Source organism: Rhinolophus sinicus, chromosome 15 (genome assembly GCF_057876585.1).
Source record: "Rhinolophus sinicus isolate RSI-liver-muscle chromosome 15, RSI-T2T, whole genome shotgun sequence".
NCBI lineage: Eukaryota > Metazoa > Chordata > Mammalia > Chiroptera > Rhinolophidae > Rhinolophus > Rhinolophus sinicus.
Genome location: NC_142515.1, coordinates 127,844,320 through 127,916,408, shown reverse-complemented (window position 1 = coordinate 127,916,408; position 72,089 = coordinate 127,844,320). Strand labels below are relative to the sequence as shown.

Sequence of the window (72,089 nt, the reverse complement as noted above, 5' to 3'; positions counted from 1 at the left end):
GCGGGGACAATACTACGATAGGTGCACAGCTTGTGAGGAAGAAATATGTACTACTTTTGACTGGTGGTGGGCGGCAGTCCTGCAAGGTCATGCCTGTGCAGGATGTGCTGGCACCCATGGGTCCTACAGAACTTGGTTCAGAGCTCCAGCACCTATTCAGGAATGTGAGCAGTCTTTTGCTAGTTGGCCCACAGCTATTAACTGGTTAACTGCTGTTGTCTCTTTCTCTCACTCCCTGCCAGAGGTAATTTAATTTAGGGCATCTCAGAATTTTTCTCTGGTCAGCACAATGCCATTAATCCTCAAGTTTCACTGAAAGGCAACTCAACAATAACTTATTTATGCTTGCTTACTGAGATCTCTGTGAAAAGGGAGGAACGCATTTTTTTTTTTTTTTTTTTTTTTTTCTGTTGTAGTTTCAGTGAATGAAAACACATTCAGTTGTGGATCTGTGGTTTTGTAGGTGTTTTGTTTTGTTTTGGTTTGTCTTGGTTTGTTTTGGTAAAGGCATTGAGTTTGGATCAAGGCACTGTTCCAAAATCAGTTTATGTAGAATGGCTTATCATATTCCCATCTTAGTTCTTTCCTATACTCAGAGATAACCAACTGCCTATGGCAGCTGTCCCCTTCCCTACACACTCAAAGCTGTGTTGACAACAAGCCAGATTCTCACTTTCTGAAACTTTCTGGAAATCCTCCCAGAGGTTTTCCTGGCGACTGAAGGTCTCTATATCCAAATTTCAGAAACAAGAAGAAACTCACGCAGTCGTCGGGGCCTTCTTTCACTTCCTCTGATGTTTCTTCAGGTTTCATACCTGTTTCCCATCTCATAATTAAGAGATAATAATTAAGAGATCATTTATTTCCAAATCTTCCTACAGACAGATATTTTCCATTAAAATCATGTAAGGTTTTTCAGTTTTCAGATTTTCTAAGGATTGTCGCTCTTAAATTCATAAATTCTTCCTATTACAAAAATCATTCATAAATACTAAACATTGTTTTTAATATAAGCTGTGCTCATTTCTCTTCTTCTATATATACAGTACAGAATAACTATTTAACATTTTCCTAATAGATTTTATGAATTTGGAGGTAATACTGACTTGCCCTTCCCCGTTACGGTATTTTCCACATTTTATAATCTCAGTTTGCTTGACTGTTGGCCACAGTCCCTAAACTGCTTTTCCTCCAACTTAATATTCAGTAATAACAAATACAGAATCTTGGCTATATCTTTTTACTTACTTTGGTGACAATGAACAATTTATTTCACATGTCTAAAATCATTTCCTTCGTTAAGTCTGGGCAGTAAAACTTATTTCGTATAACTTGGTAAGGATTACATGCATAGGAACTGTACAGTGCACTTAGCTCAGCACCAGGCACACAGCGCTTGGTAAACCATATTCTCTCCAGGGACCTGAGGAGAGGAGAGCACCGCAGCGTCCGCCGTTTACAGAATAGTTCTCCTTAAAAAGAAAGAAGTGCTAAAAGAGCCTTTTACCAACATTCATGGATTCCCCGGAAAGAGTTTTCTCCCCTCTGTGGCCAGTCACAAGGGCTGCGGGTCCTTCAGCCCTCTACCTGACTGTTAGCAGGGATGGGCTCTGTGTGAGGCTCTGCCCATTGGCCTGTCCTAAGTAGGCTATTTCTTTGCAAATGTCTCCTCTGATTGCCTTACGCCCATGTGTTCTGCCTGCTGTTCTCATTTCCCCAACTCCTGATCTGATGTTACTATCCTTCAAATTGAGGGCACCCCAAGGATGGAAACCTGCAGGGCAGCAGAATGAATTTAATCCCACTGTTAGTTTCTGTTCTAAACTGCTCAGCAAGCCAAGAGCAGGTCCTTACAGAAGGCGCTGCTCCTGCGAGTGAAAGGGTAATGAACTGTAAAAGCAGATGGCTCAGCCCCTGAAGCCACTGCGGGGTTAACTTCCCATAAACGCGCAAGCAGCCAGTGTCACCTCCTCTGCCCCAGTCTGCAAATTCCCAGTGTAACTGAGTCTGTCTTTAAAGAAATCTCCTTTATTGGGAAAAGTAGTGAAACTTAAGGTGAACAAGAAACATTCTCAATTCCTTGTTGTAGAAAACAGTAGGTACTGTTTAATTTCCTCCCAGTAATTCCAAAGAGTCGATACTTTAATCTGGGAAGGTAGATGGACGTTTTTGCCTGTGGATTGAAACAATACAAATACAAGTTACACTGCTTGTAAGAAGCTCCGTATGGATGCTCTTCTTTTTCTTACGACCTTACTGTCTATAATTTGATTTAAAGAATTCACCTTCAGTGCAGACACATGTCCCCTGCGAAGGCTAATAGGACCATCAAGGGAAGATGCTTCTGGAAAAAAAAAAAAAAAGTGTTTACTACAAATAAAAGATAATTGAAAATACCAAACCTGGTCCTTTTCCTCTCCTGTAAGTTCTATTTTTAAAATAAATTTTTAGGTGCAATGACAGGGACCATTTGTGATATTATTAGTCAATGTGATTCTAAAGACATCCTTTTTTCCAGAACTTGGTGTACCCTTCGTCCAATCAGGCAAAGTGAGAAGAGATAGCTAGTTTTGTTTATTTGGTTCATATTACGATTTTTGTTGTCCTTCAGCTCTTTTTCAAATTATAATATCGTGATAAACCAAACACAGTTACAAATCTTGCAATGCTGTTATTATTATAGGTTGTTCTCAAAGATAACTATTTTGCTTATGACATGAAATTGCAGAATATTTCTTCAGAAATTTATGTAGGGGACCAAATGCTATCACTTTGAAGAAGTGTGTATGTATGTCTCCTCTGCAAGTCTTGACTTTCAGCTGTAAGATTCACTATTGGTTTCCACAAGTCTCAGCAATCTCTGCATGGCACATCCCAAATAAATCACAGGTTCCCACTGGCAGACCTGACCTGCAGTTTCATTTTCATAAATAGAATATTTCAAAATATTTACTAGTTGTGGAAGAGAAACCTCATTGCTAATGCTAATTTGGCTTTTAATCTGCTTCTATTTCTTACTTATCTTCCTTATGTTTTAGCTTCGTTACTAACACGGCATTCATTCATCAGGTGTAAAATTGTGTGCTACCTCTAGTCACTAAATCGAAGAGTATAGCTGCGTGCATACACTGCAATTGATCCTGCTTAGTCAGAAAAGAATCCTTGTCTGCACATAAAAATCCCATTAGCTGTTTTGATGGAATTAACTTATCCCGCAAAATCCATAAACCATCAATCAGTCAGCATTTTATGAAGGAATGTGCTATCATTTACACTGACAACCTAGATTGAACGTACATAGGCTGGGTCTATAGCCTTTGTCACAATACCAGAAAAAGCAAACAAAAAGAAAAGAAATAAAAACAAACACAAAAAATCATTTTATGTAAACTTTGGGGGCTAAAAAATGAATATTTTCCCTCCCACTTTCCAAGATCTCTTAGCTGGGCTAGCAATTCAAACAACATGCAGCAGATTAACAGGTGAAAATCAAATTTTAATAAGTGTGAATGGGCACTCACATGAGCATGAAAATTGCGAAGACAGTGAGGTAAAATTGGAGATATATGTATATATATATATATATATATCTTTTGGACAATGGAGAAGGAGGAGGCAGAGGTCTGAGATTTCAAAGGAAATAGGCAATTTACAGGTAGTTGAAGAAGAGTGGATGAAACATACATGGCAGGTAAATTTTCACTAGGCGCAGAGGGTGATTTAGTTAACAGGCCCCTGCTTGGAGCCTTCCAAATTAGGCTGAGGTGATATGCTAAGATCTCCTTCCCAGAGCAGGTCTTTCCATCTGAATCTCTAGGGCAGGAAAATGGGGAGAGCAAATATTCTTTCTGAATCTTTTGTGGTTTAATAACCAGGTTAAAATCAATATCCCAAAAGGCAGTTTTAGGATGGCAAAACTTGGGTCTTCTTCAGATATAAGAGTTAAATCAGAATTATTCACACTTAATCAGATCATCAGCGATGAAAGAAGTTATTAATGAATGAATAAGGGACAGTTATGTGAATCAAGTCAGTTAATTTAGAATATCATTTGCTAAACTTAACAAGTCATGTGGTGGGAAAAGGAAAAAAGAAAGAGGCAACTGACGTTTGTTTTGTGCCTCAGCAGGTGTTTTACAAGTGTTAATCCCTTAACCTTCATAGCCTTGTAGTGAAGGTATTATTATCTTCAATTTGCAGAAAGGAAACTGAAGCTAAGAGAGGTTAAGTAATTTGCCGAAGGGCATAATGAGAGGCAGTGGTAGATACTGGATTTGAAATTAAGTCTGCCTGACGAAGTTCACACCTTCCCTGCTGCCTGCTGCCCAGGCAGGAAGCCGTTTCGCACCCTTAGCTGACGCATGGGGTTGCAACCAGGGAACCTGTAATGAGTGGTGCTGCAGTGAGTCATGCTGACATGGGTCCAGCCAGTGTACATACAGATTGGCAGCTGAGGCCTACCTACATAGATGCAGGAAAAAGGTTAAATGAGCCCCCAGTGAATAAATCATTTTTAAAATACTGAGCTGGAAAACAAGTTCAAAATCTCAAATTATTGTGCTTCATGGGCTCTTCTTTTTGACCTGGGAATAAATTCACTTGGTAAATAAATAAGAGATATCCCGGGAAGAAATCTGCCTCCACCTTGAACCCATGGGCTCAGCCCGGATCCTTCTCCCAGATGCCAACCATTGTTTCATGCAGACCTTACTGTCATCTTTCTTTTGCAGAACGTAACATAAGATACACATTGTTCTGCATCAAGCTTTTTTCTCACATGACACAATACCGTGGAGATCTCTTACTGTTAGTATATAGATAACTTCTTCGTTCATATTTTATAGTTAGTGCTCCATTATATAGACAATAATTTCTTTACTCAGTCTCCTACTAATGGACACGTCTTTCACATTTCTTGCCATTTCAATTTTTGTTTCTTTGCCCCACATTCCTCTTTTGTTGGGCAATTCTCACTTTCAATGGAGAAACTTGTATCTTCATCATTCAGACATGTGTAGGCATATCTGAAGGTAACTATCAAAGTGAGATTTCTGGATCGGAGTAAGTGAACGTGCAGTTTTCTTACGTAATAAGTAAATTGTTTTCCTTAGGGATGTAGCAGCTTGTACTCCCTCCCATCGTGTGTGAACATGCCGATTTTCTCATGGACTTTTGAAAAAAGGTTCTTTTTTAAAAAGATCACATTTTAGAGCTTTTGCCGTTCTGATAGTCCAAAAAATACGATTTTAGTGTATTTCTTCCGCTATATGTTGTATTTGGTTATTGCTTGTATATGTGGAAACTACTGTTAATACATATTAATTGTGTACCTCACTGCTTTATTGAAATCTCTAACTGCTTATGGTGGTTTTTCAGCTGATTCAGTTGGACTTTCCCAAGGATATGATAACAAGATTTGTACAAAGTGGTAACTTTACCTTCTTTACAAACTCAACCTTTTCCTTTTTTCTTTTTCAGATTGTAGTGGTTACTAACTTTAAAACAATATTAAATAGTAATGGTGACAGTGAATTTTCTAGACTTATTCTATTCTTGATTTTAATGGGGTGTGTCTCATATTTCTTCATTAAGCATAAAGCTGACGTTTACATTGAGAAACATATTTTTTCCTATTTCTAGTGTTTTATATCAAGAACTATTGTACTTTCTCAAATGTCTTTTCAGCATCCATGAAGTATAATACACACACACACACACACACACACACACACACACACTGTTTCCCCGAAAATAAGACCTAGCCGGACAATCAGCTCTAATGCGTCTTTTGGAGCAAAAATTAATATAAGATCCAGTCTTATGTTACTATAATACCCAGTCTTAGATTATAGTAAAGTAAGACCGGATCTTATATTAATTTTTGCTCCAAAAGACGCATTAGAGCTGATTGTCCGGCTAGGTCTTATTTTCGGGGAAACAGGGTACATATATTTCTCTTTAGCTATGTAATTAAAAGCTGTATTAATAGCTTTCCCAATGTTGAATTCCTGGAATTAATCCCGTTGGTCATGACAAAATATTTTTTAATGTGGTGTGGTCCTATGGTTGGTGATGTTTACTTAAGACTTTCCGTGTTAAAAATCATGAGTGAGATCTATCTGTTGTTCTTTCTCATGTAATCTTTGCCCGTTTTGGTATCAGCTGACACAGCAGTCCTCTCTTTGCACTGTACTGTGAAACTGTAAAAGTAACCGTGGTACTGAAACTATGCAGTGATGTTGATAATCCTTAGACTCTGGGTGTAACTTTTACAGCAGTGTCCTTATTTGTGGTAACAGTTTCACCGCATAGCTTAACTTTTTAATCAATCCATGCTAACTTCTGATATAATGAAACCAACCTTTACTGGCAATGAAAGGTTTTTCTTCAGTCTCCGCATAATCACTGTATGTGATTTTAACCATAGTGGCTTCCTGTCCTTTGTACATTTAAACTAAAAGATCTTAAAGGAACTTTTGTTTGTTTTTCATATTCATCAAACTTTTTCAACATAGTTTGTACAGTAACTTCATGTAAGCCTAGAGCTCATCCTGTCTGTGCTTTGCTGTGGTGATTTTCAAATCTTCTAATCACATTCAGTTTCCTCCAGTGTCATCAATTTTCATGTCCTTGATACACTTTAATCTTTGTTGGCCAATTTCCTCTTTCAATTATCCAGTTTTGTTAAATGTCACAGGGGTTTATCACTGTGACAAGGAAGCAACACAATTACATGTTTTGCTGTCTATGTGTGAAATGAGTAAAGATACTCAGTGACCAATCACCAACAGGCTTTCAAAGAGGTGACATGGTAGTCACTGATCATCATGCATTTCTGTTACGTACGTAATGATTTGTGGACTGAAGAACTAGCAGTGAAGTTTTTACTTCATGCAATACTTGTAGTTAATATATCATGGTGACTGTAATTTGAACCTCATTGTTGAGGGACTAGTGTTATTTGAACTGAAAATTATGCATATTGGAACTATGTAATATGAAAACTGCATACAAAATATTTAAAAGCGTTTTTTTTTAATATAACATTTTAGGGCAGTTTTAAAAACATTAGAATTTTCTGTTCTATGTCAGATAGGAGTCCCTTGGGAAACCATTTACTCTTGCTTTTTTTCCAAGTTAGCTGTGTTTCTTCCATTAAAAATAAAATATTTCAATTTTTAAAAATATTTTCTGGAGTCAGTGATCGTAAATTATATTGTCCCAGAAAATTGTTCATTTCATCCAGGTTTTCAAATTTATTTGAGTAACATTAAACAGCTTTCGAGGTATGTCTAGATACTGGTTGGCTACTTCAGGTCTATCCCTTATCTTAAGAAAGTATATTTTTGCTGCTCTTCACCCAAGCTTCGGAGACATTCTTACCTGCTCACAGCGGACCCTACACTTATGTCTGTTTTCTACTAATTACACTACAAATGAGCAGGAAATGTTAGTGTTCATGGTGGTACTTTTGCATAATATCCAGAAAGAGGAAAGGAAAATTGCTGACTTGCTTTTCATGTTTGTACTGGATATAATCAAGTGCCTTTTCAGCACAGAGCTAAACAGTTTTGTTATTTAATATGTATCTGTTTACCTCAATACTGTTGGTTTTTTACACTAAATTATTTGTGAATTCTTTTGTTATTGTGGCTGGCAGGGGCTTCGTTTATGAGAAAGGGTGATTACGAAAGGAAAGTGTGAGGGAGTTTTTTGGGGATGATGGAACAGTTCTGTATCCTGATCATAGCGGTGGTTCTATGAGTGTATGTGCATGGTAAAATTTCACAGAACTGTAAAATACTGAAAAAAAAAAAAAAGAGTGCATGTTAAAACTTGAGAAACACAAATAAGGTCTATAGTGTTTTTGTTTGTTTTAATGGTATTGTTTCACTGTCAATTTCCTGGTTTTAGTAAGTGTGCTATAGTTATGTAATATGTCTTCTCTTGGAGAATCCAGATTAAGAATGCAAGAGAGCTCTAGACCATTTTTGCCAGTAAAATTAAAAGTTTGCTTGCGTTTGAGCAAACCCTCGCTTTAATTCTTAGCTCGAGTTCTTCCTACAGAAACTTAAACCTCTTAGATATTTAGATATACTTAATAGATAATAGGAAATTCAGTAATATTGTTTAGTCTCTGCACATTCAAGGTTCATATGTGTTTTGTGTGTGTCATGGTTTTATTTTCAAATTACATTGTTGTCTGTCTCCACTTGTAGAATGGGATAAAAAGTTGCTCACACCTGGGATATAAGCTGCTGTTTCCTGTATTGATCTCTGATGGGAAAACAGAAGCATCTCTGTTCAGTAGTATGACAGGCTGCAGAAGGAAATGTGATCGACTCCCCTTTGAAATAACCGAACTTCACTGTGGATTCCCTTGTAGGGAAGAAAGAATGCTGGCTAAGCAATGTGAAAAGTGGGACATAAAGTCTTAGAGGTTGAAGCAGGGAGGGGAAATCATTCCACTTGGAGTAAGAAGATCTGTCAGATGATTGAGACTAAGGTTTCTGAATCGTTCTGCTAAAGAAGGAAGTTAGACTAGATGACCCAGGCAATGCTTCACAACCATGGATGGTTTTCAAAAACTGCTGGAAAGTGATTCTAATGACCAGTTGGGTTTGGAAATCCACTGGTCCAAGATAAATTTTACAGCAAAAATTATTGTAAGCCTGACTATAGCAACATCCATTGCAGAAATAAATGATATTCCCAATCGACAACCAATTGGGTGAAAAAGTTAGAGCTCTTACGCCAACCTGTCTATGCCTTTTAGACCCTTAGAGAAATAGTTATTTATTTATTTATTTTTTGAATTGCTTTTTATCCATTGGAAATTCTGGATCACCTTCAAATTTTCATTCTTAAGTATTCCCATAAGAGTATATTTGACTGAAATATATCCTAAATTGCAACTTTCATGCACTGAAGTCAACATTTTCTTTGAGATATTATGAAATAAGTTCATTAATAGGCAGTGATTCATTATTCAAGATTTGAATAAGTCCACTGCAAACAAAAAAAAAAAAAGAGAGGAAATACTTCAGATAAAGCTTCTATAAGACTTTATAAGTGATAAGACATATCTTGCTTAATGTAAGTTTTATATTCTTGCTATTTTCATTCCTTAATTTTCAAAAATGATTCAGCAGTTTTAATTTCCCATAAAATATGTGTTTCCAATCGTTTAGTTGGACAGTTTTAAATGACTTAGGTAGAATAATTCACCCACATAGCGCTAACTGCTTTGAGTCCTGACTCTCCCCTTCAGTCTAAATTACCGTATGCTTCAGTTAAAACAAAACAAAACTTACCTTCAGACTGATGTTTTCTCTAATACTAATTTTAACCCTTAAGTCATTGATAGGTTTTTAAAGCAGAAACCAAGAAGCTTTCCTTCGAATATTCCTGGGAGGCATATTATATTACAAATACAGTGGTACCTCGATTTTCGAACATAATCCATTCCAGAATACCGGTGGAATTATGAAACGTTTGAAAATAGCCGACAGCTAGGCCTCAGGATCTTGTACTCAGTGGAAACTGCATGACATGTTCGATTTCCGAGGCATGTTCGAAAACCGAAGCATTTACTTTTGGGTTTATGGCATTCGTAAACCGAAATGTTCATCAACGGAGACGTTCGAAAACTGAGGTACTACTGTAGATATAAGAAGGATGACTGGGGACAGTACCTACACTCGCCCATCTTTTCCCATTAAGGTTCTGGGGTGTCGCTGTTGGCACAGGTCCCACACTTACAACACTTGCACCCCTGCCCTGTGGGAAGTGCCGGGTCTGCAACTGACAGAGTTTGGCTTCTTCCAGGAAGTACCTGTGAGTTTGGACAGAGAAGACACCTACATCATACATAGTGAGACTCAATGGGGGAAGTATTTCAAAGCAGGATGGCCAGGCTTCTCCCCTCTTAGGAAACTGTGAAAGGCCCAGGTGTGACTCTGGGAATCAATAGCAAGCACTTGGTGTAACCGTTTCATCAGGAAGTCAATGGCGACAAGCTGATCTCTTGGTTGAATCCTAACCTGAGCTCTGCCTCATCGCCACATCTTCCTGCATCTTCCTATAAACACGTGTATAACTCCTCAAGCCCTAGCAAACGATGGAGGCACACACTGACAAAATGCCCACCCTGTCGTTGCTGTTGTAAGTCTGCCTGACACATACCAGCAACAAATGGCAGTCAGGGTTGGATAACTCCTCCTGTGCCCGCACCAGCACCTTGTTCTCTGGACATACACTACCCAACTGTCAGCTCTGTGTCCCCAATCTTATTTCATCGTCTAGTTCCTTTGAACTTGAGTTCTATGTTTTGAACATTGACTTTCTTTTCATCTTTGATTTGAATCAGACATTCATCTATCAATGTCTTTTTGCACCTCTCCTCTCATCTTGTGGCAGACAGTTCTCCACGGATCTCTCATGTCTCTGCCTGTATTGTGACATCCTTTGTTCTGGACTCTCTTCTCAAAGAGTTTTGTGCAGCAAATAACCTTGGAAATATAGTGTCTCCTTTCAATGCAGAGGACAGATTTCTTTGCTGTCCAAGATAATAAAGACAGTGGCTCTCTTCAGGGCAAAGGTTGAACACGTTGGCTCGTAGCCCTGTTATAAAACTGAGGGCTTCCCGGGTTCAGGGTTCCTTAGCTGTGGTGTCCACCTGCTGTGCATGTAGCACCCTTCTGGGACTGCTTCTGCATCATCCCTGTAGAGCCTGGGGACACGGAGAACTAATGCAAACAGGAGGTTCTTGCTGCCTGCAGTGCTCCAAGTAATAAAGTCCTTTGTCTCTGACCCAAGTCACGCGTCGTCTGCTGGCATCTATGAAACTGGCAGGCTGACTTGTGAGCTTGTAAGTGGGGTAAAATCAGAGCCCTCACAATCCTTACTATGCCTCCGTTGACATAAGCAGTATAGCTGACATGTTCTAGCTGGGGTTTCCTAGCATTTACTTCCCTCTCCAGATTACATCCTGAGTCCCCCATGAGGATTCTGTATTCCCTGTTGGATACTATCTCAGGTACATAATTCAGTGTTCTGTCTTCTCCTACTTTAAAGATGGGGGGGAGGGGGGGGGCGTGATTCGAGCTAACCTCACTGGAACTTAAATAGAATGACACAAAGACAATGAAAACAATTGGCATTCATTCTTCCCAGCTCCCTTAAATAAATATTTCCTGCTATTTTTGCACATCCTTTTTCTAGAATCTATAGACGACTTGAACTCTGCCTGTCTCCAGGCCACATTCCTCGCATTTCCTATGAATTTTGTGAGATTCTAATATCCTGAAAACACACTTCCTGTAGCTTGCGTTGATTTCTGTATCATCCAAAGAATTCTAACATAATCAACCAGTCTAGGTATGTTACCTCACAAATCGTAATTTTTTTCTGTGAGTTGTGTGGGTTCCATTTTTGTACAGCATGGTTGTTCTTCTCCACAGTTTTGGGGATTATAAACAAGAGAATATAAGACACATAAATAAAAACCATAAAACATCCTAAATTTCTAGATTTTGTAGATCTTTTCTCTGGTCACAAACCTATTCCAAAGCATTCATTCATTAATTTAACTAATATTTATTCCTCCTTTATACCAAGAACTGCTGGGACTATGTATGGCAGTGAACAAAAGAGAAAACGCTTCTTCCTTGTCATTTTATTCTCACATTCGTATTTAACTTGTAGCAGATTTCTACTCTTTAGTTAAAAAGAGACTGTTAAGCTACAAATCTTTCATGGGCAGAAACCTTGCTTTTCTTTTCAGTTTCTATGATGGTGACTAGTTGATATTACGTATTCAATAAATGTATACTGACTTAATAAACGAATCTTACTTTCAGTGGGAAGTTGTTGCCACTGAACATCTATCTGCATTATTGGTCACAAGTAATTGTCCATGGCAGAGATTAAAAGCATTAGAACCCAAGGGGGTGAGGAGATAAGCCAAGTTCTCTGTATTTAAGTGAGGCCAATCTAATCATTTTCATTAGTATCAATGTGACAGAATACATTCTCAGTGTTCAGTGGACACTAAAAATCATTCCTTGTTAAATAAGAATTTAAGTAGAAAGTACATATTCCAATTAAATAGAAGTAATAAATGTGAAAAATACAAATAAAAAATAAATGTAGGAATATAATTTAATCTACAGTTTAATGAAAGTATTTTTTGCACAAATCAAATGAGACGTAATCCATAACTTTAAAATAAGGCAAGATCATAGTCCTCCGTGATTGATTTCTGTCACCTCATCTTGCTTTCTCTTTTAGAGGCCCGATTTTTGTTTTAATATCACGTTTTCTTTTGTTTTTCATCCTGGTACACTTTTCTTCTTTTACATCATCAATTTTGTTCCATCTGTTTTTGCCATGGACCCAACTGTTTCTGTTTCAGCTTCTGTTAAAGTGTACATCCCATGAGTTATTACCAGGTCTCAGACCAAATGCTTACTGTTATTGCACCAGAAGGACTCACGGTGGAATCTCAGAGAAAGGGTAGATACGACGGGAAGTGATGTGTCTGTGACATGGAATGGGACTGACAGCTCACACTTACTCTTTTTGCATCCCTGAAAACTGCTGGCTTTCCATGCTTGCTGGACAATTGAAGGACCAATAGATATGTTTTCTTGACGTTAGTGACAGCTACTAAGTTCTTAAAACAAACAACTGAATTCAACTTAATTGTCTCTAATACAAAGAGGTTAGGTCAGATTATCAGCTAAAAGCAATCAAGCAGTCAACTACATATGTTCAAACTAATAAGCGATGAATAATTGGCCTGTTTTTCTGTTATATTCAGTACAAACTGAGTGAATAGAACAGATGGGAAATCAGTGATGAGAAAATACATACTATTTGATATTGAGTTTAATCCCTCTCTGAGCTTTGGTAAGCCAAGAGTATGTTTTAACAAGTGGCCTAAAATAGCAGAATTTAAATGTTTCTCACCACACAGCTGCTTCTGAATGAAAAGAAAGTGCAATAAAAAGAACAGTCATTGAATGCTTACTATGCACAAGACTATTCAAAAGATACAAACATGAGTGAGACTCAGTTCCTGTCTAAAAGATTACAGTGGGAGAAAAGGAGACAATGTGTCTGCTTAATGCAGAGGAAAAGGTAAAACTCAATATGAAATACCACAGTAATTAAAAAGAAGTGCTCTTTGGCTTGGAGATGGGAACATAGATCCACATTAGCAGAGAAACATAGGTGTAAAGGAGCATAGAATGATCTAGCAATAGTGAATATGCTGATGGGAATTGGGAGCAGAGGCTTTGGTGCATATCCAGTAGGGCTGAGGGCGAGAGGAAATGGAAGAAGTAGCAGCTGAAAAGATAAGTGAAAGGCTGTCTGTGAAGGGCTTTTTGAGCCATGCATTGGATGTGCCAATCTGTAAGAAATGAGACATATCACAGGGTTAGAGGTAGGAGTATGCCATAATCAGAGTGATGTTCTGAAACGGTAGCTGGTGGCTACATGTTAAGACTGCACAGGACCATCTACAGGCCAGCGGAAGAGTCTGTGCTGTGATCAGAGCCGTGCTTGAAGAGAACTGATCTGCCATCAATGTGTAGGGTTGGGCAAGGCACAGAGGACAGGAGTGCTGGTGAACAAGTGTTCCTAGGAGAATACCACACACTTAGCAGAATGGCTAAAATAAAAAAAGTGACAACACCAAATGCTGGCAAGCATGCGAAGAAATCAGAGTACTCATATTGCTGATGAAAATGGAAAATGATATTCATACATACAATTACTCTGGAAAAGTTTGGCTGTTTCTTATAACACTAAACACACAATTACCATGTGACCTAACAATTGCACTTCTGGGCATTTATCCTGGCGAACTGACACCTTATGTTCATACAGAAAACTACACACAGATATTGATAGCAATTTTATTCATAATAGCTCAAAACTGGAAAGAATCGGCATTCCATCAATGGGTGAACAATTAAACTGTGGCACATACATACCAAGGAATACTATTCAGCATTAAAAGAAACACAACACAACTTGGATACATCTCAAGGGAATTCTGCTGAGTTAAAAAAAAAAAAAAGCCAATTCAAAAAGAATACATACTCTATGATTTCATATATATAACAATTTTGAAATTACAAATAGAAATGGAGATTAGATTACTTGCAGGAGCTAGGAATGGAGGACCTGGGTAGAAAGCGGGTAAGTGTGGTAATAAAAGGGCAACACAAAGGTCCTTGTAGTTATGGAACTGTTTTGTATTCGACTCTTGTGGTGGATCCAGGAACCTACTATACATGCAGTAAAATTGAATGAAACTAAATACATGTGTGTGCACACAAAAATTAGTACAAGTAAAACTAGAGAAATCTAAGATCGGTGGATTGTGTCGGCGTTAATATCCTGCCTGTGATACTGTTCTGTTGTTTCACAAGGTTTTGCCCAAGGAGGAAAATGGAGAAAGGGTATATAGGATCTCTCAGTATCATTTCTTACAACTGTATTTGAGTCTACAGTCATCTCAATAAACATTTCAGTTCAAAGAATTGACAATACCAAGTGTGGACCAACGTGGAGAAACTGGAAATCCCATCTATCGTTAGTAAAAATGCAAAATGGTACAGCAACCTTTTAAAGTGTTTTGTCTTTTTCTTATAAATGTAAACATACATTTATCTCACAACCCAGCAATCCCACCCCTGGACAGATGAAATCATATGCTGACACAAATATCTAAACACAAATGCTCATAAAAGCATTGCTCATAATAGCGAACAACTGGAAACAGTTCAAATGTCTATCAGCTTGTGAATGGATAGACATTGTGGTACATACAGCATGAGAATACTGAATACTACTCAGCATTAAAAGCTGTGCTACTCACACAGGCTACAGTTCACTACGGTGAATCTCAAAACCATTATGCTACGTGAAATTAGCCAGGCACAATATTGCCTAGATGGTTTCTTTATATGACATTTCTAAACAGGCAAACCTATTAAGAAATCAGACCAGTAATTTGCCAGAGGCTGGGGTGTGAGGAGGGACTTGATTTTAAAGGGGCATACACAAAGACACTTTTTGAGGAAACAGAAATGTTCTAGTTCTCAATTGTGGTGGTGTTCATGTTTTATAAACTTGTCAAAACTCATCAAACTATCATTTACAAATGTGATTTTTAGTGTTTGTAAGTTATACCTCATTAAAAAATAAATTTAGGAAGACTTCTGAATAAATGGTCAATATACTGAGATCAATTATTTCTCTATAGCGACACATAGAAAGTGAAATAAAAGTACCATTTACAACAGCATTGATAAGAAACAAATTGCCTAGGAATATATCTAGTAGATGCACATACTTCTACACAGAAAACTAAGAAATACTACTGAAAATAAAGATCTCAATAATGAAACATATAATAAGTTCATTGATTAGATTACAATGTATAAACAAATCAATTCATCCAATTCCAAATTGATCTGTAGATTCAGTGTAATCTCAATCAAAATCTTGGCAAGTTTTTTTTTTTTTTTTAATGAAATTGAGAAGCCCATTTTTAAAGTTCTATGGAAATACAGAATGCTAAGAAAAGCCAAGACAATCTTGAAGAAAAAAATGGGAGGATTCACACTACCAAACATTAGAACTTAATATAAAGCCACAATAATGAAATGGGTCTGATATTGGCTCAAGGATGGAAAAAAATGAGGTCTTTTTATCACCAGGTTTATGACAAAGGTGATCCTAAAACATACTAGGAAATAGATAATGTTGGATTAAATTGATAATTAAGGCAAAACAATAAAGCTATTAGAGGAAAACACAGACGACTACCATCATGACTTGGGATAGGCAAATATTTATACAACAGGACATGAGAAAGCGTAACTACTAAAAAAGATTAGATTTCATTAAATAAGAACCACTATGAAAACATGCCCCTGAGAGTAAAAGGAAAAAGCACAGAATCTGAGATCTTTGCTCTGTATATATTATAAAAAGCACTCAGATCCAAAACAAAAGAATTTCTACAAACCAAGAAACCCAAGGAGATAAAAGGGCAAAATTTCTTCACAAAACAGGGTATACAAATAGACAAAAACCCTATGTAAAAGTGCCTAATTTCATTAGTCATCTCAAAAGTGCAAATTCAAACCTCAATACAATATTAATACACAACCAAAAAGAGAAAAAAATTAAACAGTACAAAGTGACGAAATATTGGCAAAGATGTAGAACAATGAGACTCTGGCACTGGCTGGTGTGAATAACACTAACATAACCACTCGGAAACAATTTTTAAATTATCTATTAAAACTAATCATACTCTTACCCAGTAATTTCATTCATATTAACATGTGTACATCCAGGCCCCAGAAACATGTATAAAATGGTATTGCCTGCAGTTCTCTTAAGAGCCAAAAGCTGGAAAAAATCCTGATGCACACTTGGAGGAAAATGGATTTTTAAAATGTGCCATTTTCACACGATGAAGTGTTATACATTTTAAAAAGGACAAACAGAACTATACAGCAATGAAAAAGGACAAATCACTGTTATGCAACATAATGTTAAGGGAAAGAAACCAGCATAAAAGGGATATATTGTTTGATTCCATTACTATGAAGTTAAAAAAAATAGTCAATACTAATCTGTGGTGATGAAAGTCAGAATAAGGGTTTTCTATGTTGGGGGGCAATGCCTGGGAAGAGGCCAGGGAGGTTTCTGGGAGTGTGGTTAAGGTCTGTATCTTCATCAGGATGATGGTTAAACAGGTATGTTCAATTTGGGAAAAATTACAGGATAGCAGCTTAGGACTTGTGTATTTTCCTGTCTCTGTGTTATAGTTTACCATAAGTTTATAAACAAAATGGGAGTCAGACGCTTTGAGAATGTAGCCTCAGTTCTTTTGGGACGTACCATTATATTGCTTTTCACACAGGTAGACCAAGAATAAGTAAAAGCTATAAATACATAGGGAGCTGCTTCTAAATGACAGAAATGTATTCTTTTAAGAATATGGTTCTCAGGGGCGGCCAGATGGCTCAGTTGGTTAGAGCACGAGCTCTGAACAGAATTGCTGGTTCAATTCCCACGTGGGCCAGTGAGCTGTGCCCTCCACTAGATTGAAGACGAGTTTCTGGAGGGGCGACAGGATGGCTCAGTTGTTTAGAGTGTGAGCTCTCAACAAGGCTGCTGATTCAATTCCTGCATGGGATTGAAAACAGCCAACTGGACTTGGAGCAGAGCTGCGCCCTCCACAACTAGATTGAAGGACAATGACTTGGAGCTGATGGGCCCTGGAGAACACACTGTTCCCCAATATTCCTGATAAAAAAAAGAATATGGTTCTCAGAATTTAGCTGAATTTTGCCGGTGTGGTAATGATAGTGTGTATTTAAGAGTATAAATCTAAACATGCAGTACATTTCAAATGACTTCATTTTAATATTGGATAATTTTAATTTTCCTCTAATAGCAAGATAGGCGAGCAGAGGCCTTGCCTATCTTGAAACTAAGATTAGTGTATATATTTGCGTGATGACTGAAAATGTCCCAGGGATTCAGGCATCTAAGTCTTCAGTGTGTATCTCACTACTTAGTTGGAATCCTCCCAACTGCGAGGGCAAAGGAGTGAGGACGTTAGTTATTGCCAAGTTCTGCGTGTATTTCCTTAATCCACCACCTGGAAAGCTCCACTCAAGTTTATTTAGTCAACTGGTCTATTTTAAAATTCTTCTATGTACACGACCTATTTGTGTTTAAACATTATTAAAATTTTTTTTCGAATAAGATTTGTTACTCCAACAAACTTATAAAGTAATTAGTGTAGAACCATGTAATTATTATAAAATTACCTAACAGAAAATACCTTGCTGGCCTTTCTAGAAACCACTGTTTGGAGTAATAGAAAATACATCACACACACATGCACACAGACACAACATTGTGTTCTGTTGGGGGAAGCAGGTCATGAAGAAGTGATTCAAGTTTACTCAGTGAAGAATGCATAGAAATTTATTTAGAAAATGAATGACCATGTTTGCAATAAAACCCCAAAATATCAAATGTACGATAGCCATAATACTCTGACCATCAGGGAGCATTCATGTACACAATTTATTGGATTACTGCAATTTCAGAGTCATGAAAGCATGACGTGGTGAGATATAGTATGTTAGCAGTTAGGAGAAACAACAAACATTAAGTCCTTATGGAAGCTTTAGGAAGATTTATAGGCTAGATCTTTTTGTTTTTCTATCTTCCTTTGAAAAGTATTCATATCCCATTTTTTTTCATGAATTTGCATGTTTCCAAATCCATTTGCTCAGTATTTATTTAAAATAATAATGTAAAACAATTTACAGTTGTTTTACCGTAAGCAAGTCATGCATCTTCTATTGGCTCGAGAATAAAGTTAAAACCAGATATCCTCTGTAAAGCAAATATATTTATTATGCACTTTCATATACATAGGGATTTTTGCTTAATATAATACAAGGAATAAAATAAAACTTTTACAATGTGAAGTTCAATGTACATTTTAGGCTATTTACATACCCCAAACAAATGGAAGAAAAGAAAGCATTTGTGTGTAACTACATTTGCTGCGACGTGTAAATGGAGGACAGTGAGCAGAACAAATAGTTGCATAGCTAGACAATATTGAGGAAAAGTGTTTACTCCTGTGTTTGAAGTAGTGAATGATTTTTGGTGGGGATTCCAGTAGGGGTGGAGGTGAGGGTGAGGGACAAAAGATACCACCCATACTTCGCAGTACACACTGAGTTCTGGTCAGTTTTACCTTCCAAAACCTTTCCTACAAGCATTCAGGTTTTTATTTTTCATTGTTGCATTTTTTTTGTCACTTCCCTTATTATCAACTTGTGACTTTTAGAAAGGGATGGTGGACACAGATGGAATATTATCAAAATGTCATAAGCACATGGCATCACAGGTGTGTAGTGGCATCAGGTGATTTACAAAATTTAAACATTTTAATTTTTAAAATAGCTATTTAGGAGTTTTATATTTGGGGGAATATTTTTACTATTCTTCATGGGGCAAAAGCCCTTTTCAGTCATGATACTAAATCCCCCACAGAAAGAAATTGGCAAAGCCGGTCACCTCAACACCCTATCATCCTTAGCCTAACTAAAAGGCATTTTTGTCCTATTCCAAAACATAACATACAAACATCCAGAGGAACACTTACTTGTGAAAATCATATTTATCTCTTCCTACCAACTGTTTCAAGTGTATACAATATGGATATGAAAACATTTAGCTCTTTGAAAAACATAAATCCCTTCTGTAATGAGTCACATCTTTGCCCTTTGGCCACAAGGTGCATTTTTGTAAAAAAACAAAACAAAACAAAAAACAATAAAATTAAATAAATACAATTCCAATAATTCAAGGTTAATAGAAAAACTGGCAGCTTCCAGGGTTCTTTCTAAAAAAAAAAAAAAAAATACACCTAATAAGAAATTAGAGCTTCATCTTCCACAGTAATGTAAATGTACTGTACTTGAGATATGTGTAAGATTGGTTCTAATAATAGTATGTGTTCATATTTATTAATAGAATCATTAACACTTTTCAGGCTACTTTGCAAGAGTCCTATTAAGTGTATTTATTAAATGTCCCATAGGGACAAAAATTCAATACTTGAAACATTCACATTCGAGTTATCAATATTGCCATGTCACCTGACTATCGAATGAACTTATCTCCTGTTCCTGATAATGATCTATTGATGACATAAACAAAATGAGTTTTGCTGACTTTAAGAAAAACAAAGCCTTACACAAAGATTCAAGTGAAACACTTATCACAACCAATGACACGTTTCTATTTCTGTGAAGAATGCATCACATGTGTCCTTCATATATGAAGATGAGGTTACTGACCTCGGTTACTAAGACATTTCCTCATGGTTCTTTTCCAGTAGTAGCAATGATCTTGTGCTGAATCTCCAAATTCTCTTTCCTCACTCCTCCTCCTCAACAGTACATGGAAAGAAGACAATTTCTGTTTTTTAAGGTTCTTGGGGCTTACTCAAAGATTAAACCCACAACCCTGGCTTCTAGGTGTACTTTAACCTCTGCAGACATACGCACACCTGCCTAAGCTGGCTCCCTGGCTAGAGTCCATCCACGAGGCCAAGTCTCGGGCCACGTGCTCATTTAAGCCAGTCGACTCTCTTGTCCTTGGTCACAGACTTTACCCTTAACCATGGCGTCCAGTCACCCTGCAAGTCATTGTCCAAAAGAAGAACGCAGGAAAGAGTATGTGGCCAGAAAAATTATTGTTACGAAATACCAGTAAAAGATCCACATGTGCTGTGACTGACAGTTAGTGGTGTCATCTGTGAAGGACAGCGCATATTACATTCGAGAATATTCATCCAACTGGCCACTGAAATTGAACCAACTGATTTTGAGTGGGGGCTATTTTCCTCATGCCGTGGTTTACAAAATGGAAACCGCTGGCAGAAAGAAGCCAGCATTAAAACTTAACGCTAGTAAATTATATTTTGTTTAACCGGATGGCGAGTTAAGGGTAGTCAATGAATTGTTCAGGGATCAAAAATCTACCCTCAGGCAGACAGGTGTAGCTCCCTCTACATACACAGGCCACTGAGGAAATGGCTTTGTCCCTGAGGATTGTCACACCTCAGGAATGATAGTCTGTCTCCGTGGAGGTGGAATGACAAGTGAATGGAAGGTGAAATTGCACCCCTGTGAATGAAACAGAACTTTGTTCTATCAGTCTTTTTTTTTTTTGGACACTTTTAGCCAGAGATTGGAAGGATTCTACTGGGAAACCCCAATTTAAACTACTTAGAGCAGCTCCCTAAAATAATAGAAATTATTATTTTTTTTAATCTGTCAAGAAACCATTTTTTCACCTCAATGTGGCATTAAATAGAAACTCATTTTTAACCAATGCTGAAGGTGTAGTGAATATAAATAGTTGCATGATTTATTTTATTGAGAGACATTTTTAAAGATACAAGAAACAAGCCATACACTACAGCAATGTAAATGTGACTGAAACAGTAGACTTAAGTTTCATTTGCCACAAAAAGAAAAAAATAAATACAAGGAACACTGCCTTTTCATATATATTTGATCATGGCACATGCACATTTATCAAATCTTAACTTAAAATACTTTACTAAAAATTTTTTCAGCTTTTATCAGGGAACTGCAGTATACATCTGCATTTTTTTAAAAAAGTGCTTATTCTTGTGTAGTGAATACAAAGCACACAAAATGAAAAAAAATTAAGCACACAGGGTTACACTGAGAAGGCAGCCTTACTATTCAGGCACATTACAGTAATTAAGGTAACTGTACTGCAGATATCACATTCTTCTTTTTTTTTTCAGCAATCAACAGGCATTTAATGTTTTCATCCAGTAGCTGAAGAACCACTCCAATCACAATGTCTTCTGTTTCACAGAATAGGAAACTAATGCAAAAGTTAAAAAAAATATATTAATTTCTACATTATACTTACATAACTACATGTAGTTTTAAGACCCTCTATAAGAATATATATAGTTACTAGTATGTAAAACACAAAGTAGGCTTATCTATGAGAGATTCATTATTTAACTTATAAATCACTTTTAAAGATTCCACAAAATGTTTATCTTAATTCATGTGTTTTGCTGTTTAATATACATATTTACACTGTGCCTTTACAAAAGATATTATGAGAGTTAGAGGGTTACACCATCAGAACTAAATATTATTAAAATAAATCACATTGGAGAATGAATTAACTACTTGACACAAATCATTTTTGATGAGATTTGACCAGTTATTCTTAGATTTACATTGAAAGATGTTTATTATTAGAAGGTATAGGAAATTTATTTACAATTATGTTTTACCTAAAATACCCCTAAAATATATCTCCAAAGACAAAGGAAGCAAATGAAAGATTTCAATTAGCTACAAGGAAGTAGTAAAGTTTTGTTAGAGGAGATAAATGAGTAAGCAAAGTAGGATAAACATACTTGCAATAAAAGTTAGAAAAGATTCCTAATGAAATCTTTGATTTATCTCCAATATAAGAAATGTGCTCCTAAAAAAGTACTCAAAATATAAAACCATGTATCTGTTTCCCCATTAACTTCCCTAATAATTAATGAAGCATCTATTGAGGAGGAAAGAAAAATGTCTATGTTTACGTAGTAAATATGACTTTGAGCCTTAACCATTTAACCCTTAAGTCTAAATACAGTGGACCCTAGAAATCCTCTTGCCAATATGTCAGTTTATCATCTTTCCACACCTCTTCTTGGCGTGTGCAGACTTTACTTGGGAGAGTCTTAAGAGATCTGTGATAATAAAAATTATCTTTTCCTGACTTCATCCAGAGTGAAAAGGAAATTAACATTTACTGACTGCTAAGCACTACCTACACTATTGTATTCTAACTAAGAAGTGACTGTTACAGAAATAGCCCCTCCCTCTGTTACCACCCAAAAACTTGTAAGAGTGAAAATGACTGCATAGGAAGGAATTCTTAATATGAGATCCAAAAATAGTATATCCGTTTCTTCATTCAGTCGCTTATTCAACACATTTTTGCTGAGAAACGACTATTGGTACAAGCAGTATCCCAAATACACAGAACAGAGCAGTGAATCAAACAGATAAAAATCCCTACCCTCACACAGCTTACATTAAGGTGGGAGGAGACAAAAATAAACACAGTAATAAATATATAAAGTATGTTAAATAGTAAGTACTTTGGATAACAAAAAGCAGAAAAGGACAAAGGGCGTGCTGCAGGCGGGAGAATTCAAATTCAAAAGAGCGACAGAAGAAGGTCTTGCTAAGATGACTTTGGCAGTGATTAGGTGAGGAAACTGACTGTGTGAATATTAGATTAGCGTATCCTACATGGAGGGAACTAGACTTTTGGCGGTTTATTCTGTATGTTGATGAAGTGTTACCTTTTACAATGGCGTTTCCTTTTTATAGTTGAAGCTAGGGTCAGAACCCTCCATCTGAAGCTTCAGGGCTTGTTTAAGGCTTAATTCCGTCTCTGAGGAAGGATATCCTTCCAGTACTTCCTGATGCCCTCTATCTTGTATTGTTCGTGGCACTGAAACCCTCCCCAGAAAAACCTGGTTGCTCTGAAGGTGGTAGTTTGGATTTGTCATTATTCCATTTCTCTTCTTCTGTTCCCCACTTTGTTGGTGAATCAGGAACTGTTGCTGAGACCGACCGATTTCTTGCTGAGTTGAAGGTATCATAATTTTGCATTGAGATTCTGCTGGCGTTTGTTTAGGTGGCACACCAGTCCCAGATTTGGCTGCAGGCCCTCTTGTGTCAAACTGAGTCATTTCATATTCTAAAACCTTTGGCTGTGAGGAATTATTTTGTTTAGCTTTTTTCCCAGCTGACCCAGATTTGCTGGAATTTTCTGACTTCCCCCCTTTATTTGTTTTAGTTGATTTCAAACTGGGCTTTACTTGACTCCACTCAAATTCACTGCTCGGTGAGTTGTGGCTCTGTCCCAAGGACTGTGTTGTGGAAGACGGGGAAACAATTGACTGCCGGCTTCTACTGCGTGGCAAGGAATGCTGCTGGATTTGTTCTGTAAATGACAGGTTATGAAAGCTATCGATGGGCACCGTTTGAGCCGTTGCTGTAGATGAAGTAGTTCTCAAAGATGAATTTTTTGAGCTTTTCAGGGAATTATTTGACAGTGATGACTTCTGACGATCAACTGTCGAGTCTGGAGATTCGGAAGGAGAACTGAACGCATGCGCTGGCCCGTTGGGGAAACCACGCAGTGAAGGCTGTGTGTCCCCTCCCCCGGTACTGCCTGAGCTGTTGGACTTCACTGTTAGTGACTGCATTTTTGAAGACGCTGATTGTAGAGGTTTTTGCTCCATTGTGTGAACAGGAGAGGGGGAGCAGCCATTCAGACTGGATGCACCGTATTTTTCTAATAATTTAATTATTTGAGAGTGTCCGTTTTTGGCTGCAACACGCATAGCAGTGCGTCCAAATTGATCTGCGTGGTTTGGATCAGCACCGTGCTCCAGTAAAACCTGCACAACATCGATGTGCCCTTCCTGGGCTGCGATGCAGAGAGCAGTTGCACCTTGATTACAGGTGTGGTCGACGACGGCACCATGCTCAATCAGAAGCTGAACCACTTTGACGTGGCCCTGCCAGGCTGCAGACTGCAGAGCAGATCGCTTTTCGTTGTCTGCAGCATTGATGTCAGCATGGTAGGTTATCAGAACCTGGACCATCTCCAGATGGCCTTGCCAACAGGAAACATGAAGTGCTGTCCTTCCTTCGGCATCACTTGCTTCTACATTGGCACCATTTTCTAAAAAATACTCAGCCATTGCAAGTTGGTTTTCCAAGGCCAAGATGTAAAGTGTGGGCCTACCATCGGCATCTTTGTAGTTAACGTCAGCCCCGTGGCTAAACAGCAATTCCACAATGTCCCTGTGTCCTTCTAGTGCAGCGACCCGCAGTGCGTTTCTACCATCATAACCTCTTTGATCAATGTTGGACTTATTTTCCAGTAATATTTGAACACAATCATAATGACCCTCTTGTGAAGCTAATATGAAAGGTATTCGTCCATCATTATCAATCTCATTTGTTCTAGCACCTTGTTCAATAAGTGCTTCACATATTAACCGGTGACCTTCAAAAGCTGCCATGTGCAATGGTGTCCATCCAGCATCATCCCTGTGGTTTTCGTCTAACCCGCGATCTAGTAGAGTTCGTACGACCTCAACATTTCCCTGGGCTGAGGCTATGCTGAGCACCGTCCTGCCTTCACTGTCAATGCTATCCACGGCTGCACCCCAAAACAAAAGCGTGTTCACCACGGAAGCATGACCCATAGAAGCTGCTGCCAAGAGGGGTGTCCGGCCATTGTTATCTGTGTGGTCTACATCTGCTCCCCCCTCTAGAAGCAAGTCAACCACATCGACGTGGCCTTCGTAGGCAGCTACCAGCAGTGGGGTCATGCCATCTTTATCACAATGATCGACTTCAGCACCTCGGTCGATTAAGAGGCTAACGACAGACGCATGCCCTTTGCTTGCGGGCACACAAAGTGCGGCTACAGAGAGCGCAGTCCTGCCATCAGCATCCTCGTGATTCACTTCCGCCCCGTGGTCCAGTAGGTGTTCCACAATCTCTCTGTGTCCCATGTATGCAGCTGCTATCAAGGCAGTCCTACCTTCATTATCGGCTTTGTTGACTTCAGCGCCGTGTTGTAGCAGATTCAGTACAATGTCCTCGTGTCCTCCCCAGGCTGCCGCTCGCAGAGCTGTTCGGCTGTCAGCATCTGCACAGTCCACTTTCACACCAGCGTACAGGAGTGCAGAAACCACCTCGGTGTGACCGCCCCAGGCGGCGGACCTTAGCGCCGTCCAGCCGTCTTGATCAGTATGATTAATGTTTGCTCCACACCCAATCAAACAATTAACCACCTTGGTATGGCCTTGTCTAGCAGCCAAGGTAAGCGGTGTGTGTCCATGAGCATCTTCGATCTCTAAATCTGCTCCCCTGGAGACAAGTAAATTCACCACATCAAGATTGCCACTGTATGCAGCATTAGCCAGTAGTGTTCTCCCGTTGGAATCACACTGATTGACTGACGCGCCATTATCTAATAAGGTCCGGATGGAATCCTCTCTTTCTAAAGCCTGACGGACTATGCATGATGTGCGGTCGTCTTCACTGTTGACATGCGCACCAGCTTTAACCAACAGCTGGAGCACTTCTTGTTCCTTGGGAATTAAAGTCGACAGGGAGTCTCTAACAGGTGTCCCATTCCATATCATCCACAGAGCTAACTCAGCTGTCTCCAACTGTAAGTTTGAATTAATTAAGTGCAATGCAAATTCTTGGGCTTCCAATGGTGTTAGATTCTTGGCTTGACAGGTATAACTCATAGCCAACATTCTGTGTCCTTCTGCTGCATTACACAGATACTTCTGAGTGCAGTGTTTCACGTCCAGAAGCCACTCTGCAAAACTGTAGTGAAACAATATCTTAGTATTTCCCAGTCCATCAACAAGAAGTTTGGAAAGGACGTCTAGCTTGCGTTGGAAGTCTTCCAAGGTTAATGACATATTTTTGGTCCATACAGCATGATATAATTCTGTTATGGTCAAAGGTCGGCAGGCTGCTAGAATCACATTCAAAATGGGCTGAACCTTTGCAAACTGTTTTCTTACAAAAAGTCTTTGACACAGCCAGAGGTATAGACCATTGAGAGTTCCTGGGATGTCACGAATCTCTCTTAACATAATAAAATTTTCTACAACTCCATCTAGAACGCGTTCTAGATAAAGAAAGCACCCACTGCTTTTAATGTGCAGTTGATTTAACATCTCTGCAGTTTCTTTTGTGAGGTGTTGTCGCAAAGCTTCTTCTTGATCTAAGCGATGAAGAATGTACTGCTGAACATCCTTAACAATATATGCTTTCCGAAGGTCATCTAAACTTATTTTTCGAAAACCTAGAGAAAAAACAAAAAGTAGATGTCACTAGTTGAAAACGATTAGAGAAGTTGCCAAATACTCCAACAGAATGTCTTCAATATATAATAAACTAATAAGCAAATACATCAATAATAAATCAACTAATATTAATACATTAATATTTACTAGTGTATAAATCAGTTTTCATTCTGTAAAAACACACTGATGGCAGATAAATGATTTCATTTTCTGATCTATAAATGGAACTATTTCTTATTCTTTTAGTGGCTCGGTGCTCCTATCAACTTCAGTGATAGGTATTAGGTAGTCTTACATATGTATCCATAAAAGCTTGTCAAGATTTTCTGAACGTTCAGATGATTAGGAAAAAAAGTTTCAGGAAACATAACAAATAAGGTGTTTTTTTTGTTTTCACAAGCTGAACTTTTTCATATGAAAAATTTATATATTTCCATTTATATAACTAAATGTACACTAGCTTTAATTAGGGTATTGAATATTTATATCTAATTAGAATATCACCTTCAGTGCCTTTAAATAACATTATTTTACATGTTAGCAAATTAATATAATTAAATGTAAGACTGTCAATAAATAGTTTGAACCTTAAGATGCAACTTGGTCAAATGATGCTAACAGAACTTCAGCAATGTAAAAATAAAGCAACTTAGAAAATTTCAAACCAACAGAAATACATATTAGTTATAGCTATATGAAATTCACTTTCAGGTTTTTTAAAGGGAACCATAATTTCATTTTCTGAAGGGTGATGATATCCTGATTTATAGACACAAATTTATTACACCCATGTGTATTCATCTTACTGAAGAAAAAACTGCTGAGTGAATGAACTTTCATAGGAGACATAAATCTAGAAATTCAGCAAAGATTAGTGATGGTCAATTAAGACTGAGTAAAATACTCTTTTATGTCACCTACCTACTACATGTCAGGTAGATAAGGCTTTTGTGATGAAAAGTCAGTGAGGAATTTTGACCAGATTTGCATTTTGAAAGACTACTTATTCTAACATCACTAAAGAGGGAGAGTTGGAGTGAGTGAAAACTAGAAGTTACCTTTTAAAAAGGCTGTGAACAAGTCCAGATAAGAATTACTAAGGGCCTGAATGACCACAGCAACAAAGATAAAAATAAAATGTGAATTTGGGAATTATTAGTAAGAGCTAGATTGCATGCGGCTTAGCAAGTACGGAGAAGGAAAGAGAGGAGGAGACAAAGTTGACATTAATTTCTGGCTTGATCGAACAGGATGGAAAAAGAAATCACTGAAGGATAAATAACAGGTTTGGAGAGAAAGCTGATAAATTCAGTTTTGTGATACCAAGCTTGAAGTGCTTACATAAAATAGATAAACTCACTGAAAACACAACCTACCAATAATGACACATGAAGAAATAACAAGAGAGTTGAAACACTCTAAATCTATATAAGAAAATGGACTCTGTAATTATATATGTAAATATATGTATATGTATGTATATGTATATACATACATACATACAATTGATTAATTATACATATAATTATTTTCAACAGAAATAATTTCAAAAGATAAATTTTAATTATGAAAAAAGACACTTTTGATCTAAAGAGTTTAAAACATGCCTAGAAATTTAGAGCAAACTACATTTACCAATGCCATGAGGTAACCTGCCTCCAAATCATTTTTTGTGGATTCATTTGCTCTTGGCTTTATAAATTCATTAAAATAATTGGCATGCTGCTAAAAAGTATTTTAAAAAATAATAACTATCTTACATTCTACAGTATTCTAAAGTTTCCAAAGTGATCCTGTAGATACTGATTAATTTACGTGAAAGATCATATTACCTATTATGAATAAATATCTATAATTTAAACCCACTTAAGATATCACGATTGAAATGAGATATTAAGTTGGTGCAAAAGTAATTGCAGTTTAAAAGGTTAAAAATAACTGCAAAAACCGCAATTACTTTTGCACCAACATAATAATTAGGCTAGAATCTAAGTTACACCTCCATAGTAAGAAACTCAGTTCCTGAGAAAAAAATAAAAGAGATCAACAATTTTTTAGAGTCAACTAGTTTTAAAGCAGCACTTCAAGTACGTATCATACCAACTCCTTTTGATGTCAAGCCTATGAGGTAAGTTTCCCTACTTATAAAAATGAACAAACCAAAGCTCAGAAAGGTCAGGTGAATTGCCCAAAGTGCAGCTGGTAAATCATAGATACAGGATTCTGACTGTTTTGACTTTGAAGTTTGCTCTTTTCATTAAGATAGAAATGGGCATAAAAAGTTGTGAAAGAAAATGCAAGTGCTTCATAGCGGAGTGAAGGTTAGAGAGTAGAAATGGGATTGATTCTAAAAGAAAGCAGAGAAATTTCATAAAGTATAGATATAAAATGTTTGCAATTAAAAAATAAAACTCTCCCAAATTTAAATATACTTAGTAATATGAATTTAGAATCAGTTAACTTAGTGTTCATCATTAATGATAGTTATCTATTCATTAATATAGAACCAAGAATATCTGTTAATCAACAATTTGAGTATCTTGAGTTAAAGTTACTGAAAATAACTTTTTTTATATTGCAACTTCTGACCATCCATATATGCTCCTTCTTAGGAACATGCACAATTTAATGCACTGCCATCAAAACACTTTTTAAAAACTTGTAAGTCTGACAAATGCCCCCAAATTTTAGGGGAATAAAGACATGATTTACAAAAATGTCGGACTACTTCTCTGTTGCAGCATTTTTTGTATTCTTACTTAAGACATTTCTCAGAATATGAGACTACTCCGTGCTGGTGACCGTAGAATGACAGAATGATAGAACCTGTGCTGTATTTATAAACTGATGTTCATTGCAATTATTTATTATCCTGAAGAACTTGTGGGGATGTAGAATAGAAAATAAAACCTAAAAGCCCCAGAATAAGAAAGATAAGTGAATCCTGGCATATTGATATACTAATAAACTATGTATCCATTAAAATAGTTATATTTAAAAGACAATATAATGACACTGAACAGCTTATAAATTTTAAATTAACAAACCAGGAATTTGAATGGATATAAAGTATGATCTCAACTAGGTAGGATAACATATATACTAAATTTAACCCAAAGTGTGAAATTATTACTTTATCTCTGAATGATGTACTATTTGAGTATGTTGTCATTTAAAACATTATTTATATGGAGCATGTACTATTTTATAATCAGATTAAATAAATATGTATAAAAATCTTCAAAAATCTTTGAAATGGGCTGCTCTTTCAGTCCCCTAACAAGTGTTGATAGCGATTAGCTTATGATAATACTTGCATTTATAGTATAAAAATTCTGGCTTAAGTGCCAAATAGATTTTCATTAAAATAATCTCAAACCGTTAATAAAAGTGCTACTGGTCAGTATAGTATATAAATGAGGAAAAAGAAATTCTCTTTCCAAAATATTACATGCTCTAATATGAGTAGGTGAACTCATTTAGACATAGTGAAAATCTTAATGTTACTGCCCTGTGGTCATGCATCTGCCAGTTTTAATTTTGAATGCATAGGTCTTAATTCAAAACCCATATATTTCAACTGAAAACATTAGTAAAAAGTAGGAAGGGATGTGCAGGACATTTCTAAGAAAAACTGAAAAATCTAAGTAAAAAGCTGAATAAATGAAAAAAATAAGTTATGTTCATAGATGGAAAGAAAGCATATTTTAAATGTCAAACTCTTCCTAAGTTAAAATAAAAATTTAAACCAAATTCAATTATTTTTCTTTGGTTTATATAACTGATAATTATAATTTAAAAAAATATGCTATTAAACTCAATCGGGAGGAATAAAGTAAAAATATACAATTTAGATGACATTGATGGCAAAGAGATCTAAGAAGTAACTGTACCAGAAAATTAAAAATATTAAACCAATATGGCATTTGTACAAAAATGCCGACAGTTTAGAAATACATCAATAACACACTGACATCTGCACCCATACCTAAACTTAATGTACGATAAAAGAGGCATCGCTAACTAATGGTAAAAAGAGTCAATAAGCAATGCTGAAAGTAGATTGGTGGTTTGGTAAATTATCCTAGTAAAGACGATACATTAGATTACATGTAACAGGCTTCAAAAGAATTACAATAGCTCTCCCCTTATCCACAGGGGATAGTAAGTTCCAAGACCCCCAGTAGGTGCCCGAAACCATGGATAGTACTGAACCCTATATACGACATTGTTTCCTACACATACATACGTATGATAAACTTTAATTTATAAATTAGGCATAGAAAGATTATCAACAATAACTAATAAAATAGAACAATTATATCAATATAATAAGTTATGTGAATGTGGTCTCTCTCAAAATGTCTCACTGTACTGCACTCACCTTTCTTCCTGTGATGATGTGACATGATACAGTGCCTACTTGTAAGATGAAGTGAGGTGAATGACGTGGGCATTGTGACGTAGCGTTAGGCTACTGTAAGGGTTACTTGAATGCAAACAATCCAATACCACGACAGTCGATCTGATACCCAAGAAGCTACTAAGTGCCTAATGGGCAGGTGGTGGCTACAGCATGGATACGCTGGACAAAGGGATGATTCACATCCGGGGCAGGATGGAGCGCGATGGTGGCAGAGTTCATCCCGCTACTTAGAATGGCTCACAACTTAAAACTCATGAATTGTTTATTTCTGGAATTTTTCACTTAATATTTTTGGACCACAGTTTACCGTGGGTAACTAAAACTGCAAAAAGTGAAACTAGAGGGACTACTTTATTACAATTTTTAAAAGCTTAAGGAAATAGTTGCAAAAAATAAAAGACTGAAATAAAAGCCCTGTTAATAATCAACACAAATACCACTAACTTCGTGAAGGAAACATAGGTAAAGGTGAGAAAATAAATCGTAGGAAAAAAAACAGACAAACTGATAAAATAAGCATGGAGGGAAAGAATTCAATAGTAAAGAAGTGTAAATAATGATACCATATTTTTACATACCAAATTTGCAAATCGTTTTTAAAAAGATTTAATTCAATACTGTGGAGGTTCAGAGAATCCAACACTCTCAAGTAGAAATATAATGCAATATATACCTTTCTAGAAAGGAATTTGGTAATATGTATTAACAACTTTAGTAATATTCTTCAACGTTTACCCCCAAATTTCAAATCTATCGTCAACAGAGATATGGTCAAATGCTTTTATATAGCCCAGAATTTTTAATAATTAGCAAGATTTCAGGAGAAGGAGCAGAGTAAGAGAATCTGACCATAATTCAGTTCCTTCTGATTCCTTCTTAGTTCACTGCTTTTTTTGCTAAGACATGGTTCAAAGAAACTACAAATGCATTTATTTGCACGTAACTAAATGACAGCTTTGTTCCAAGCTGTTCTAGATGCTGGGAAGATACAGCGGTGAACAAGACAAGGAAACTTCCTATTCTTACCGAGACTATACCCTAGTGGAGGAGACAGACAAATAAGTACACAAATATAAAAATATAAACAAACGTTAAGTAGTCATTAGACATATGAAGAAAATAAAACAAGATATAATGAATGACAGCATGTGATTAAGTAGCTGAGGAGGCAAAGACAGAAATAGAAAAACAGCGAAGACGCCAGTGTGCAACTGACATTTGAGCAGAGATGTAAGACAATAGGAAGGTCAGGGCATCAGCAGTCCAGCCAGAGGGGGCATCAAGCACAAGACCCTAAAGCAGAAAAAAGCAGATCTGAAAATCACGAACTGATGAGAGTGCAGAGAAAAGTGAAATCTCATATGTTGGTAGGAGTACAAATTATTTCAAGCACAGTAGATACCAATTTGGCAAAATGAACTGAATTTCAAAATGTACACACTCCGTAACCCAGCAACCCTGTGTCCAGGTTTATAATGTAAACCTGTAGCACGTGTGTACGTGAAGCTGTGGGACATTTTTACGAGTATGGCCATGAATAGGATGATGGAAAATAAGCTAGAGATTCCTCATGGAAAGGAGTAGTATACAGCAGTGAAAACCAATACGCTGTGTTTATAAGCAGTCACAGGAGTAGGGCTCCAAAGTAGTGTTTTTAAGAAAAGGGGGTATGAGAAAAATAAATAACAGCAGCGATACATTTATGAAGCACTGACAATGCATTAGGCTTATTCTAAGTGCTACACATGTAATTTGTCATTTAACTTCACAAAAATCCTCTAAGGAAAATGAATAGGAAAGTACAACCCCCATTTTATAAATGAGGAAACTTGAGGTACCGATAGTATATGTAGTTGCTTAAGGTCACACGGGCGATGAATGGTAAGAGCTAAGATGGATATGCAGTGTTTCGTTAATTTAAACTATAAAAATACACAGAATGTAAGTATTACTTGAAAGGATATGAAATAAACTAATGATACTGGTTGCCTCTACTGAAGGTCAGAAAGGAATCGAGATGACAGACCAAAAGGGGCTTCAACTTTATCTGTGCCTGACATACTAATAAGTACTACATAAGTATTAGCTATTGTTATTTTAATCCCCAAACTTTTATTAACTAAATTTTTATCAAAAACAAAAATGGATACTACATATGGAAACTAAAAGTACTGCCATCAGTAGCAAGGAAATCTAAAAGAGACAGCCTGACAGGGAGTAAAGCTGGTTATAGGAAATCATTTTATCAAAGTAACAAGGGTTCAGCATACTGTCAATTGTATAGAACTGAATGTATAGAACTACTTAAAAGTGACATGGCTACTTACCCAATAACTTAATTATTTTCTCTCTAATGACACTAGAAAGTCTGTGAGTGGTCCTTGTTTTACACTCCTTTTATTTCCCAAAGCACAAAGAATGCTTTACCTAATCTATCAGGAGTAACCACAACTTATGTGATAGTAAGAAAGTAAAACAGTCAAGTCAGAAAAAAAAGTAAAAATAGAAAAAAAATAACTGATCATGTAGTGTTTCTCGTCATATAGACTGTTTTCTCACACACCAGAGAAGGTTTAAAAAAAGGATATACGAGTATTTCCAGAGGTATCCCAAAAGGCTATTGACCCTGTCTCTCCTTTCACACCAGGAAAAACGTAGTGATAACTGCTAGTGACTTTTCAAAAGGCACATTCACTGCTCTCAAGATGCCAGTCTAGTTAGAAGAAACACCACACGGCATAATGGGTACAGCCCTACAGATACACAGCCGCTGACATGGAATGAAATGCTCCTAACCTTTAGTCAGGAAGTAGGAAAAGGTAATGTTAAAGGATCTTAAAACATTCTATGGCTTATTTTTAATACAACTTTAAAAAGGTATAGTTGAGAATAGCTGCTAGAAGGAACAGAAGCAAAACTAGATTCTCAATGGCATACCCTTGTCTAAGAAATAAACACACTCATTCAAGGAAAACCATTTGAGGATGGCAGGAAGTAGTCATGCTTACCGGTAAACATTTTAGTAACAGCCTTGCTCTGTTTTCGGGCAGAACAGAGAAGCAGTAGCCACGGGGGAAAGAACTCATGGTGACCAGCTAACAGCTCTGCCACAGTCCCAGATAAGCTGGTGGACGTCTGTTCACCGTCAGTGATGCTGCAGCCTTCATCAACCGAGTCCACAAGCAGGTACAGGCTTTGCTGGGGAGGCTTCATTCCCAAAAGAGGCAGCAGGACACACCTGGAAAACACACCCATACAAGCGGTGGGAGTGTTGTTGGCTGTGATGTTAACATTTAGTAGCCAGACATTAGTATTACTAGTTATAAATCTGTTCTAAGACATGAATTAAGTGTTTAGAAGAAAAATATTGGACAGGTTTCAATTCTTTACTTTCAGGAGAATACGGCTCCAAAATACTTCACAGTTCCAATAACATTTACCACAATACAGTGTATGAGTGTGTGTTTATTAGCAATTCAACATAATTACGGAGAAGGGCAGTAGGAACTTGAGGAAACTAGATTTCAATATTCTCTTCCTAATTTTTTGAATCAATAAAAAGCTTGCATTGTGTATAACAATGCTAAACTGTGTTTCAAAGGGGGAAACACAAATTTGAGGACCACTTTAATAATAAGAAAAATATCAAAGATTCTATAGAAGCGTTTTATCATCATGTCTCTCACAAAATGACTACTGTATACCAGCTTATCACACAAATTTTATTTGGAAAGATTGCAAAAAGATAAACTATAGTCTAGGGCCCATTAGATGTATCTTCAAATTTCAATGTAAAGAATAAACTACTGGGTTTAATTCCACTGAATATACTTCCTACTCACATAATTTATATTACAGTTGAATATAACTTTTTCATAACTAAAACAATGCTTATTCATTTTCAACAAATATTTGCTTAATGTGTGCCATGTGCTGAGTAAGGGGCTAAAACATACAATAATGAAGAGGACATAATCCATGCAGTTAAGAATGCCAGAAATTTAGAGATAATTCTTCTACAACTCTCTTCTTAATCTTTTAACCTCACAGAAACCAAAATCAAATTTACTTTGTCCTATCAAATTTCTTTATAAAAATCTCTCCAGCCCACCTCAGTCTGGAACAGCATCACCCTAATCCCAACTAACATCATCTGTTTCACCTGGGCCACCAGAATAACTCCATGCCTCCCAGCACTCCCTGCCAGAGTTCATACAGCAGCAAGGGTACCCTTTTCAAAATGTTACTCCAGCCACAGTAGTCTTCTTTATTAGATACAATCATACAACGACCTTTTCCTTTACAGTTTCCTCTGCCTGGTATGTGCTTCCCTTCTCTCATCATGTAATTAACTCATTAGGGAAATGCAAATTAAAACCACAGGAAGATACCACTAGACACCTATTAGAATTGCTGAAGTAAATGAAACCCTGAAAATACCAAGTGCTGGCACTGATGCAGAGCAATGATACAGCCATTTCCAAACGGTACAGCCACTTTGGAAAAGTTTTGCACTCTCCTAAAAAGTGAAACTGACCCAAAATCTATGGGATGCAGCAAAAGCAGTCCTAAGAGGGAAATTCATAGAAGTGTAGGCCTACCTAAAGAAACAAGGAAAATCTCAAAACACCAGTCTATCTTTACGCTAAGGGAACTGGGAAAAAAACAAAACAAAACAGCAAAGTAAGTCCAAAGGGAGTACAGGAAAGGGAATAATAAAGATCAGAGAGGAAATAAATGAAATAGAGACAAAAAAAAAACAACCAAAAGATCAATGAAACCAACAGCTGGTTCTTAGAAAAGATAAACAAAATTGAAAAACCTTTAGCCAGATTCATTAGGAAAAAGAGAGAGTGAGGACCCAAATTAATACAACAGAAATGAAAGAGGAGAAGTGACACCAGATACCACGGAAATACTAAAAATTTTAAGAAAATACTATGAGCAACTATACACCAACAAATTAGACAATCCGGAAGAAATGGATAAATTCCTAGAAGCATAGAATCTTCCAAGGCTGAATCAAGAAGAAACAGAAAATCTGAACAGACTGATTACTACCAATGAAATTGAATCAGTAATCAACGAGCTCCAAACAAACAAAAGTCCTGGAACAGATGGCTTCACAAGTGAGTTTTACCAAATATTCAAAAAAGAATTGTCACCTATTCTCCTCAAACTATTCCAAAAAGTCCAAAAGGAGGGAAGGCTCCCAAGCTCATTTTACGAGGCCACTATTACCCTGATCCCCAAACCAGAAAAAGACATTACAAAAAAAGAAAACTATAGTCCGATATCCCTAATGAACAAAGAAGCAAAAATCCTCAACAAAATATTAGCAAACCAAATCCAGCAATGCATTAAAAAGATCATACACCACAATCAAGTGGGATTCATTCCCAGTATGCAAGGTTGGTTCAGTATCCTCAAATCAATTAATGTGATACACCATATTAACAAAATGAAAAATAAAAATCATATGGTCATATCAATAGGTGCAGAAAAAGCATTTGACAAAATTCAACATCCCTTTATGAAAAAAACTCTTAGCAAAATGGGAATAGAGGAATCATACCTCAACATTATAAAGGTCATATATGATAAACACACAGCTAACATCATACTCTATGGGGAAAGGCTAAAAGCATTCCCCTTAAGATCAAGAACAAGGCAAGGTTGCCCACTGTCACCACTTTTATTCAACATAGTACTGGAAGTTCTAGCCACAGCAATCAGACAAGAAAAAGAAAAGGCATCCAAATTGGAAAGGAGGAAGTAAAATTGTCATTATATGCATGATGCTATATACAGAGAACCCTAAAGATTCCACCATAGAACTATTAGAACTGATAAGTGAATTTAGTAAAGTAGCAGGATACAAAATTAATATTCAGAAATCAATTGCATTTGTATACACCAATAATAAACTATCAGAAGGAGAAATTAAGAAAACAATCCCATTTACAATTGCTTCAAAAACAATGAAATACTTAGGAATAAATTTAACCAAGGAAGTAAAAGACCTGTACTCAGAAAAGTATAAGACATTGAAGAGCGAAATTAAAGAAGATACAAATAAATGGAAACATATACCATGGATAGGAAGAATTAATATCGTTAAAATGTCCATACTACCTAAGGCAATATGTAAATTCAGCTCAATCCCTATCAAACTACCAATGACATTTTTCACAGAACTACAACAAATAATCCTAAAATTTATATGGAACCATTAAAGATACCGAATAGCCACGGCAATCTTGAGAAATAAGAACAAAGTGGGAGGTATCACATTACCTGACATCAAATCATAGAAGGCAATAGTAATCAAAACAATGTGGTATTGGCATAAAAACAGACACATGGATCAGTGGAACAGAATAGAGAGCCCAGAAATACAACCATGCCTATATGGTCATTTAATCTATGACAATGGAAGCAAGAATTTGCACTGGGGTAAAGACAGTCTATTTAATAAATGGTGCTGGGAAAACTGGACAGATACATGCAAAAAAAAAAAGAAACTGGACCACCTTCTTATGCCATATACAAGAACAAATTCAAACTGGACTTAAATATAAGACCCCAAACCATAAAACTCCTAGAAGAAAATATAGGAAGTAAATTTGCAGACATTACCCTTAGTAATATTTTTACTGATATATACCCCCCTGGGCAAGGGAAGCAAAAGAAAAAATAAACGTGTGGGACTACATCAAACTAAAAAGTTTTTTCACAGCAAAGGAAACCATCAATGAAACAAAAAGGCAGCCTACTGAATGGGAGAAGATATTTGTCAATGACACATCTGATAAGGGGTTAATATCCAAAATTTATTAAAAAAATTCATACAACTCAACACCAAAAAAACCAAACAACCCAATTAAAAAATGGGCAGAGGACATGAAGAGACATTTCTCTAAAGAAGACATACAGATGGCCAACAGACATGAAAAAATGCTCAACATCAGTAATCATTAGAGAAATGTAAATAAAAACCACAATGAGATACCACCTCACTCCTGTCAGAATGGCCATCATCAATAAATCAACAAACAACAAGTGCTGGCGAGGATGTGGAGAAAAGGGAACCTTCGTACACTGTTGGTGGGATTGCAGATTGGTGCAGCCACTATGGAAAACAGTATGGAAATACCTCAAAAAATTGAAAATGGAACTACTTTATGACCCAGCAGTTCCACTCCTGAGTATTTATCCAAAGGAATCCAAAACACTAATTCGAAAAAATATATACACACCTATGTTTACTGCAGTGCTATTCACAATAGCCAAGATATGAAAACAACTGAAATGCCCATTGATAGACAATTGGATGAAGAAACTGTGGTACATGTATACAATGGAGTATTATTCGGCCATAAAAAAGGACGAAATCTTACCATTTGCAACAACATGGATGGACCTAGAGAATATTATGCAAAGTGAAATAGACTGAGAAAGACAAATACTATATGATCTAACTTATATATGGAATCTAAAGAACAGAATAAATGAGCAAATTAAACAGAAAGACTCAGAGATACAGAGAATAAACTGATGGTTGCTGTTGTAAAAGTAACTGCGGTTTTTGCAGTTATTTTTAACCTTTTAAACTGCAGTTATTTTTGCACCAACCTAATAGATGGGAAGGGGTTGGGGATGGGGGAAAAGGTTGAAGGGATTAGAAAGTACAAATTAGTAGTCATGATACAGTCATGGCGATATGAAATACAGTATGGGGAATATAATAAATAATGTTGTAAAGCTCATGTAGGGTGCCAGATGGGCACTGGACTTATTGGGGATCACTTCATAGACTGTGTAGGTGCCTGACCACTGTGCTATACACCTGAAGCTGAAATAGAATAATATTGAATGTCAACTATACACACAAACATACAGCAATGGGATGTGGAGTAGAGCATAGTGAAGATAGTGGTATTGTAACAGCTGTATACGATGTTAGAGGGGGTAGAAGACTGGGGGGGTTATCACTTTGTGAGGGGTGTGAATGTCTATTACATTGTTTTGTATACCTGAAACTAATTAAAAATTAAAAATAAATTAAAAAGTTAAATGTACTATATGACAAGCAGTCCCACTTCAGTGTGTTTACCTAAGTGAATTGAAAATGTATGGCTATGCAAAAATCTGTACATGAATGTTTACAGCAATTTTATGCATAAACCTTCAAAGCAAGAGCAATCAAAATTACTGATTCCCATCTACTTGAAAATGGTATATTAATTCAAGTTGCTTTGCTTCCAGAAGATAGTAACAAGCCAAAATTCTGAAGTACAAAATACTCAAAAATCAGACACCAAAATACAGATCTGAAAATGAATGAACTGTTAGATATGTTACAGCAGTGTGGCTTTCTGATGGTAGAGAGTTAGTTAGCAAGCTATAATGCGTTTGTCTTCTAAGTCAAATATATGTATAATGTATGTTAATTTATTTTCTCTTTAGGAAACCAAGCATTTAAAATATAAAATTGGTAAATAAACACAATTCTGCTAACATTTCCTGAGTGCTTACTACGTATGAAGCACTATGCTAAGTGATTTCTATGGACTTACCTGTTTATCCCTCACAACAATCCTGTAACATAGATACCATTATTTCCATTTCACAGATTAAGCAGCTTGCAAAGTGAAGCAAGAAGTAAGTAGCAGAAGTGGGAATAGAATTTGATATGTTTCAGAGTTCTTCTTAATTATTATGCTAAACTGCTTCTGAAAATATAAAAAAGTGACATATAAGATATATTTAAACAAGAAAAGTTGTTAGCATAACCTGACTAAATCAGGCAAGTGGCTAATTTTTTAGCATTTAAGTTATCTGAAAACATTTTCATAGAAGAAACAAAATTATATATTTTAAGGTCTTTTAAGTGAATATGCTACTTTTCAAATTTTACTTTCCTGAGAGTATTCAACATTCATATTTGTTTGCTACATATTCTGTACTAAAAGTCCCTTGTCTCAAAAGTGAAATTCCGGAAAATTAGTAGATGGCAGGTATTCCTAATAATTTTGCTGAAATTATTATATGATTAAGGGTTAAATTATTTAGCCCCTGAATTCACTAAATTGGGATATGTAGTTTATTTTTTGTGATATATCAGTATTCCTTTTCAATATATAAAGATTGCTCCCATGTGTTTCATTCTTTTCAGTTACCACATTATATACCATGCAGAATTATGAATGGTTATTGACCCCCAAAAATATCCTTAGAATTAAGGTTTTTCAATGTAAGCATCAATTATTTTTTACATTTATTATCTTCCTGGATATTTAAGGAACTTTTATAATTAAATTATACGTAACATTACCAGATTGCCCACTTTGAATTCTAGAGTCTGAAATCTCACCACTATCTGGTTGAAATTTAACATCAAAGCCACCATAAACCTAATCTCTGTTTCTATGAGTTTATTTCAGATTCCACATATGCATGAGATTAAACGGTATGTCTTCTTTTGTCTGAATTATTTCACTTAGCATAATACCCTCTAGGTCCATATATGTCACAAAGGGCAGGCTTTCCTTCTTTTTATGGGTGAGTAGTATTCCATTGTACACATATGTCTCAATTTCTTTATCCATTCAACTCCCTATGGATACTTAGGTTGTTTCCCTATTTTTTTTTTCCTTAGGAACAAAATTACCCATCTAATACATTAAAGTATATGGGACAGGGGGTAAAGAAAAAAATCACTATCTTCAATCAGGAATCAAATATTATGTATTAATTTTTTTTATAATCTACTAAGTATACTTTATAATTAAAATAAGGTCAGAAGTTTGGCCGAAATGTAGGTTAGAATTTCTGAACTTTTGACCGAGATGTTATAGTAACATGCTTTCATGAACTGTCTTTCCATTCTGAAATATTGCAGAGAAATATGGAATAAGTAAACAAAAAGAAAAATATAACCAGTCAAAATGGAAATATAACCATTTCAAGTATAAGAAACAGAAATGAAGCATGATACTGTGACTGAGCCTAAAACCAGAATTCGTCAAAGAAACCCACTAGGCGACAGCAGCCTGGGGAAGTAAAAGGGACTGCAAGTTCTCCGTCCTCCAGCAACAGGACTCACTGTCTCCAACTAGGGGCTGGAGCGGGGCTCTCCCTATGAAGTACTGAAAGAAAGAACAAAAAGCGCTGTAGACCACCGTCTAGGGCGATGGCTTTTAAGAAGCATCAACAAGGACACAAAGCCAACCTCAAGGGAGACAGGAATTGAACCAAAAAAGATCATGACTCGGTGACTTAATCTACAGAATTGATAGTATCACTTTGGAGTAGGAACTGCGTATCTTCATTATAGCCGCCATTGGAGACCACACTGAGGGTGAAGAGTGTGGAGGTAACAGTAGCAATTAGAGCAGGGAGAACAAAGAGGTACAAAAGGTGATGGGCATCCAAAAAGGCGAGTGGATAAAAAAGATAAACTCATAATGCTCACAAAGAAAGCAGCAAACTCAACAATCAGAATATGTATTCATATCCAAATGACAGTAATTTATAAAACTGCCAAAGAATTTAAAGGAAATGTATTAGTGATGTTCAGAGAAATGAAAGAAGACATTAAAATTGATTTAAAAAGAAGTTATTTAATAAGCAAAGGTAGAAATCAAATAAAACAGTACAGAACAAGAGAAATCGTCTTCATTGGGACTTCCACTGCCAAATAAAATGTAGTAGGTGCCAGCAGGCTAAAACTCCCACTGCAACAACTAGAAAAAATGGATAAATTACAAAATTTATATTTTTAAAGACATAAGAGGGTTGCTGAAGCAAGAGAACAAGATGAATTAGAATTACAGAGGGTGGGTGTTCTTCCAAAATAAGCAAAAAAAAAAAAAAAAAAAAAGCACCTGCTGCTTTCTTCTCAGAAGTCATTTGCTGATTTGAGAGGCACATGCTGATTTTAGGTATGGACTGAGAATTGGGCTTGGCCCACCCTGTGTGTGTGTGTGTGTGTGTGTGTGTGTGTGTGTGTGTGTAGTGTTCCAAACAAGAGGTTGCTTTTCCATAAGGTACATTTGCTAAATTCCAGCTGTGTTTTTAAATGCTGGGGAACTAGGCCAAGTGAGTCTAAAATCCAGCATGAGGTCTCCCATCTGTAAGTTGGAGACAAAATTCTGCTAAAGTAAGGGTGCTTGCTTCAAACACAAAAGCCATCACCTTCAAGAGCTTGGTTAGAGAATTTGAAGCTACAAAGGGCAGGAAGTAATGAGCTAAATATAAATATTTGTTGGGGAAGAAACAAATTATCAACAGTCTTTTTGGAACTCTCCATTAAAAGCTTAGAAGAACTACACCAAAATAATAGAAATAAAGCGACAGTCTTACCAAGACTACAAAGGAGCCACCGGCCCAGCTTGATCCCTAATTGCCTCAGCTCCTCACCGTATCTGCCCAATCGAGGAAAGGAAAAACCTTCTCTGATGAAAGACATTATCTGCAACTCTGCAATCATTTACACACTGTCTGACACACAGTCAAAAATTATTAGACAGAAAAAAGGCAGGAAAAAAATCAGATAACAACACTTCTCACTACCTCCATCCACCACACCACCCAGGTCCAAGCACCAAGTCTCTCACCTGGATTGCTGCGCTAGCCACTTCCTGGTTTCCTTGCTTCCACCTTCACCATTACAAGTCTCAACACAAACCTTGAAAATCGTAAGTCAGGTGGTGCTACTATTTAAAAGACAATGGCTGCCAGCGTTCTCAAAGTGAAAATGAAAATGCATGTCCTTAACAAAAGCCTCCAAGTCCACACATTGTCCGGCTCCTCATTACTTCCCGCCCTGACTCCTACTACTCACCCGCTTGCTCACTGTTAAAGCCACACAGGCTCCCCCTTCTTTTCATGGCTAATACTGTCCACTTCCACTGCAGGCCTGGAATGCTCGTTGGAGACTTCCTGCGGAGCACCCTAATGTCCCCTATATAAATAGCAACCGCTCTGCCCTGACCTACCCAGCACCGCACACCTGTCCCCCTTACTCTGCTTTGATTTTCCACATAGCACTTACTGCCAGGTGATATGCTACATAGTGTCTTCCTAACTGGGTTTTTCTACCAACCACCCAACCCAACCCTCACAATGTAAGCTCAATAAACACAGATGACATTTGCCACTTTCCTTTACTAATATATCCCAGTATTAGGAATGACACCTGCTGCACTCCTTGTATCCAATGTATACAAGTATTTAATAAATCAATGAATGAGTGAATAAACCAGAGTGGGAGAGAGAACTCAGAAATACATGCGTGTATGTGCACGTGTGTATGCACTCTCACCGTGTGTCTTTCACTGTGGTCGTATTACTAATCAATAGTGAAAGATGAGCCATTTAACTAATGGTGCTAGAACAATCAGGTAGAAAACACAGTTTTAAATATTAATACCCAAAAAGGCCAAATCATAAAGGAAATCTTACAGAATATTGATATATTTAACTGTATTCATTTTTTACATTTGAAAACAAATTCACAAGCAAAATGACAAGTCACAGAATCAGAGAAATTTAAAATAAGAAGATACCATTTTGCATTCATTTTACAAAACGGTAGAGCAAGTGTTGGTGACCTGGTAGTCATGGAAATCCAAGCACATGATACTACAAGAGTATAAGCTGATAGAATTTTAAAGGGTAGTTTGGTTCTGTTTGAGCGTTGAAGATGAATATGCATACCCCGTGATCCAAAATCTCACTTCTAAGTATGCAACTTGAAATCACTCTTCATTACACCTCGACTATGACCAGAGGGAACCAAAACAGGTTCTTAGCAACACTGTTGTGAAGTTAAAATGCTGAATACATCTTACATGAGTATCAACATAACAACAACAAAGGAATTATAGCATAAAGAATGACTATATAATGTATAGTAAAGAGAATCACGTAGATCCACAAATAACATGGATAAACATAAAAAAAAAATGTTACTCAGAAAATGTTGCAGGATAGCGCTAGCCATATAGTAATACCATTCATACAGAACAGTGGTTTTCAAAGTGTGTTCCAGGGATCCCTGGGAGTGTCCAATACTCTGGACCCTTTCAGGGTCACAATAAAACTAAGAGGTTATTTGTCTTTTTCACTCTTGTTCTCTCTCAAGAATATAGTGGAGTTTTCCAGGGCTGCATGCAGAAGCAGATACCATAATCCATCTGTCTTTTATTAAGGCTAATATTAAAAAGGGTTGCAAAACATGTAAAACAATGCCACTCTTAAGTGTTTCATTGTTGTTGTTTTGGACAATACAGTTATTCTTTCATTAAAATTTTACTTATGCTAACGTATAATTGGTTTATTAAATATATTAATACATATTTTTAAATTTATCAGTTTGAATTTCAAGTAAGCAAATATTGATAGATACAATTCACATAAACAAAAGTTCTTTGAGGTCCTAAATAATTTTTAAGAGTGCAAATAAGACTTAGAATAAAGAAGTTTGAGAACCGCTAATAGGGAATTAAAAAATGTACAAAAATGGAGCACATCACAATTACGTGTGTAAACATATGTGTCTCCCTATGCAGTCAAACTGCACATACTATAGCACATCACAAGTATGTGTGTAAATATACGTGTCTCCCTATGTAGTCAAACTGCATACACCAAACAATATAGATATAAATTCATAGGAGGGGTCACCTATGGGATGTGAGTAGGTCAGAATTAGGAAGAAATATCTAGGGGGCTTCCAATGTGGATTCTTCTTTAAAACAAAACAGAAAAGCCAGATTTAAAGCAAATGTGGCAAAATGAGTAGGTAGGTACGTGTGCGATTGTTTTCCTATTTTATTTCCTTTCCTGTATAACTGAAACACTTTGGGAGTAGGGTAGATCTAATCTATCATATCCTCCACATATTTTCTTTTCTACAAGCATCTCTTCCCCTTTGGTGCCATTGGTTTTTCCATTTCAAATCCTGTGAAGTCCATGGGTTTGCAAACTGCTTCTGTCTCTAAAGTAGCAATTTAACAAACAAGTTAAAGGAGATTTAAGCTACAAAAGTATTTTCTCCTTTGGAAGTGAATATGAATTTTAACTAATAAAACACAAATTGTCAATCTGACAAATTGTTTTAAATTAAAATACAGTCATAGATTAATTCAAGAAAGAGTTACTGAGTACTATACTCGAAGCCCTAGAGATACAAAGGGCACAAGACAGGCAAGTACTGTGCTCATTTCAGTAAGCAGACAGGAAGTCAAAGAAAACAAATGCAAAACATGATTCCAGATCATGAAAGACACCGAAAATTAATAAATAAAGAAAATAAAATGAGATGATGTGATTTAAGAAAATGACCGGGTGGGGAGACTTCTAAAGACTCAGAGGAGGTGACAGTAAAGCTGCTACATCTAAGTGATACTAGAGCCAGTAGCCACACAAAAACCTGCTGGCCAGAACTTGACCTGTTTCAGAATATAATAAGGGCAGTGAAGATGGAGAGCAGTGAAGGAGGATGAAAGCAGTGCAAGCTGAGATCAAAGGCTAGGCAGGTGCTGGACAACGCAAGCTTTGATTTTATGCTAAAGGTAGTGGGAAGCCATGGGCAGGTTCCAAGCTTGGAGAATAACATGATCTGGTACTTCAGCTGCTTTGGGACTAGGCACAATGGTCCTGACAAGACGAGGGAGACGGCCACTGGAGTAGTCTAGGCACGAAGTACTGGTCGTGACAATGGAGATGGAGAAAAGTGGAGGTACAGCATCTGATGGATTGAGTGCAAGGGATGAATGGATTTGAGGAATCAATGAGGGTTCCTAGACTTTTGATGAACATTAATGGTTTTCTATTTGAAATATCATTTCCTTAGTTTTTGTATTATTAGCTATTTCCATAAAACCCACTGTCTTAAAATAATCCTTGATGCTTTCTCCTGTGTCTGTGCTTGTTGACCTGCTCTAGCCTTCGAGTCAAGCTGCTGCAGGTGGGGTCTGGTCTGCTGCACATCTCTTCTTCCTCCTTGGACCAACAAGCTACAGAACGCGTCCTTCTCATGCTGATGGCGGACACAGAGATGACAAAGCCCGACCTTTCGTGGGCATTTTAAGCCTCTGTTTGGATCACGTCTGCTAGCATCCCACTGGCCAAAGCAAATCACGTGGCTGAGCCAAAATCAGAAGGCAAAGTATACTTCTCATCTAATAGAAGGACCAGCAACATCAGATGGCAGAGACCAAGGATGTCTGGAGAGATGAAGAACAAACGCAGGTACTTCAATCCACCAGTTTCGATGTATTCAAATCATGAGTCATAATTGTAAAAGGTCACCAGTTTCTGGAAAGCTCCAAATCGTTTTTCAAGATAACCACAGGCAACACATAATTAGTTCTCTTAATTAATACTTATTTTTATTAAGCAATTACATGAACATGTTCAAATTCTATTTTATTACCAAAGGCTGTATTTAGCTGTACATGTGTATAGTAGGAAAAAAATTAACATTAAGGACAATTTCTGAGATAGGATAATATGAAAGAGAGAAATTGGTGTGAAACTTAAGAATTATATGTGGTACGGTCAAAGATATCACAAGATCAACTAGAGAGACCTAACGATAGGCCACCAATCAGAATGCATTTCAAACATATTTTGAAGGGCAGAAAAATAAGCACTTACTTTACTTCATAAAATAAAATCATTTTACTGCATAGAAACCATTTTACTTCATAAGACCAAACCTTGCTTCCATTGTGTTTAGTTCTTTTTCTGGAGTTTCTCCTGCTCTTTCATTTGGGACACATTTGTTTCCTTATTGTGTTTCCTGCCACCCTGTATTTGTTTCTGTGTTATTAGGTAGATCTGCTATGTCTCCTAGTCTTGGCAGGGTGGCCTTAGGTAGTAGATGCCCTGTAGGGCCCTGGCAGTTTTCTCTAGCCACCTGCTCCAGGTGCTCCAGGACTGTCCCTTGTGTCGGTTTTATGTGCGCTCCTTTTATAGTTGACCCTTGACTGCTACTGGCATGTCAGTAGGTGGGCCTGACCATCAGGCTGAGTGGCTGTGGGGTTTGGCCACATCCACAGCTTATAGGCTGCTGTGCAGGGGGCTTGCCCCAGAGTGGGATTTGCCCCAGTGGGCTCTGGTGCTTATTGAGACTGCCCTTTGTGTATGCTGCTTGAGGGGCTAATTGGGCAGTGTTCTGCTGTGGTCTGAAGCCAACCTCCAGGCATATTGGTTCTGGGGTCTCTTGGGAGGGGCTCCAGTGCCGGCCCAGTTCACCCACTGCCTGTGACCAGCTGGGGACTACGTAGTAGGAGGTACAAAGCTATCTCCAGTTGTTCGCTGCCTGTGCTAAACCTGGAGGCATGTGGGAGAGGCCATGCTGTGAACTGAGGACGTCTGCCACCAGTACCAGGCCTGGGGTAGCTCCGCAAAAAGCCAGGACACCCTGAGTCCTATTGCCACATGTCAGCTCCCTTAAGGTTCAGCCGCTGACAAAGCCTCATGTGGTATGCAAGTGGCGTGAGGCAGGGTCTCAGAGAATCAGTAGAGTGGGAAGAGTTGTGGTCACCAGGTCAATGTAGATTCTGCTTTGGTGCCAGTGCTGAGCCTGGAATTGACTCAGCAAAAGTCTCAGAGCACACGGAAGCCAGTCTTTGCCTGCCTGGGGCGCATGGACTCGGATAGTTTTTCAGGAAAGAGTGCAAGGCGTGCAAGGCTGGCTGTTTATGGATGAAGTATCTTTGGCATTGGGGGAGTTGGGTGGAACCGGGTCCCCGTGAGTCAGCATGGTAGAACAAATGGAGCTCACTGGGCCAATCAGATTCAGATTTAGCCATAAATGTAGGGGGAGGGCTCAACATATTAAAAATGGTAGCCACCTGCCAGCTGCATGGGAAAGACCCCTTACAAGGAAAATGGCAACTGTCTTCGAGGCCCCCGCCAGAGGCCACACCTCGTCATCCCCTGTATGCCTCTGACGGCCCCCTCACCCTGAGTCACCGTTCCTCCGCCCAAGGTGAGTGCCTGGGAGTGAGTCTGTGTGCCAACCGTTTAAAGAGGACGTCTGGGTTTCTCGCTGCTTCTTGTCCCGCTGGGATGGTTGGAACCTCCACTGTTTTTCACAGCCAGATGTGGGGGATCCTCTTCCTGGCACTGCCTGGAGTAGGGCTGGGGCCCTTTGCTCCTTTGGGGGGAACCTGTGTAGTCAAGGTATCCCTCCAAAATTTCATCTGCCACATGGAGGTTTCGGACCAGCCTGTTTCGTGTCTCTGCCCCTGCCAGTCTCAACATGGCTTCTTCTTTACATACTTAGTTGTAAAACTTCTGTTCAGCCAGACTTCAGATGGTTTTCCAGATTTCTTGTTCTATAAGTTAGTTGTAATTTTAATATGTTCATGGAAAGAAGCAGGTATAGTGTTTATCTACTCTGCCATCTTGGTCTCCCTATTAGACCTCCTAAAGACACTTCACAAGATCTTTAATCTAACAATATTTAATGGATAATAAGTTATCTTAAATAGTATGTTATACAAGACAGATAACGGAAAGGGAATATTTTGCCTTGAAAATACTCCATAACTGAGGGTTAGAAGGAAGCACCATTTCCTGTCCCCTTCTGTTTCTTGTCTCTTTGTTGAGTTTGCCAAAAAGACGTGGGAGTCAGCTGAGACAGAAGATAGGCATCTGGCCACTTAAAACTATCTGGACTGATGCCATTTTCATACATGCTAAGAAGGAGACAGCAGGTTAATAAATTAATAATCACTACACCAGTTTGGGCTGCATTTAAAACTGACCTAAATGATATAACATTTCAATTTCCTTTCTTATGCAAGAGCTTCACCTGTCCTTCAGTTAGATTCAAAAATATTCTAGATAGGTAAGTAGCATTATTCAGTTATTCAAATGATAATCATTAAGCACTTACTATATGAAAAGTGCTGTTCAACGCACAATGGTAAATACAAAAAAATTAATCAACAATCGTCATGAAGAAACATTTTTAAGGGCAGAAAAATCAGTATTTACTTAATAAGTATTTATCTAATAGCAAAGATAACAGGAGATATATGCATCACTACAAAAGAAGCAAAAATCTAAACAGATACAAGTGAAGAACTATAAATGTTCAAGGAGAAGGAGATAAATAGAAGATACCACCATTCAGATTCCTATTTAACATAATAATCAAATGTCAGAGTTTGGGGCTTTCACTTTCCAAACCTAACGAGCCATTGTTACCTTTCACCATTAATACAACTTTTTGTTAAACTCTAATAAAAGTTTAGAATCTTTCATCCTTAATTCATCAAAATTTTATTCCATTTACACTTAATTTGTGGTGCCCCAAAAGATATTTAATGAACTATCAACATTAAATAGAACAGAATCTTTTTACTCAACATGGGGAAAACTGACATCATATATAGAAAATTCACACCTGGTCTTGCAGATTGTTAAACAGAAATAAAAGGAATGATATCTACCAGGAACAAAAGTTTGTATTTCCCAGTTCCACATCCAAAGGTTTCAAGAGCCATGATAGTAAGGTTCAGAAAGAAGTTTCTGGTGGAATGAAATAACCATCTTTAGTTGTGCTTCTCAACCTGTCACAAGACCCAAAACAACTCCCCTCCCTCATTCCCTAGTTCAGGTGCCTAGATCCTTCTGTTATTATTATCTACTTAATCTCTGTATCCCTCAAAATATTAGTTCTTTGAAAACAATCATCTTCTGCTCATGGTCCACCTATTAAATCACATCTGTCCTGCCTGAAAAATTACACTCTGATTAAAATTCTCAAAGGTGCATATTTAACAAGCTAGTCACTAATAGAACCAACAATAAAACTCAACTATCTGTCCAGACTTAGAGATCTAGATCATCTAATGCCACAGACTGCAAAAAACATTTCTTTTTAATTTTAAATTGTGTTCATGTTTATATTTGACCATGGTTATATTACAGCTTCATAGTCATAGAGGAAGTGTATATCTAACAAATTATCAGAAATAATTGATCCAATACCAAAATTACCTAATTTTTTAATGATTAATTACTTCAATGATAAAGAAAAAAAGGACCCAGGCTTTTGAAATATCCAGTAGGCGATTAAGTAAGAACACCACAATGGTCCAAAAGCAGAAAGACTGTTTTCTCTACAAAGTGTAGATTGGGAATACAAAGTGATTAGCTCTTCTGTGAATCAGAAAATCAGTATCAGTGTTGTTCTTACACATAGCTCAAGTTGCGTATTTCCTTTCAATGAGTTAATAACTAAAATTCACACAGAAAAAATATAATAAGAGAACCATCTGAGTAAAAGGATCTTTTTCAGAAAAATCTATGATACTATAGAGGAAGATCTACTCAGGATCAGAATACATCAAAAATATACAGTTATCAGACATGATTTTAAATATTTAAAAATATTAGAAAGTTACATATGAATTCTAATAAAATAAATTATAATATTACATAATTTTGTTAGACTAAGTTTAACTAGTTAGACTAAGCTCTTTGTAACTAATTTTCTAAAGGGTCAATACTTCCAAATCCCTTCTGAAATTACTTATAAGAAATGAAAATTGAGCTCTTCAACTAGTGACAGTATATTCAGAAAAAGCAGAAAGTCAAGAGGAAGAGTTGTTGATGCAGAGAGACTTGAAATCTCTTAAAAAAGTGAAGTTTTATATTAAAGACTGCATGACTGATTTCATACACATTGATTACATGTTGAACACTGTCTTTCAAACCTGGCATCTCATGTTTGTGACACTGGTATTGCCTAGCAGATTTCCTCACTGACTAGGAATAATACAATCATTTTAACCCAGATTTTGATGGCTAACAACAGCAAAAGACAGTAATAGATTTGCCCTGAGTTTTATTGGGTCACACTTACACATGAAAAAATCTGCAAGACTCTCACATCTCTCAAAGACATATCCCTTTGGCTGACTTTAATAAACCCCTCCCATGTTTGAATTCTATACCACTATTCATAATGATCATTCCAGACCACCACTCATCACATATATGGGTCATTTGAAAAGCACACTCAAACCACAACTGTGACACCACCTCCCCGCCCCACCACCACAACCCTCCAAGAACTTCCAAACTACGCTTCTTCCTTTCAAATCCTCCAAAGAATTTCAATGATTACAAAGCTGTATACGTACACATGTATTTCAAATCCCAGCTCTGCTACTTACTAGCATGTAACCTTGGACAAGTTACTTAGGCTGTCTATGCCTCAATTTCCTCATCTATAAAATGGGACTAATAACAGTACCTCCTTCAAAGGATTGTTATGTAGATTAAATGATTTAATATAGGTAAAGAACTCAGAACAGTGACTGACACAAAGTACTTGCTAATATTAATATTTTCAATATCACATCAAAGTTCATATGCTTCATACCATTGTATATGAGGACATCATAAGAACAAACAACTCTTCATAGCAATTCAAATCCTGCTCAAATGACTCCTAGAAACACACTCATACAGACAGACAGATACACACACACACACACACACACACACACACACACACACTAACCTTCAGTGCAGATTACACGTGCATCTTTAGGAAACAAACTCCTGCTGGCCAAGAGGTACTTATTGTATAGGGGGAAAATGTATATGGCAGGCTGATTAATTAAAGCAGCAGTTAGAGGCCAGCAGAAAATAACAGTTTGCCTCTTCCTCTTACAATGGACAGGGGGGTGATATGCAAAAAATTATTTTCAAGGAATCATGCTTTTTGTTTTAACACATTTTGAATCTGGAACCACTCTGAAAAGCAACTTAATCACTTCTTAGACCAATCCATTTACCATGGAAAAATGCTTAACGGAGGTTAGGAAAATCATTTTTTTGTATCACTCATTAAAAGTATTAAAATGATGCCCAATTTTCATTATTTTATAAATATTTTATATTTCAAAACATCAGTCAAATTTTCATTTATTTGATAGGGGAATAAATCCCAAAACACATTAGCAGATTTTCCTTACATTTTCAATGGTCAGTGGTCTCTTTCAAAGAGAACTTATCTAAAGAAATTATAATACTAAAAACAAAAAAGGTAGTAGATTTTATGCTGAGAGTTCCTCTCCTTCTGGCACCATGTATAGTTCGCCCTTTCTGAAAATGCAGCTCAGTTTCCAGAGAGCTAATGTTCCTCTCTACCATAAGAATAAATATCCCTTACCGATTATCGGTAGTATTAGAAAAATATATAATTAATTGGCATAAATTTGAAAAACAATGTTTTTGCTGTGCTTCAAGTTATGTTATTAAACAAGTAAAAGACATACTTTTAACCCATATCCTGTACAATACAAAGCTTAAATTTTGTTTCCTTCAGTATTCAAATAAACAGGTTCACTCACAACCACAGATTATTGCCAACTTTACAGCAGTAGTATAGGTAACCCACAAAGTTGAAAAACAAAACTAAAAAAACGTAATCTTTTGCATGGAAACTGGAACACCATGACATTCTTATCGTTACCTTTTAAACGCTTCAGCTGGGTTCCTCTCACATTCCCCAGGCTGTAAGAGGCTTTGGATTGCTGGATCCCTTAGCTTGTCCTCATATCCTTGGAGTAGTCCACTGTGGCATATCTGGGCAACGAGACCTCTGATAAACCCTCCAACACACAAAGTATCAGAGTCCTGGGCTTTGCAGAAATGAAAGGCCAGAGCCTGGCGATGTAAACCTCTCTGCAAGCTTGTAGGTGAACTTGGCCACAAGAGCTCTGTACATAGGGCTGTCTTGCCACTGCCAGGCCCTCCTACCAACAACACACCCCAGGCAGCTCCTTTACCAGAGACAACACTAGCATTATTCCCAGAGTTCATTAAAAGGGGTGGTGTGCTGACAGCACTATTGCAGCAGTTAGTTTTCTCCTGGAGGCAATGCTGAAGCTTGTGGAAAACCCACTCCCTACAGTAAAACTGCTTCCCCTGCAGTAAACTTGTTTGAGCCATTTTGCAGACTTTCTCTTCCCAAGGATTAGTCATAATAGGCTTGTTATCTTCAACATTTGCTAGAATCCGGGATACATCAACACAGGTCTTTACATCCATGAGGACGTAACTTGCATTTGAATGACAGAGTAACTAGTTATAGTAAAATTCAACAGCCGCAGAGTCCCTTTGTCAGTAGAATGTGCATGACTTTATTTGACTCTTTATTCTTGATTATCAGCAGAGAATGTATTATTAGTTTAATTGTTGAACTGGTAGAAAATTGCCTGGTACCAAAGCTCAGTAATACTTTTCCTGTATCTTGATGGGTCACATAACTCCATGGTTACAACCGGAGTTTATGTGATTGTTGATGTTTCAAGTATGCAGATGAGATAATACATCTGGAAAACTAAAAAGAAAGCCCCGTTTTTCAATTTGTACAAAATGCTTCTCCAGATTCCAAGTGTTGATTCAGGATCTGAAAATCAGATGCAGAAAAGGTGTCCATTATTCTAAATGCCATCAAAGAGATTACATTTATACAGTAGGTAGGTTGAAGGTCAGCCACTCAAACTACTAGACCCTGCCACTTTCAGGCATACTGGCAACTGCCAGGGAGGGAACTGTTTCAGGTGGCAGAAATGACAGACCACTGTCAACACTTCTTAATTCAAAGCATTCATACAATGCATTTTTCAGAAGCTAGATTCTTAATGAACCTGTTCACAGGTTTTTCTTTGCAAGATGTCCTGGTAATCAACAATTTCCCCAAGTAACTAAAATCAAACAAAAATACCTTAGTGCAAAATACCGTATGTTAAAAGCTTATCAAAGGATACAGTATACCAGTTAATCTCAAAAATCCATATACTTCATCTTTGGCACTTTCAAAAAGTTGGACAATCACCCCAAAATCATGATTATATTTTCCTTTCTGCATTTTCCTCCTCTATAGTTATACTTCCCACACAGCGACGTTTTCATCAAGTTACCCTAGATTTTAACATCCTCACTGTTGACGGGATAAAAAGACTAGGTGCACATACAGTGACATCCTCGAGTCAAGCCAAACAGGTCTTTCCACTAGCTTGGGAGGTAGAATAGCGTCAGCTAAGGGAGCTCTAATTCACTCGCACAGTCCAGCCAGTCAAGACCGTGTTTCCTCAACTAGCCACACTTCTTTGTTGACAGTTCGCAAAACCTAGGGGATGATTACCAGGGGGAGGGACTGGACGGCAATGGGTTAAGACCAAGAGAGGGGAAGGGGAATGAGCTCAACGAACGATAAATCCAATCACAAGTACCACGCGAACCCTGTCTTGCTCTACTCAAAAGATAAAGGTGAGGAGTGCAATCTACTACTGTGGACTGAGAAAAGGCTGCCGGGGAGAATTCCTTCCGAGGCAAAAAAGGGACAAGGAGTCGAGTGCTTCAGCGCTGGAGGGTGTTTGCCTCCAGTTCCGGCCTCTGGGTTCAGCTGATAGACAAAAGGAACTCCGGGATTCCCAGCGACAGAACCACCTCCGTTTGTGCAGCCCCGAGGAGCCACAGGGGGGCCACCGCGGAGAGGCCACGGCCAGAGGTGCAGCCTCCACTCCGAGGTCTTCCCCAGCAGAGGCTGCGGACGCCTCGACACCCCGCCCCGCCCCGAGACCGGGGTGTGTCTTCTGAAGGGGGAGGGGTGCCCGACGTCCTTGCCAATCCCGGCTGAGGGGTCGCCTCCGGATCAGTGTCCGGCTCTGCGCCCCCAGCCCACGCGCCTCATCCGCCCCCGCCCGGGCCTCGGCGGAGCAAGCTGAGAAGTGGGGTCCCGGCTCCGAGCCTGGGAAGGGTTTGTGCGTGGGTCAGGTCCGCGCAGCGGCCGCAGCCCCCCAGCTTCCACCGCCGCCGCCCCTCGGTTACCTCAGCCCCAGTCGCCGCGGTGGCTGCCGCGGACTCAGCCTCAGACACTTGCTTCACTGGGACGCCGCCGTCGCCAGCGCTGCGGGGACTCCAGTTGCAGCCGCCTCCTCCTCCCGGCCTGGGGCGCGATCCCAGCTCCAGATCCTCCGCTTGGCTCCTGGCAACTGCCAGTTCCAGCTGCCCCAGCAGCCTGGGTCGTGCTCCTCCCAACCCCCACGGACCAACTGCCGCCGCCGCCGCCGCCGCCGCCTGGGCAGTGACTGTCTCAGGCAGCCTGGGACCAGCCGGCTCAGCCCCGCCCCACTCCGCAGCCCCGCCCCACTCGCGGCCCCGCCCGCTTGCGCAGGCCCCGCCCCTGCCAGGACGGCGGGCTTTCTTTGCTGCCGGCTCCGCCCCCTTTCCGGCCCTCCCCCACAGCGCGGGCAGGCAGCACCCGTGCCTGGGCGTGTGCCCTTGCCTGGGACCCGCCGCTCGCTCTGCGGGGAGACCTTTCTGCTGGCGGCCTTGGGGCCCCTCCTTTCTCCGGGTGGGGGGGTAGAAGGGGGCGGAGGCTGCGTTCTCGCGTCCCCGAGCTCACGCGAGTGGCTGCTCCCACCCACCCCGTCACCGCTCGGCCCTGAGCCTTCCTTTGTCTTCCAGGCCGAAAGGACTCGCTGGCTTTTGGGGCCATATCCGCTCGTAGGAGGGCAGCTTGGCAGAGAGAGTTACCCCTTGCCTCTCTCTTAACCCCTTTGACCCAAAGGGTCACTCCACACCCGTCCTTCTCAGTCGCCTGGGTCCCCTTTTAATCCATTAAATTCCGGTAATGCTTTTACTTTCTCAGCCTGGGACTAAGAGAAGCAAGGAAAGAATGTTGTAAAAATAAAAATAGAAGGGGTATAGGGTAACGTTCCCACCTGCCTCATGAAAAAGACAGGGACTCCACCAGATGGAGGTTGAAAGCAGTCCTGGCTGGGTCTCTGACCCCTGCCCTTCTGGACAGTTTGATGACCTGCAGGGGGCACAATAGGGGGGAAAGTCCTTGGTGGAGGTCAGAATGTAGAGTCAGATGAACTGCTCTGAAGGGTCTGACCACAGGCAATTACTGTTGAATTAGGCCAGTTGTTTGCACTCATTTATTTATCTTTTATTCCTGGATTACTTAGATTTCAAATTTCTGCTCGGAAAGTAAATGTACTGTCAACTGATAGAGTAGAAAATGTACTATCTTTGTTATTTATGCTAAAACCGTGAGTTCTCCATTAATCTGAATGTATTTCCCAAATAGTAAGCCAATTTCCCATCTGGTTTTAGGAATTTCCAAGTATAGCTATCACACTTAACTAGAGAAATAGATAAGCAAGTAGATTGTGCATGAGCTGACTTTTCCACTCTTTTATTCCCATCCTGTCCATGGCATTTGAGGCTTGTTGATTTCAATATTTAACTCACTTTAATTCATTTACTGTGAATTCTGAGGTTCTTTTCTAAACCACGGGCAAAACGGGCAGCAGAGTATAAATTCTCCAGAATTAAGGAGATGAAAAGTGATTTTTAAAAAAACTAGTTTCAATTTACATTTGCTTACGCCATTTTAATTACTACATAGTTTATTTATAAAGCAAGCTTGCATGCAGCTTTATAGTCATTGAATCCTTCAGTTTCATGGTTGTAAAATTATATGTTTAGAGAAAAATTTAAAATAAGAAATATGCCATTACATTGTTTCTGTTAAACTATTTGCTAATACGTTAATTAAAATAATTTCTGCCCAATAGAGAGAGAAGTTACAGAAACTTTTGGTTTAGTGGGTCTATTTTTTTATGATAATTAACCATCATGGAATGCTGTTTTAAATAACGTCAGTATAACTAAGCTGTAATTAATCTTCAGACTCATTTAGAATTTTTCTTGTTTTAAAGTTTCATTTCACATTTCATTTCTATGGGTTTTTGTTTTCTTTAATTCCTTGTCTGTAAGGTGGAATTATCATTGAAACATTAGGAGGTTCATGCTTTAGGAAAGTATGGTTTTGGTCAGAGTCACCGCATATAACTTCACAGGCTGTGTTACTGCACAACTGCAAGTGACAACATTCAAATGGACTGTGATGCACTTCACAGAGACTAGAGAGCATCAGAGTAGTGGGTGCATTTACAGTTCATGTTTGAGCACCTGTACCAAAACCCACTTCCAATGGTTTGACACACTGGGGTTTGTTTCTTTTGTGTAATAAACAGCCTAGATGTCATGGCTTATATAGGAGTGCTACAGGGCCATTAGGCATATTCCTTCTGACTTTCTCTTCTACCATGCTGTGTCACCTCATGGAAGGGTGACCAACGTGTTCCAGTTTTAAAGCTGAAAGTCACATATCTAAGAAACCTCCTTAGTCCTCAGTAAACCAGGACAGTTGGTCACCCTACATGGTCTCCAGATGGCGTTCTACCTCCAGCTTCTCACTCATATATCTTCTGTCCTTTGCTTATCTTGGAGACAGGAAGAAGATGAGGGAAGAAGTAGAGAATAAAGGGTGAGTGGCACCTATATCAGGAAAGTGAAACTTTTCAAATAATTCTCAGCACACATGTAATTCACCAGAACTACACAAAGTAAGCTGGAAAATGGATTGCAGTAGCCAGGCACACTACTGCCCCAAAAAACTCAGGGTTCTATTAATAGAAAAAATGAAGTTCATTAGGAAGACAGCAGTATCCGCATAATTTTGTGACTTTCTCTTACAAATGTTCAGCATCTCTGGGGCAGGAATGGAGAAAGCAGACAAGGAGGGCAAACTAGGTCTGGGGATTGTCAAAGAGAGTATCACAAAGCTAAGGAAAGGCGTTATTGTGAGGTGTGCATAGGACTATTGAAATGGCTCATCGGGCAGTGTATACTGGGGAAGAAGTTCAATAAAGCTAAGAAGAGTATCACCTACTAAGAAAAAGGATAGACAGACAAGACATTTAGAATATAGTATCAAGATTCCTCTTAAATCCCAAGGGATTACCAATACGAGAAAGAAAATTCTTTTTTTATGTTAATGGCATCAGATTATGTGCCTTCAATTTAGTATTCACCAAGCACTTCTGTTTTGTTTAACATTCTGAACTTTACGGAAGAAATTTTATTTAAATTTGTCTTAAAATTATAATATTTCTGTTACACTGATAGTAAATCAATAAAGACATTGACAATGGAAATTTAATACAAGAACAGGTCCCAAGTTGATAACTGAAGGATATTTTAAAATCTATTTTAATAAAAATGTGTGTGCAAAGCTAAGCTAAGGAATTTAACATCATATAACAATTGAATGAATCATAGATTGAAAAGCAATGCCATTTATCTGTAAATCATTAGTGACAACTGAATTGAGATCACCTTCTATTTAAATTAGACCATATTTAAACTTATATTAGATATATTTGTTCAGACTGGAAATAAATAGGGCAATGAAGATACAGAATAGATGATACAGATATGTAATTATTTTTGAGTCAAGACACAGTGAACATAAAATGATCAGTTTCTCGGGAAAAATTCTCCCCCATGAGAACTTTTAAAGTTCAAATTGGAGATGCTATATATTTGTATAAAGAAGGTCGAGAAATTCCATTGACAATATTGCAAGAATTTTTGGAAGAAGAAAAATAACAAGATAAGCTCACTAGGCAGCTAAAGAAAGTGGTAGTCCCCAGTTGGTGTGCAGTAGTCGCCACATCTGGTTTGCAATCTGCTGAGGCAGGTAACTTGCCTCTCAAGTCTAGAGCCAAAGAGTTTCCAGATTGGCACTCTGTTTCCTGCACTGGTGTAAGTCAGTGTCACCTCCAAAGGATTTCTTACTTCTGTAAGCCAAGGAGGAAAAATCAAGAAAATGGAGACATCAGATAGGAATAGAGCCAAGTAAATATTACCTGCACAAATGGCTGCCTAACCTGAAGAAACTGAATGTGGATTTAGGCCTGTGGGCTTTTATATTGATAAAATGAGCCTGGAAATTTTAACTTCTTCAAAGATAAAATCATGTATCATTTTGATTTAATAAAAATAATTCAAAAGTATTTTTTAAAAAATTACAAAAATATTGTAAAATAATACTTTTTTTTGAAAATCAATATTACCTCCTTTTGACTTAGTAGTAGGAGAAAAATATCATTAAAATGTTGACAGAAGTCTTTTTTTTTAGCATATTTGTCAAAAAACTCTGTGCTAAAGAAGGTAAACTTGTTTTTTACCTCTAAATCAGCTTTATGTGGGGTTTTAGATTTTTGCTGTACCAGTTGTCTGTTGCTATATCATGTACCATAACCTAAAGCTTGGTGGCTTAAAACAACACGGATAGAGTAATTTCTCTCAGCTGTGTGTACAGACTGATACTTCTGCTGGTCCCTACCGGGCTCTCTCATGCAGTTGCATTCAGCTGGCTTCACTCCTGTGTCACAGAACTCCAGATTAAGAAACCCTGACTTACGAGTAAACAGCTTCCCTTAAATTCAATGTGACACGTAACATGAATAAACAGGAATACAGATACACACACACATACATACACATTCATTTCCACTGGCATTTTTCTCAGTATTAGGTTCTGTGTTTATCAAAAACTATGTTTTTACTCAACATTATTGGACTTTGAAGAGTTAAGTCTCAGAAAACTTGAATATCATAGTTGAACAGATTGATAATTTTTTTTGAATGAAATATTACTTTATAAATTAATATATAACAAGACAGTATTCTCTTTTCTGCTTCTATAAAAAGGTTCTGATTTTAATCAACCTGTCACTCTATCTCTGATTAAATTCTTTTAAATTAAGGAGGTTAAAAACAAGTTTTTATCTTCCTCAGTCGTTGGTGGTTGAAGGAACTTCCCTCAAACAGACAAGTGAAGTAGAATTTTTGCTTAGTGTTAGTTTTTGCTTAGTTTTAGTTAATTATTAAGAAATTAGTGTGTGTTGAAATGTACATCAGCATGACCATTTTTCAAAAATAATTTCATACTTAATAATTGACATCAGTACTATCTTCTCAAAATATATTTCTTATTTAATATAATCTTTGTAATGTGAACAAGTATTATAATATACGGTTGTTTAATTTTGCTAAATTCCAGTTAAAATGGAAGAAGTCTATTTTATTTTATTACTTGTATTTGTTTACATACGTTTACTGTTTGCTTCCAGAAGAATTTAGAAATGTCACATAAGTAAGTGCCAGGCATTTCAGCCTATAATCTGTAATTGATAAGATAAAAGCAAGACTTTCAGATATGTACACAGGTTACATAAAGGAAACCCTCACACGGTTCCTGAAATGTGAAAGGAACAAGGTGCTGCCTTTTGATGACAAAAGACAGAAGCTGGAGAGAGGAAATTACCTTAATCAAGGTTTCCGTAGAAATAACTTTTGAGACATTCATCGTAAGGAGGTTAGATCAGAATCAAAGTCCACAAATTATACATTAGATGTAAATGAAAAATCCCAGTTTGGAGGATTTGATGCACCTTTGATGACTTTGAAGATGGAGAGAGGGCCGCTAGCAAGGATTGGAGAGTGGCAACAAGGCTGAGAGGGACCCCAGGCCAACTGCCAACACAGATTGAGGTCTTAGTCCTTTAACTGTAAAGAAATAAGTTCTGCCAATGACAAGAATAAGCCTGGAGGAGAACCTTGAGTTCCAAGTGAAAACAGTCAGTAGACGCCTTGATTTCAGCCTTGAATACCTTGAACCCTCCTGAGCCTGCCTGGGCTTCTGCTGTGCAGAAACTGTGAGATAAGAAGTGGGTGTTGTTTTAAACTCCAATGTTTGTGATAACGTATGTTGTAGCAATAGAAAAGTAATACAGATTTTGGAACCAAAGCTATTAATTTAACAAGTACCCCAAAATGTGGAAGGGGTTTTAGAATCAGGTGGTGAACGAAGACTTAGAATTTTGAGGAACATGATCGAAACCGCCTAGATTGCTTCGGAAAGACTGTTAGAAATATTGACACTGAAAGTGCTGCTGGTGAGGACTCAGAAGGAAGTGAAGCACATGTCACTGGGTGCTGGGGGGAGGGAGAACCTTGCTAGGTAGCAGTAGGAAGTTGGGGACAATCGTCTCCTAAAGTTGTGCAGTAAGCAGAACTTATACATGATGAACTTGGATATTGAGTTGAGGAGATTTCTAAGCAAAGTGTTGAAGATGAGGCCTGTTTTTCTCTTTCTGCTTAGAGTGAAATGTGATAAGAGAAAGAAATCGAAGAAAGAACTGTTACACAAAAAGAACCAGGACTTGGTTTGGGAAATTCTCACCCTACAGTTGGCAAAAGATGCTAAAATTAAAATATTGCTCCTGAAAGTGTGGCACAGAGTGAAAGCTGCGGGGTCACTGTATAGCCTTTTGCTGCAAACCTGGACAGATCAGAAAGTCAGGTATCCAATCACAAGAGATTAAAGGTGTGTCTCATTGTCCCAATCAAAGCAGACAGCCTCAGAGAAGCTCCTTTATTGGCAGTGTCCCTCCACCACCTTAGCTGAAGCCAAAAATAGAAAAGGAATCATAAAAAAACACACACACACAAAAAAAACACCTAGGGATGAGCGTTTTGTCTAACGGAGTGAACCCCCTGAAATCCACATAAAGCCACAAAGCACTTGGTAATATTTTATCAGCAGGAACACTGCCAGCTGAGACTGAAAGGGACAGAAACATATGAAATAAAAGGAGACTCATGGCATCCCAGAATCTTCTGGCAGGAAGCAGGGGCCAAGAACACTACTCAGCTACAAATAGGAACTACCTTTCATGAAAAAGGATTTCCTGAATTCTCACAGTCAGCGTTTTGGACATCTCATGAAACAAACTGATTCCGTGTGAAGTTTACACCGTTCCCCCACTCAGTTAGAGCCTCCTGAAGGGCAAGGACCATGCATTCTCCTTATTGTACTGTCCACCCTCACCCAGTACCTTGCTTTGGCCTTGTTATTCCTCAGCAAGAATGTTGAATAAATAAATGTGCCATGACTAATGCAGAGGACCCCAGAGCTACTTTTATAAAAAGCAACCTCATTTAGCACACCTAGAACATGATATTTTCATTCTAATTCAAATGAACCTATCTTCCCATCCCACACAAATCTGTTCCTCCTCCTGGATTTGCTGTTACTGTTTGGCTACATCATCCACTTGGTTGCCCAAGGCAGAAGCCCAGGGATCACCCTACACATTTTCCTTTTGTTTACTCTCCCTCCTAAGCTCTGTTTGCTCTCCTAACTATTTTTCATGTCCATCCTTACTTCTCCTTTTCATCAGTACCATTTAGCTCAGATTCTCACGTGTCTCTGGTCTTCCTACTTCCAGTCTCAATCTTACGCATTCCATCTTTCACACTATTGCCAAAGTGACCTGTTGAATACAAAAACCTAATATCATGCTCCTTTGTTAATTGTTTTTTTTCCTGTGGCTGCCCCTAAACTGTGTAAGAGCTAAGCAACTTTGTGTAACTCTTTGTGATAGGGCAGCTAACCTTGGCTTTCTTCCCATGTACACTTCGTGCACACTCACTTACTTGAGCTCTTAATACTTCCATTCCTTTGGAAGCATTCTCTGTAGAATACTTCCTTCTCACATTTTCAGTTCACCAGGAAAACTCGTACATAAACTTCAGCCTTTGGTCTCTTTGTGAAACCTTCCCTGATTCCTCCAGCAGTCTTAGCTATTCCTTCTTCTGTGTTCACACTGTTTGTGAACAGCCTCTTCCGTTAAAGCTGTCATGGTGTGTTAGTCTACTTTGCCATTGGACTCCTTGGGGACACCGATTGTTTTTAACCTATACAAGTATACCTTTAGAATGTAGTAGAATGTATTTCACAGAGCCATTCAATAGGCACATGATAAATTATTGTGAAAAAGAATTGAGGAACAAATTAATATGAATGATTAGAAATGAAACCTCTATATTTCTTAAATTTTAAGTAATCTATTCCGTTGTCAAATCATCTCTTAGGATGTAAAAGGGGCATTTAGCATTATCTTTGTTCATTGTAAACAAATAGCCATGAATAAAAATAATGAAACAAATCAATAATAATATAGCCAGAATTTTTATTTCTTTTAGTAATAGAGTAAAATTAGTAATCAACACTAAACATAGAATGCTAAATTATGCCTAAATTTACTGTTTCATGAAATTGAAAAAAAATCACAAAATTTTGTAGTTTCTAAATGTGAGACCTTAAAACACATTTATGTTTATTTTCAATGATGAGAATAATTGAGTTGTTGTTGTTTTCAGTATAATCATTATCATTTTTGTCATCCCAGTGCCCTTATAACCTATATCTGTTAAAGAGGAAGGATGAAGACATGTCTGTCCCTGGGATGATATGTAAATTTTATGCCCTTAACAAAAAGTACATCATAGTAGTAAGAATATTATACTTCAATAAAAAGTAAATATATTTTATACCACGACAGTTGAATTAGGCAATATCCTGTCTGTGGTTCCCAACTTATAGACCAGAAATACTCTTAAATCATTTTGAGAGTATGAATAAGCCCCATAAATCTTATTATTATGAAGCTGTAAGCTTTATTTCTCCACGGTAGCTTACTTTATGTTCATGTCACGTTCTCCTTTTCTTTGGTGATACTTACTGTTGGATCTCTGATTACTACTTTGTAATATCACTGCATAACGTTTTCCTCCCACTTCGCTGTACCCTGCAGGGCATGGTGGCACACGTGCTCAGGACTGGCCTGCTCAGGGCAGACCTCTTGGGCACATCACTGGGCTAATTCCTATGAGTGAACATTTTTAAATTAAGGGTTATCATTCTTTTCCTAAAAGTTCCACTTAGGTAATAAAAGCTTCTGGGATCAGTGAACTGTGTTGACTGAGGAAAAATGAAAACCTAGTCATTGTAGTGGACTGCAGACAGCAGGGACAATCTGCAGGACCTGTGCCAGTGACCTGTTTCATAGGGTGCGAAGCGTTGTTGTGACAGCTTTGCACAGAGTCCATGCCCAGAACGTGTTGTTATATATTTTCTTAAGAAATGTGTGTTTCTGTTGTGCAAAGAGAAGAAAAGATAATTTCTCAATAAGACTTTAGAAGATGAATAACCCAGATATAGTTTTTTTTCATAAACTCACTATGTGGGGGAAATGGTAAAGACGCTTGATGAACAACTGGAGTTTTCTGCATTATGGGTATTTATACTTTTGAAGTTCCCTTTAGCTTGGCAGATGCATTTAATTCAATTGGTAGATTAGAAAATAGAACAATGAAAGCTGCATTTCACAGGAAAGCCTCTGGATAAGAAAATGTATGCAAGGCCCAGTTTGCTTTCAGTTTCAACCACTTTTACAAACTTTGTGGCTAAACCCATGTTACCTTTTCTTGACTCTTTGGAAGTTTTCTGACTGTTGTTTTCTTAATAGGAGAATAAGAATCCAGTAATTTCTTTTAGTCTTGCATTTGAACTCTCTTTTCTATGTAGTCAATAAGCATGGCTTTGTTTCCTAAAGAAAGAAACATGTTAAATATGGTCCACACTATAAACACAACTAAAATTCAGAAGCACATTTAAAATGATGTCACCATAAACAACTCAGCCACTCAAAGATAAAGACATGACGTGTTCCCATTTGGTCTTCATGACTCGCCTTCCTCTTGGCCCAAGTAACTTCGGAGGGTGCTCTGATGTCTCTAATCTTATCTCCCGGTTCTAGGCCAGACACACTTTGCAGCTAGTGTTCTAAACGATTTGCTTTATAATTAATTTCTCTAAGGTCTGATGTCTCAAGTAAGAATAACATTCAAACAGTTGCTGCCCATGCACTACAAACCGAGGGCCATGCAATATCTCTAGGGTTACCATACTACCTCCCTCTTTCTCTCTCTCTCTCCATCGCAGTAAAATGTGTCCATGTGTGTAGTGTCTTTTTGGAAACAAAAGGAGAAAATGAAACATTTATTTTGAGGTTCTGTGCCAAGCATTCTTCAAATACATCAATGTTAGCAACCCAATACCAGGTCCTTGCAGTGGTCTCAGTTCTTCGGGAGAACCAGGAAACATAACAGGGAGAGAGTCTGAGGTCCGTGGGAGCCGTCAGCGCTGCTACGCTGTGGATCACCATCCACTGTGCCGAGAGAACGAGCCGTTTATTTTACAGTTTAGAAGTAAATGCTCTAGACGCAGACGTACAATCAGTTCTTTTTCGATGCAAGTTGTTTTCAGATGATTCAGTGTAGTTTAGTATTTTATTTTCAAGGTCTGTGTTACAAAACATCATCAGTTCACATCTTGAACTTCTCAATGCTCAGTTCCTGGTTTCCAGTAGCCTATTTTACCTGTTTAAAGACATAGGCCATTAAGACTACTTTTCACTCCTTTTTCAGTTGACTTGAACACATAGTAAGCGCCAGAGACACCAAAACAGTGGTTTGTGTCTTCTTGTTTTCTCTAGCTCCCATTTCACTGCACACAGTTTCCATGTTGTCAGAGAAATGTCTTCCCGCAGGGATGGGCCAGCTGTGTGAATAGCACTCACGTTTATCTTGCCATATTTTAGAACTTCATTGGACGTATTTCAGTTACATCATGGTTAAAGGCTTTTCATTCTCTAGATTACAAAAGAGAAACTCAAAGTCCTTTGTGCATCACATCCAGAAAACACTTTAAATAGGATTACTAATGGTGTTAAATGAGTGAGGCAATGTGTTTGGAAAAGAAAAAAGGAAATCACAAACTAGTTCCCGTTGAGTTCTCCTTTTAATTCCTAGGATACAACACTGTGAATTTGATTGAGCAAATGTTTCCTTTCTTCCTCCCTTTAACTCCAATTTTGTTTGCAAATGAAATTAAACTTAAAGTCATTATTTGAAATTATCCTCATTGTATAGCAAACTAATAACCCGAACTAGGCAGATTCTATTAAATTTAGATTTCACAATATATAACTTTATCGGATTTTTATTTCAATTTATGAGAAATGTAAATACCAGGTGGCTTTAACATAAAGCTTATGAATCTTAAGCTTCAGGGCTCCTCACTTGTACAATCCACTTCTAAGGCTCACCCCTATTTATTCTCGAGTAATATTGACTATTTTTATGCAAGTTATTATATTATACTGGCAATATGGTTTATTATATTATACTGGCAATATGGTTTATACCAGGGGAAAACGGCATTTTTTTCCCCACTAGTCCCTATACTTTAAAATTTCCTGTCTATTTTATACCATTTATTCAAAGAGCATCTACCTCTTTTATCTCATAGAGGCTATTAATTTTTTTCTTGATTTGGCACTTACATAGTTTTTTTACTTTGAGAAATGAACTTTAATGACGTATGAGTTATATATTATAAAATGCACAAATCTTAATTGCACCACTCTGACAAATGTATATACATACCCATGTAACCACCACCACAATTGAAATCTAGAACAAACATTTCCATCTGGGATAGAACTTGGAATGTTCTAGCATGCCCTTCTCCATGCAATGATTCCCCTGCCTCAGGCAAACAGTTGGACTTATTATTTTAATTTATCTTTAAAAGACTATTTTTAGAGCAGTTTTAGGTTCACAGGAAATTTAAAAGGAAGGTAGAAAGATTTTACTTCCTTTCCCCGAGTATGCATAGTCTCCCCGTTTTCCCTGTGCCCTACCACAGTGGGGAACAATTGAGAGAATCTACCCCGACACACCACAATCTCCCTAAGTCCGTAGTTTACTCTAGGGATCATTCTTGGTGTGGTGCATTCTATGAGTCTGGACAAAAGTATAATGACATTTATTCATCATAATAGCATGCAGAGTAGTTTCACTGCCCTAAGAAATCTCTCTGATCTGTATATTCATTGCTCCCATCCTACCTCCTTGCAATCACTAATCTTTTTACTGTCTCCACAGTTTTGCCTTTTAGAGAATCATATAGTCTTTTCATATTGGCTTCTCTCAAGTAGTAAAATGAACTTAAGTTTCCTCCATATCTTTCCATGGCTTGATAGCTCATTTCTTTTTAGTGCTAAATAATATGCCATTGTCTCGAGGTACCACAGTTTATTTATCCATTCACCTACTGTAGGACATCTCAGTTGCTTCCAAGTTTTGGCAATTATGAATAAAGATGCAATGAGCATCTGTGTGTAGGTTTTTATGTGGCTATAAATTTTCAACTCCTTTGAGTAAATACCAAGAAGTGTGATTGCTGGTAAGAGTGTGCTTAGTTTTGTAAGAAACCTCTGAACTGTCTTCCGCAATGGCTGTATCATGTGGCATTCCCAGCAGCCATGAATTAGAGTTCCTGTTGGACCACATCCAGCATTTGGTGGTGTCAGTGTTTCAGATTTTGGCCGTGCTAGTAAGTGTGTAGTGGCATCTCATTGTTGTTTTAATTTACATTTCCCTGATGATATGTGATATGGAGCATCTTTTTCTATATTTACTTGCCATGATTTTTCTAGGCTTTGATCTGAAAAAGTGAGGGGTTAGATTGAAGAATCTTTAAGGCTCTTCCTACTGGCATGTTTCTGTCTTTTGGATGGTGACTGTGGTGGGCAGTCACCGGTCCCTAGGGGAGCTGTCTGGTCCCACTGCTCAGCCCTCTTTCCTAGGAGAAGTGGACAGAAGGAGCTGCCCAGGATGGTAAGCAGAAGAAAAAACAGATAACTTCCCCCATTTGATCTGGAAGAAGCCCTGATAGACTCTCCTTTCTATAGCTATTTTGTAAAAGTTTTTCTCTCTGCAAGAGATGACACTTCACTCTCCCTTTCTGACCTCTCCCTTTAGGCTAGAATTTGCCTAAAGTGAATCTGATTTCTGTCTTTCCTTCCTTGAGCATGGTTTCACTCACATCAAAATGTTGCCTCTTCACTCCCCTGCACTGCTGGAAGGAGATCACGTAAAATGACCCAGCTCTTTTGGAAAACATTTTGGCAGGAAGGATCAAAATGCTTAAAAATATCCATAGTCTTTTCTCTTATAATCATATGTTCAGAAATCTGTATTAAAGAAGTAATTCTAAATGTTGACGATACAGGCATAAAGATGTTCATCATCAAGCTGTATAATTTATAATTGCAAAAAATTGGAAGTAACCTAAATGTTCAGAATAGGGGAGTGGTTAAGGCATAGTCTACTGAGACGATGAAATACTGTGGTAACAAATGGTATTTAAGAGTTTGAAACAAAAACTTGGGGACTGCTTAATTTGCAAAATGATAAATGGAGAAAGTGAGATACCTAATTGGTATGATTTCAACTCAGTAAACAAAAAACTGAATAGAAAAATATTTGAAAAGACATATATGAAAATGTTAACAGTGGTATTACTAGATGCTGGGATTGCTTCTTGCACACATTCATCTATCTATTTTGTATCAATAAGCTTTAAGTATTATCAGAATAAAAATATGATAGAAATATAAAAAAATATATAAAATTGAAGGTCTTTTTCACCTCAGTATTTACGGGGTTGTTTCTACAGCAGCTGCTCATGGTCATGGTTTGTTGAGCTGCACTAATATGCTTTTCAAGTCTCCTGCCAAAGATTTCTCAAGATTCTTCAGCTTCCTTCTCATGACGTTGGAGCTAACTACAGCTTTCCCCGTGGCAACTCTCAGCTCTTGAAATTTTAATTCATTTTTAACGCATTGCAGCTATTACATGCAGCTCTTTCAAGCATCAGGGTATCCAGTAACTCCAGAGTAAACTCTGGGAAAAATTGTGACGTGGGTGGTTTGTCCTCTTCAACACCCTACCTGTTTCTCATGACTCTTACCCAGTCTTTACTTCTTTCTCAGTTTATTCCTCTGCCTGTCTAGCTACTGTTGGCTTCTTTCTGGAGTCCACGGGAACCTGCCCTTCTCTAAGAGCTATTCCTGTTTTCCAGCTCTTCTATAGTCGCTGCTCAAATTCACTTTCCACTAAAAGTGACTTATCGTTTTCATTTCTTCAGTATCTTAATCTTTGCTACAGTAAAATATTATTTTACATATATTTTACATATATATTTATGTTAGCAAAGATTAAGACACATACACACGTGTGTGTGTGTGTATCCCATTTTCATCCATGCATCTATCAGTGCACACTTAAGTTGTTTCCATATCTTAGATACCTTGAATAATACTTCAATGAACATGGGAGTGCAGGTCTCTCTTAAAGGTAGTGATTTCATTTTCTTTGGATAAATACTCAGAAGGGAAATTGCCAGATCAGATGGTAGTTCTATTTTTAATTTTTTGAGGAACCCTCATACTGTTTTCCATAGTGGCTGCACCAGCTTACAATCCCACCAACAGTGTACAAAAGTTTTTATTTTTTTTTAATATCCTCACCTGCACTTGTGATCGCTTGTCTTTTTGATCATAGCCCTCCTGACAGGTGTGAGGTGCTATCTCACTGTGGTTTTGATTTGCATTTTTCTGATGACTAGTGTTCCCCGCCTCTCCCTGAACCCCAGTCATGCGGATCCCCGCAGTGTTCTGGATGGAGCGAGAACAAAGTAGGCCTCTTCTCAGCATTGCTCACAGCTGGGGACACTCCCACCTCCCCGCCCCATGGGAGAAATTGCAGGCCAGGGGCTCTCTGGGCACTGAGTGGCCCTGCCCTGGGGGAGGGGTGGCGTGAGGAAAGTGAAGCTCTTCATTCCACCCCCCAGTGCACCTGACCTCACGTCGTTCTACTCTAGTGGGGTGCCGGGACCTCTGAGCTGGACTCCGGACTCCTAAAGGGTATTTCTCTCCGTGAGTGATCGTCACACTGGTGTTCTTCAGGGGGAAGAGAGTAGAAAACTGTTTCATCACCTCACTGATGTCACTCCACAGCTAGTCAGGGACAGAGGAACTAACATTCAGGTTACACAAAGTCAAAAGAATAGACAGCGTATCAGTGAAAAAATCTCAAACTCTCATGAATTAGTAAACTTTTTGAAAAAGTCTATTATTTTGAACTATAATGAGCAAAAGACGCTATATTGTAGCTAATGCAGAGAGGAAAGCTACTCTCTCTTGTCCATCTGACATAAAGCTCAATAATTAAAATGTTTGATTCAGTAAAAAATACCTGGTGTTTTACATTCAGAAAAAATACGTAATAATTTAGAATAATTATGAAAAGAACAGACTACCGAACAACTTGGATTAAAATATGAATTAGGGGTTGCACGATTTATTCTTTACTTGAAAAAGACACAAATCTATTTCGTTTGCATTTTTGTCCACTTTTGTAAACAGTTTGAAGAGGTGAAACATCATGGAATGTTACGTAACATCTCTAACATAGCTTCTGGCAAACTAATTGATGAAAATATCATTAAGGGATGATTCTTGTGTGCATGAATCAGCTTGCGGAAGTTGAGACTGACTGTTATCAACATAATTAAGTGATTTTGTAAATCCTGATAATAGCACCAAACAATAATATAGTGTTAGGCTCTATTCTAAATACTTAACATATTAACTCATTTAAATCCTCAAATAACCCCACAGACAGTTGAGGCACAGAAAGTTTAAGTAGCCCAAGAGCACGCAGGTCCCAAGAGGCAGAGCCCAGACACACACTGACAGAGTCTGGCTCCAGAGTCTGCACTCTCAGTAGCGTGCGTCCTTCTTCAGGGGGTTACATGGGACTGGGCTGACTCAGGCATGATGTAAGCACACAGGAGGTCATTTCAATTAAACGTATCAAATCAGTGTTGGCCTCGCTGAAATTTCCTGCCCTCATTCTCCGTTTTGACAAATTAATTGAAACTTAATGCTCTATAATGTTATTTAGTAGTTTTTGGTAGTTCAGCCTTATCTATCTATCTATCTATCTATCTATCTATCTATCTATCTATCTATCTATTTATTTTTTAATGAGAATCAGATTCAGTGTACATTCTTATTCAAGTTCTAAGTCTTTTGTATTCAAAGCTTTTGCACAGTGCCTGGAATTTAGTAGAGGTACAATAGAATGCTTGTTGAATAGACAAATGATAAAATGCAAGGCATAATATTAAGGTGTTAGAGAGGGCTCAGTAACTAGTCACACTCTCCTGCTCAAGTTCTGCAGTAATGACAATAAAGACAAAGATTTGGTGTTGGGAACTTAAAATTTCACCTCTGATTCTTCCAGCTGACATCAGAGAATGTCGTTGATGTCTGCTAACAGATGTAATATTTAAGAGCACGTAATCTCTTATATTAATTAGCTATCGCTGTGCAAACATTATGTCAAGACTTAACAGCTTAACCAACAATAAACCTGTGTTATATCACATTTTCTGTGAGTGAGGAGTTCAGAAGTGGCTTAGCTAGATGGTTCTGGCTCTGGGTCCCCCATGGGGTTGCGGTCAAGAGGTGGCTTGGGCTACAGTAGGAAGTTCCATTGGGGCTAGAGGATTTCCTAAGACAGCTCGGTCAGCTCTCTGACAGGTGGATGCTGGCTGTTGGCAGGAGGCCTCAGTTTCTTTCCATTGGGATATATTATTACATGTGTTCATGACATTGACAGTTGGCTTCCCCCAGAGGAAGTAACCCAAGAAAGAGCAAAACAGAAGTCACAGTTTCTTTTATGGCTTTGCCTCAGAAGTTACACACTGTCATTCTGCGTTATTTTATAGGTTTTACAAGTCAGACAGATTCAGTGTGGGAGGGTATAATACAACGGCAAGAGTACTAAGAGGCCTGAATCGTTGGTGACCTTGTTGGGGGCTGCCTAACCAAACCTCCTGTCACTAGCAATTTGAACTGGGGTAGGCCTCCTCCATAAGTCTCTGAACTTGCCACTTGCTGAACTTGTTGTTTCTCTGAACACATCAGAGAAAATGCATGACTTTCTACAGGACTCACTACCAAAAAAGAGAGGGAGTTGGGACTCAATTATGTGGGCCAAGTTTCTTTCTCCAAATTCAATAGTCTGATTAGTGGTCCCAGTTCTCTCAAGCAGAGAGTGAGAGAGTAGCAAGAGGCTTGGAGAGTCATAATGGGGGGGACATATTAAAAGTGGGAAATAATAGTCCCACCACTAATGCATTATACAAATTTATGAGCATAAATCCTTAAATGTAGTGTCTTCATTCATAATGTTTTGATGAAAATCAAATAGTTGCCTATCTTTGAAACGTTCTTTGCAGTTGAAAAGCTCTTTATGTTAATTTCCTCATTTCTCTTTAACAATATATTATCGTCATTTTTTAGATGGGTAAAAAGAATACAATTAAAGTAATAGATTTAGTTTATAAGACGTCATAATACTAAAGATAAAATTCATGCCAAT

General features: G+C 37.8%; 1 protein-coding gene across 1 annotated transcript; it reads right to left on the bottom strand.

Annotated features, from left to right (window-relative positions):
- Window positions 1-18,012: 18,012 nt before the first annotated feature.
- Window positions 18,013-55,110, bottom strand: ANKRD50 (ankyrin repeat domain 50). Its single transcript, XM_019741415.3, has 5 exons — window positions 54,849-55,110; window positions 52,486-53,424; window positions 33,977-34,206; window positions 22,991-26,541; window positions 18,013-21,492 (listed from the first exon to the last, which is right to left on the bottom strand). Exons 2-4 carry the CDS (start codon window positions 53,061-53,063, stop codon window positions 22,994-22,996), a joined length of 4,356 nt encoding a protein of 1,451 aa, XP_019596974.3. The 5' UTR covers window positions 53,064-53,424; window positions 54,849-55,110; the 3' UTR covers window positions 18,013-21,492; window positions 22,991-22,993.
- Between the last annotated feature and the right edge of the window lie 16,979 nt (window positions 55,111-72,089).

Bases quoted from the DNA above. Each gene is read 5' to 3' on its own strand.
- ANKRD50 (XM_019741415.3), bottom strand. From the start codon at position 53,063: ATGGATGTAAAGACCTGTGTTGATGTATCCCGGATTCTAGCAAATGTT. The intron at 34,207-52,485 runs GTAACGATAAGA...TGTGTTTTCCAG, and splicing joins CCAGCTGAAGCGTTTAAAAG to GTGTGTCCTGCTGCCTCTTT. The intron at 26,542-33,976 runs GTAAGCATGACT...TTTTTTCTCTAG, and splicing joins TGTTACTAAAATGTTTACCG to GTTTTCGAAAAATAAGTTTA.